The sequence below is a fragment of the Lithobates pipiens genome, unplaced genomic scaffold (genome assembly GCF_037356315.1).
Source record: "Lithobates pipiens isolate NorthernLeopardFrog02 unplaced genomic scaffold, aLitPip1_a1.2 Scaffold_8, whole genome shotgun sequence".
Lineage (NCBI taxonomy): Eukaryota > Metazoa > Chordata > Amphibia > Anura > Ranidae > Lithobates > Lithobates pipiens.
Genome location: NW_027507903.1, coordinates 631,662,926 through 631,735,014, shown reverse-complemented (window position 1 = coordinate 631,735,014; position 72,089 = coordinate 631,662,926). Strand labels below are relative to the sequence as shown.

General features: G+C 42.2%; 3 protein-coding genes across 4 annotated transcripts; all 3 read left to right on the top strand.

Moving 5' to 3' along the window:
* Window positions 1-9,800: 9,800 nt before the first annotated feature.
* LOC143964084 (olfactory receptor 11L1-like) lies at window positions 9,801-15,480 on the top strand. 2 transcript variants are annotated; one of them, XM_077473793.1, is made up of 2 exons: window positions 9,801-9,890; window positions 14,369-15,480. In XM_077473793.1, the coding sequence occupies exon 2, from the start codon at window positions 14,372-14,374 to the stop codon at window positions 15,311-15,313; it is 942 nt and encodes a 313-aa protein (XP_077329919.1). In that variant the 5' UTR covers window positions 9,801-9,890; window positions 14,369-14,371; the 3' UTR covers window positions 15,314-15,480. The 2 variants fall into 2 exon arrangements, with proteins under 2 accessions (XP_077329919.1, XP_077329920.1); XM_077473794.1 differs by having other exon boundaries at window positions 9,802-9,885.
* A 24,209-nt stretch (window positions 15,481-39,689) lies between these two features.
* Window positions 39,690-59,413, top strand: LOC143964083 (olfactory receptor 11L1-like). The gene is made up of 2 exons (XM_077473792.1): window positions 39,690-39,953; window positions 58,439-59,413. The coding sequence occupies exons 1-2, from the start codon at window positions 39,936-39,938 to the stop codon at window positions 59,363-59,365; spliced, it is 945 nt and encodes a 314-aa protein (XP_077329918.1). The 5' UTR covers window positions 39,690-39,935; the 3' UTR covers window positions 59,366-59,413.
* Window positions 59,414-61,399: 1,986 nt separating this feature from the next.
* LOC143961518 (olfactory receptor 11L1-like) lies at window positions 61,400-64,128 on the top strand. Its single transcript, XM_077470814.1, has 2 exons — window positions 61,400-62,396; window positions 62,877-64,128. Coding segments are annotated over exons 1-2 (834 nt in total). The 5' UTR covers window positions 61,400-62,395; the 3' UTR covers window positions 63,710-64,128.
* The last annotated feature ends 7,961 nt before the right edge of the window (window positions 64,129-72,089 follow it).

The following is a 72,089-nucleotide window of genomic DNA, read 5'->3' as shown; positions in this document are numbered from 1 at the left end:
TGTAGAAAAAAAAACATCCCTGCCAACCAAAAACGCAAAAAAGGAAATGGCTTAAGTTAAAAGGGGCCCAAGGAGATAAAACAAGAGAAGATACACAAACAGAGAGAGAGATGGAAACTAACGAGGGGGAAGGGGAAGAACAGCGAAGTATAGCTCAAATGCCCACAAAGATCGAGATGATGGCAATGTTTGAAAGGATGGAAAGTTTAATTAAAAGGGAGATTACAAATGTCCGGATGGATTTGGGCCATTTGCTGCGGAGAGTAGAAGAGGCTGAGGAGAGAACTGAGAAACAAACACAAGAGATTGCAGAATTAAAATCGCAAGTGAAAGCATTGCAAATAAACCAGAGGAATACCTTCTATAAAATGGAAGCACAGGAAAATCAAAATAGACGCCAAAATCTAAGGATAAGAGCCCTTCCAGAGCAAAACGGAGAGAAACTGGAAGAAAAAATAAGGAAAATATTGAACCCCCTATTAGGACGAGAAGAGGACGAGGAGTTAAAGATTGATAGAGTACACAGAACCAGAAAGCCTCTAGGAATGAAGGAGGAAGCCCCACGAGATGTCATTGTTAAATTCCATCGGTACACAGACAAGGAGAAAATATGGAGGAACCTCAGAGAGAGACACCCGTTGCAATACGAGCAAACAACTTTGCAAGTATTTGCGGACTTGTCAAGTGAAACATTAACCAGAAGAAGACAATTAAAACCATTACTAGAACATTTAAGACAAGCTAATATTAAATATAGTTGGGGGTTCCCTGCAGCATTGATAGTATATAGGGACGGAAAGACGGTTAGATTGAAATTTCTGGAAGAAGTACAGGACTTTTGCACAAAGTTACAGATCCCAGCCATTAGTATACCCAAGCGACCGGAAAGAGAAGAAAGACTAATTGAAGAGGGAATAGGGCAGAGAGCTTAATGTAGAGGGGGGATGGGGGGGAGGGGGGAGGGGGGGCTGGTGTAATTTAGTACAAAAGAAACGAGATTGGAGAGGTAAAGTAAATAAAAGTTAATGTGGGTACGGGTGGAAACGGGGAGAGCCTCCCTGGACTATCTGCTCCCTCCTCTCCCCCCCTATGTCCACCGGGCCTTAATGGCCGGGGGGGTGGGGAGGATGGACACGGAATGCCGGGCTTGGAGCTTCACCCCAAGGGGTGAGGTACATATTCCAGGATGGGGATATATTCTGGATATAGGTACAAGGACCAAAGAGGGGTCTGGGAGGGCTGGGAGGAGGTTGGGAGGGGGAGCGGGAGGGGTGGGGGGAGAAAGAAGACCCGACAGCAGAGAACCTCGCTAAGTGAGAAAAGTGAGAAAATCAGCCTGACTAAAATCTATGTCCATAGTTAATTGTTTGTCATATAACGTTAGGGGGCTAAATGAATCAGCAAAGCGGTTTAAAATTTTGAAAGAAATAGAACAATATGAAGCGGGTATAGTTTTATTACAGGAAACCCATCTATCATATGAAAGCAAGATTAGAATATATTCTCCTAGGTTCCCGGTGTGGTTTTATGGAGATTCTCACTCAAGGAACTCAAAAGGGGTAGCTATCGGTATAGGACCGGAGGTATACTATAAAATAGAAGAAAGATTAGTGGACCCGGAGGGTAGATTCCTCTTTCTGAAGGGGAAACTATGGGGAGTAGACTATACTCTCGCTAACATATACTGCCCAAATAGAAGTCCAACGGTTTTTCTGAAAGGAATATTGGAGAAATTATGGGATTTTAAGAGAGGAAGAGTAATCATAGCTGGAGATATGAACTTTTGTATGAATCCGCAAATGGATAGTTCGTCCCGTGTACAGGGGATTGGGAAGGAGCAGAGGAGAATAATAAAACATAGGCTATATCAGTATCAGCTTATGGATGTGTGGAGAACTATGCATCCAAGGATACGAGACTACTCGTTCTATTCCCCTGTACACGGGACGTATACTAGGATCGACTACTGGTTAGTGGAACACAGGGTTCTGGACGAGGTGATATCCACAGATATAGGAATTAGAACATTGTCTGATCATTCTCCAATATGCCTGAAGATCAAAATCCCAGGATTTCAGAAATCCCCCTTCTCCTGGAAATTGAATAGGGAACTGTTGGACGAGAAGGGAGAGGAAATAATTAGAAAGGAATTGGCGTTTTTTTTCGCCACTAATTTAAATGAAGAGAATATGGAAAATATTGTTTGGGAGACACATAAAGCTTATATAAGAGGGATATATATTTCATTAGGTACAAATAGGAAGAGAGAAGGTATTAAAAAAAGCAGGGAGTTGAGGGAGGAAATCCATGGATTAGAGCAAGACCATAAAAAGGCAAATGGCAGGGAAAGTGGACAGTAGTGGACCTATTACATAAACTGGCTATTAAAAGAGAGGAACTTGGGGAATTAATGGAACAGGAAATGAGGACGATATATAATAGGATTACTAAAGAGAGATATTATAGCGGCATTAAAAATAGTAAGATCTTACCAAAGATATTGAGGAAAAAAAGATCGAAGAATTCTATAGAGAAAATATTAAATAAAGAGGGAGAGTCGGTCTATAAAACTAAGGAAATAGCAGAAGTTTTTAGAGAATATTATGGGCAGTTATATATCCGTGAGAAATAAAGAGACAGAAAAACAAGAGATGAAGAGAAGGGGAAAAATTAAAGATTATATATTTCAAGCAAATATCCCTAAAATACCGGCGGATTTGGCGCAGGAATTGGAGAATCCAATCTCAGTCCAAGAAATAATACAGGCAATAAAAGAGACCAAAGGAGGAAAGAGTCCAGGGCCTGATGGCTATATAATAGAATATCTAAAAAAGTTTGGAGACATACTAGCTCCAATTCTATGTGCATATTATAATGGACTAGGTACAAAATATGGACTGAGCGAGGAGGACTCCACTGCGACAATCTCCACGATATTGAAAGAGGGAAAAGAGAATACAATATGCTCAAACTATAGACCGATCTCATTACTCAATACGGACGTTAAATTGTTCTCAAAAATATTGGCCACTAGAATAAAGAAGTTGATGCCTAGCTTAGTCCATGCAGATCAGGTGGGATTCATTGAGGGGCGAGAAGGAAAAGATAATGGAGTAAGGTCAATATTACTGCTTCAGAGGATGAAGGAGAGTAGAATCCCCAGTCTACTCCTATCAATAGACGCTGAGAAAGCTCTTGATCGAGTAGACTGGGGATTCATGATGGGTACCCTAAGGGGAATGGGGTTTGGACCCAAAATTTTGAAGTGGATAAAGGCACTATATAACAGCCCCAAGGCAGTGGTAAGAGTTAATGGGGTACTATCAACAGCCCTCAGAATGAACAATGGGACTAGACAGGGGTGCCCACTGTCTCCCCTATTGTTCGTTCTGGCATTGGAGACAGTAAGGAGAAACCCAGATATAAAGGGGGTTGAGATAGAGGGGGAAATACATAAGACAGCCGCATTCGCGGATGATATTCTGTTTTATGTATCTAGCCCACGAATTTCCATGCCAAACTTGTTAAAGGCCTTACAGGAGTATGGGGAATTATCTAACTTTAAAATTAACCCAAGCAAGTCAGAAATCTTAAACGTAAATATAAATTTGAGAGAAGAATTAGACATTAAGAGAGAATTCCCATTTTTATGGCAAAAAGAAATTAAATATTTAGGGATTAAACTGACCGCATCAATAGAAAAAATATATCAAATAAACTATATCCCCCTTTTAGAAGAATTGAGAGAAGAAATAAGGAGAATGAGAACAAAGCCCCTGTCATGGTTGGGAAGAATTAATGCCTTAAAAATGATTATTCAACCTAAAATCCTTTATAAATTTCAGCTATTACCAATATATATCCCCCCCTTATATTTTAAAATGATAAATTCTTTAATTTCTAAATTTATCTGGAACAACAAGAAACCTAGAACCCCACTGAAGACTTTGCAAAAGGGAAAAGATGAGGGGGGTCTGAATGTCCCACACTTTAGAAAATATTACGAAGCAGCAGTGTTAACAAGGGTGGCGGAATGGGCAAAATTAGAAAGTAAAAAAAGATGGGGAAAAATAGAACACAGTCTATCAGGCACAAATTTAGGTAAAGAAATCTGGACTCCTTTAAAATATAGATCACTAGGGAAGACAACACCTTTGGTCACAAAAAATGTGTTTAGAGTATGGGAGGGAATACACAAACATAACAAGTGGAAATATAATTCCCCTTTAATTTATTTAAAAGATAATGATTTTTTTTCACCGGGTAAAAGTACAATAGGAGGGAAATGGATAAAACAAGATAATATGCAATTACGACACATAATTAAAGAGGGGAAATTGAAAACACTAGCAATATTACAGAAAGAAAATGATTGGATGGATTTGAATGAGTGGCGATACCTGCAGCTTAGACATTTTGTCTCAAGACTACCACAACCGCTTAGAGATGGAGAAAATCTGACTGCTTTGGAGCGGATATGCGAGGGGAAAACCCCAAGGGCAGGCATTGCCCAGTTTTATAAGGTCTTGAGATGGGAATGTGAAGCGGAGGTACCAACTTTCATTAAAAAATGGGAAGAAGAGTTAGGAGCACGGGGTGAAAACCAAAATATAGAAAAAATATTGAAGATGGTTCACAGATCTACGGAAAATAGTAAGATGATAGAAACAAATTATAAAATTTTAGTAAGATGGTATAGGACCCCAGATATAATGGCAAAGTACCAGGAGGGACAATCTGGGAAATGTTGGAGGAATTGTGGACAAACGGGAAGTTTGGCCTATATATGGTGGGACTGTCCCAAGATTAACCACCTCAGTACAGTGCAGTTACACCCCCTTCCTGACCAGACCAATTTTCAGCTTTCAGCGCTCTCACACTTTAAATGACAATTACTCAGTCATCCAACACAGTATCCATATGAAACTTGAGTCCTTTTTTCCACACAAATAGAGCTTTCTTTTAGTGGTATTTAATCACTAGTGGGTTTTTTATTTTTTGTGCTATAAATAAAATAAAACATACATTTTGTGAAAAAAATGCCTTTTTCTTCGTTTCTGTCATAAATTTTTGCTAATTAGTAATTTTTCTTCATAAATTTTGGCCAAAATTTATACTGCTACATATCTTTGGTAAAAATAACCCACATTAGTATATATTATTTGGTCTTTGTGAAAGTTATAGAGTCTACAATCTATGGTGCCAATCACTAAAAATTCATCACTTCTGATCAGGCCTTCAGTACATCAGGTGTACCTCATTTCTTGAGACTCTAACTAGTCAGGAAAGTACAAATACCCCCCAAATGACCCCTTTTTACAAAGTAGACATCCCAAGGTATTAAGTAAGTAGCATGGTGAGTTTTTTTAAGTTGTCATTTTTTCCCACAATTCTTTGCAAAATGAAGATTTTTTATTTTTTTTTATTTTTTTTTACTAAATTGTCATATTATCAGGTTATTTCTCACACACAGCATATGTATACAACAAATTACCCCCCAAAATACATTCTGCTACTCTTCCTGAGTACGGCGATACCACATGTGTGAGACTTTTACACAGCCTGGCCACATACAGAGCACCAACATCGATGTAGTACCTTCAGACGTTCTATGAGCAAAAATTACGCATCTCATTTCTCAACCACCTATTACACTTTTGAAGGCCCTGGAGTACCAGCACAATGGAATTTCCCATAAAATTACCCCATTTTGGAAAGCAAACACCCCAACGTATAATCTGTGAGGCATAATGAGTCTTTTGAACGGTTCATTTTTTTCCAGAAGTTTTTGGAATATGTGGAAAAAAATTAACACATTTTTTTTTTACACAAAATTGTCAATTTATAAGATATTTCTAACACATAACATGTATATAGCAAAAATTACACCCCAAAATACATTCTGCTACTCCTCCCGAGTATGGCGATACCACATGTGTAGGACTTTTACACAGCCTGGCCACATAGATGGGCCAAACATTGAAGTAGTACGTTCAGGCGTTCTAGGAGCATAAATGACACATCTTATTTCATTCCTACCCATCACACTTTTGAAGGTCCTGGACCACCAGGACAGTGAAATTACCCACAAAATGACCCCATTTTGGAAAGTAAACACCCCAACGTATATTCTATGAGACATGGGCTGCAAATAGGTACTCGGGTACTCTGATGGGCTGGAGATAGGTACTCGGGTACTCAGATGGACTGTGACAGGTACTCGGGTACTCAGATGGACTGTAACAGGTACTCGGGTACTCTGATTGCCTGGTGACAGGTACTCGGGTACTCTGATGGCCTGGTGACAGGTACTCGGGTACTCTGATGGCCTGGTGACAGGTACTCGAGTACTCTGATGGCCTGGTGACAGGTACTCGGGTACTCTGATGGCCTGGTGACAGGTACTCGGGTACTCTGATGGCCTGGTGACAGGTACTCGGGTACTCTGATGGCCTGGTGACAGGTACTCGGGTACTCTAAAGGCCTGGTGACAGGTACTCGGGTACTCTGATGGCCTGGTGACAAGTACTCAGGTACTCTGATGGCCTGGTGACAGGTACTCTGATGGTTTGGTGACTGGTATTTGGGTACTCTGAAGGGCGGTGACAGGTACTCAGATGAACTGTGACAGGTACTCGGGTACTCAGATGGGCTGTGACAGGTACTCGGTACTCTAATGGACTGTGACAGGTACTCGGTACTCTAATGGACTGTGACAGGTACTCGGTACTCTAATGGACTGTGACAGGTACTCGGGTACCCTGATGGGCCGTGACAGGTACTCGGGTACCCTGATGGGCCGTGACAGGTACTCGGGTACCCTGATGGGCCGTGACAGGTACTCGGGTACCCTGATGGGCCGTGACAAGTACTCGGGTACTCTGATGTGCCGTGACAAGTACTCGGGTACTCTGATGTGCCGTGACAGGTACTCGGGTACTCTGATGTGCCGTGACAGGTACTCGGGTACTCTGATGTGCCGTTACAAGTACTCGGGTACTCTGATGTGCCGTCACAGGTACTCGGGTACTCTGATGTGCCGTGACAGGTACTCGGGTACTCTGATGTGCCGTGACAGGTACTCGGGTACTCAGATGGGCTGGGACAGGTACTCGGGTACTCTGATGGGCTGGGACAGGTACTCGGGTACTCTGATGGGCTGGGACAGGTACTCGGGTACTCTGATGGGCTGGGACGGGTACTCTGATGGGCTGGGACAGGTACTCGGGTACTCTGATGGGCTGAGACAGGTACTCGTGTACTCTGATGGGCTGGGACAGGTACTTGGGTACTCTGATGGGCTGGGACAGGTACTCGGGTACTCTGATGGGCTGGGACAGGTACTCGGGTACTCTGATGGGCTGGGACAGGTACTCTGATGGGCTGGGACAGGTACTCGGGTACTCTGATGGGCTGAGACAGGTACTCGTGTACTCTGATGGGCTGGGACAGGTACTTGGGTACTCTGATGGGCTGGGACAGGTACTCGGGTACTCTGATGGGCTGGGACAGGTACTCAAATACTCTGATGGACTGTGACAGGTACTCTGATGGACTGTGATTGACAGGTACTATGAGGGGTGGTGACAGGTCCTCTTTATTGGGGGGGGCAATCAGTATGTTTGGTGTACACTGTATGCGGTAACGAGATGTTACCGCAATCTCCTCCTCACACACGATCGGTGTGTGAGGAGGAGAACCCGGTAACATCCCGTTACCGCGGTTTGTTTACATTTTAGTGATCGGCTGTGAAAGGATCACAGCCGATCACGTGGGTAAACAGCCAGCCAATGGCTGTTTACCAGTGTCGGTGATGAGCAGTGTTCCCGGGGAACACGCCGCCACCGACGTGCACGCGCAGCGCGCTCGCGATCGCGCGCATGCGCCGTGCACGTAGGGGGTGTGACCATCTGTGATCGGCCGTGACTTCATCACGGCCGATCACATGGTAAACAGCCATAACGAATGGCTGTTCACCCCCTTCGGTGGCGAGCGGTGTCTCCGTGAAACGCCGCCACCGAAGACGTATGACGGCCTCCCGCCACAATAGCTGCGCCGCCTGGCCGTCATTTGATGGCCGGCGGTCAGTAACTAGTTAAAGAATTTTGGAGAGAAATAATAAGATATATAGAAGTAATAGCTAAAATACAGTTACCTGAGAACCCATGGTTATGCCTATTCCATGCAGTAGACACCCCAATTAAGGAGTATAGGAATTCCCTTACAAGCTCATTAATAAACGCGGCAAAAAGTCTGATTCCGAAAAAATTGAAAGAAATAGAAGCACCCAAAGTAAAGGAATGGTTAGGAAAAGTAGAGGAAATATATAGTATCGAAGGGCTGGGAATGGAGGAAGAAAGAGAAAGAAAGAGATTCCATGTGAAATGGAAATACTGGAAAATCTTTAGACAATCTATGATCTTTAGCGAGGTAATGGGTCGGTAGGGGCGGGGAGAGGAACTTGAGAAGTAAAGAAAGAAAACTAGGATAATGTTAAGAATGGTCATTATATTAAATTTAATTAAAAAAAAAAAGGATCCACTGGCCCCACCTGCTGGGGGAAAACAATACTCCACACAATGTGGTACTTAACCAAAGTATATTTTACTGTAAGTATTGGCAAACAGGTGGTTACATTAATTGTGCTGTCATCCCAACATAGAATGACAGAACAATGACTTTTGATATAACAATTATAAACAATTATAAGGGAGCTCCCCCTACTTTTATAGCTATGTGTGAGATCTCACCTAAACTACTCAGTCTTTTTGGTTTTCTTGTCTGCAATAGCAATGATGATTATTTATAATTTGTAATCCAAGGGTTAAAGTAGTTAAAGTTGAATTAAGAATGATCTTAGTGTTGCTTCCGTATTTATAATACAATACTTGAGATTCGGTAGTAAGTAGGCCCTATGCCGGCCTAGTGTCAGTTGCTATACTCCTCCTCCGTGGGACAATGAATCCCAGCGAGGCATGTATATAAGTCTGACTAGGTGCAAAGTTTAGTAAACTGTGGGCCGCAACCTGCTCACCAACTGGATCAAAAGCTCGGTATGGTAACTTTGGTCCGGTGTTTGCAGCTTGCTTCTACGTCAGCTGGCTCCGTCACTCCATTCCGTTACAATAGGTGAACCTGGTCTTCCGATACTCAAATGAGTGTCTCTGGATTTTCCCAATTCGATCACTGTGTCTCTGGCACTTCAGGTCACTCACACAACCGAGCAGGGTTGCGCTCATTAAGGGCAATAGGCCGCTTCCTCCGGGAGGCCTCCTCACAAGCCCTCACAGGCAGGCCATGTGTTCCCAAGAGACCTAAGATGGCCGCTCGGGTTCCTTTTATGTCCTACCCAGCATGCACTGTCAGAGAAGGTGTCCATGGGTAGGTCACCTGGCGTCCTGGGTAAAAAAGGTCAACTGTCTAGAGTGAATAACAGTCACTTCCTGTAAATAGTTTGATGCTTGTGAAAGCAAAAAATCATTTAAGTCCACTATCAGTGTTTGGCCACTAGATGGCGCCAAACACGAAGCCATAGAAATGTCCATAGACTTTCATTATACATGTTAATATAATTTAGTAGGCAAGGACACTCACGCTACATAAGTAATGAAAACAATTGTTGATGAATTAATAGGCCCATAACAAAATGTAAAAATTGCTTTGGTCTATAGGGGGTGTACACGTGGGAGAGCTGAGGTTGTTATTTACCAATATACACAGGGAGGGGTTTTTTTTTCTCAAAAGATTTGTCGAATGCCTATAAAACACAAATGCTGATTGTATGTGTTCTCTATTTTCTGTGGCTGTTTTGTGTTTTATCTCTCAATATTTAACTGATACATAAACTACAGACTACATGCAGTAGATGTTGATCCCTTGCTCTTGGTATTGTAAGCTTCATATAGAATTATACAATAAAACTTGAATCTGGAGCATAACATAAAAGTCATATTTTTAACCATGTTCTCATTGTATTGTTATCTTTCTACAACCATTTTACAGTTTGAGGTTTGATATGATTGATAACAATTGATTTTTGGAAATCTTATTACGCATCTCTTGCTAGAAAATTGAATTAATTTGTTATTTTTCAAGAAAAAAAAGTTTGACGTTTAGGTAATATCTTTCATGAAATGCAACATTTTTGAAACACTTTACATTTCTTCATCAGGCATTTAAAAAAATACTTTAAATTCATATTTAATTACGCAGGACAACAGATACATTAACCACTTCAAGTCCGGACACTTTCACCCCCTTCCAGCCCAGGCTATTTTTCAGCTCTCAGTGCTGTCACAGTTTAAACAGCAATTACTCAGTCATGCTACACAGATACAGTATCTTACAAAAGTGAGTACACCCCGCATATTTTTGTAAATATTTTTTTATATCTTTACATGTGACAACACTGAAGAAATGACACTTTGCTACAATGTGAGTGTACAGCTTATATAACAGTGTACATATAACAGTGTACATTTGCTGATAGAAATACAAAGAATTACAGCTCCAAGGTAATGACTTCTCCCAAAACAGCTGTCTCCATAATCCCACAGGGTGCTGGCTCTGTTTGCAACAGGAACTGAAGTAGAAAAGATGTAGCTGGATAGTCGCACTCCGAATTATTCAACTTTATTTCAAAAATGTAATTAAAATCATAGCATCTAGGCTGGTAAACAGACTAACTGCACAGCCGCTGACATGTTTCATACCGAACACGGTGCTTAGTCATACCAGCTATGAGTAAGCACCATGTTCGGTGTGAAACATGTCAGCAGCTGTGCAGTTAGTCTGTTTACCAGCCTAGATGCTATGATTTTAAATTCATTTTTGAAATAAAGTTGAATAATTCGAGGTGTGGCTATTCAGCTACATCTTTTCTACTTCAGTGTAAATTTGCTGTCCTCTCAAAATAACTCAACACACATCTATTAATGTCTAAACCGCTGGCAACAAAAGTGAAAGTGTCCAAATTGGCCCCAAAGTGTCAATATTTTGTGTGGCCACCATTATTTTCCAGCACTGCCTTAACCTTCCTGGGCATGGAGTTCACCAGAGCTTCACAGGTTACCACTGGAGTCCTCTTCCATTCCTCCATGAGGACATCACGGAGCTGGTGTATCTTAGAGACCTTGTGTTCCTCCACCTTCCATTTGAGGATTCCCACAGATGCTCAATAGGGTTTAGGTCTGGAAACAGGCTTGGCCAGTCCATCCCTTTTACCCTAAGCTAGTTTAGCAAGGCAGTGGTCGTCTTGGAGGTGTGTTTGGGGTCGTTATCCTGTTGGAATACGGCCCTGTGGCCCAGTCTCTGAAGGGAGGGGATCTTGCTCTGTTTCCGTATGTCACAGTACATGTTGGCATTCATGGTTCCTCAATGAACTGTAGGTCCCCAGTGCCGGCAGCCCTCATGCAGCCCAAGACCATGACACTCCCACCACCATGCTTAACTGTAGGCAAGACACACTTGTCTTTGTACTCCTCACCTGGTTGCCGCCACACACACTTGGCATCATCTGCACCAGATAAACTTATTTGGTGCAGATGATGCCAAGCGTGTGTGGTGCAACCAGGTGATGAGTACAAAGTCTCATCAGATCACAGGACATGGTTCCAGTAATCCATGTCCTCAGTCTGCTTGTCTTCAGCAGACTTTCGTGTGCATCATCTTTAGAAGAGGCTTACTTCTGGGATGACAGCCCTGCAAACCAATTTGATGTGAAAACAGGGAAAATTATTGTGCTAACCTTAAAAAAGTGAACAAAGCTGCTACACACGAACGTGACGAAATTCATATACAAAAAGAAGAAACTATGTATGTAGCGCTAAAAAAAATTGAATAATGAGAAATAACAAAAAGCAAAATTACACGGTGAAGTGACTAACACCAAAAAATATTGGAATGTATATATAATATTAAAGTCCCAAGAGTGAAATCAATCAATCCTTGGAATCCGTATAAGACTCTGAAATAGGGATTCACAGAGTGCGTGAACTAAAGGGTGATCCAGAAGACATGCTAGGCACTAACATCAGAGCGGAGTATGGAAAAGGTGGGTACTCTTACCAGAGCCACATGTAATTGAGTTATTGGTCAGAGACTTTTGTTACCTTATCGGAATCTCTGTAAGGAAGATTTGCACCTTTGAGACGGGATTGATTGCTCCTCCATTGACTAGAGGACCCACAGCCCTTCCATTGGCTGACAAACCATTTGGGATCTGTCGCACATTCCCTATGGAGTTGAGGATCCACTTGTGCATGCTTGTTTGACCTGGTATTTATATACAGGTCCCGTGGCTCCGGTAAGAGTACCCACCTTTTCCATACTCTGCTCTGATGTTAGTGCCTAGCATATCTTCTGGATCACCCTTTAGTTCACGCACTCTGTGAATCACTATTTTAGAGTCTCATACGGATTCCAAGGATTGATTGATTTCACTCTTGGGACTTTAATGTTATATATACATTTCAATATTTTTTGGTGTTAGTCACTTCACCATGTAATTTTGCTTTTTGTTATTTCTCATTATTCAATTTTTTTAGCGCTACATTATAGTTTCTTCTAAACCAATTTGATGCATTGTACAGCGTATGGTCTGAGCACTGGCTGGCTGACCCCCCACCCCTTCAACCCCTGCAGCAATGCTGGCAGCATTCACACATATATTTCCCAAAGATATGACACTAAGCACATGCACTCAACTTCTTTGGTCAAACATGGTGAGGCCTGTTCTGAGTGGAACCTGTCCTGTTAAACTGCTGTATGGTCTTGGCCACCATGCTGCAGCTCAGTTTCAGGAGCTTGGCAATCTTCTTATAGCCTAGGCCATCTTAATGTAGAGCAATAACTCTTTTTTTCAGATAGATCCTCAGAGAGTTCTTTGCCATGAGGTGCCATGAGTCACATGACATCGGGGAGGGAAAATGTCTAATTGGGCCCAGTTTGGACATTTTCACTTAGCGGTGTACTTACTTTAATTGCCAGCGGTTTAGACATTAATGGCTGTGTGTCGAGTTATTTTGAGGGGACAGTAAATTTACACTGTTATACAAGCTGTACACTCACTACTTTACATTGTAGCAAAGTGTCATTTCTGTTGTCACATGAAAAGATATAATAACATATTTACAAAAAATGGGAGGAGTGTACTCACTTTTTTGAGATAATATAAATATATATATATATATATATATATATATATATATATATATATATATATATATATATATATATATATATATATTTTTAGCCGAGACCCTAGGGGAAAAAAATTGTGATTATTGCCATTTTTTATGTCAAACTGTATTTGTATAGCAATCACAAACAAAAACAAAAAAAAAAACATAATATATACCCTATTTTTTCTTGATGATGTTACACTCAGTCAATAGATACCTAAAATGTCACACTTTAAACTAATGCACGCTCGTGGAATGGTAAAAAGTATGATACATAAAAATCTCCATAGGCGATGCTTTAAACATTTTTATAGGTTACCTGTTTAGAGTTACATAGGAGGTCTAGTGCTAGAGTTATTGCTCTCGCTCTTAACGCACGTGGCAATATCTCACACGTGTGGTGCAAACAGCGTTTACATATGCGTGTGCATATGTGCAACTTACATATGCGTTTGCTTCTGCGCATGAGCACATAGGAATGAGGCTGCTTTAATTTATTCTTTTCATATTTATTTTGTTTTTATTTTTCCACCGTCTCTTTATTTTTTATCGCTTTTATTCCCATTACAAGGAATATAAACATCCCTTGTAATAGAAATAAGGATAACAGGTCCTCTTTATAGAAAGACTCCAAATCTCGTTTTTATTTTTAAAAGCAAAAGATCAAAAAAAAAATGTTTTTGATATTTTGTTTAAAAAAAAAAAAAAGTTTACTTCCGCTTTAGAAGTGATGTCATGATGTCGCAGGAACATGGATCGATACTTTGCCTTAGTAAAAGCAGCCCCTACAGTTTAGAAAAATACAGGCTAGGCACACATTTAACCCTTTGATCACCTCTGATCTTAACCCCCTCCCAGCCAGTGTCATTAGTACAGTGACAGTGTATATTTTTCCCGCGATATCGCAGTCATCCCATAGTTTGTAGATGCTATATCTTTTGTGCAAATCAACATATGCTTATTTGATTTTTTTTTACCAAAAATATGTAGCAGAATACATATTGGCCTAAATGATGAAGACATTTTATATAATTTTTCAAATTTTTTTTATGTTTTATAGCAGAAATTTTACAGTATAGCGCACAAATAATTAAGATTTGTAAGGCAGGTATGATGATTTTACGATATTACAAAATATATTCAATTTAGTGATCATTGTTATTATTTACTTGACTCTCTATTTTCAGAAAATGAATGGTGGAAACGTAACTAAAGTTACAGAAATTCTTCTACTTGGGTTTAACTATTTTGAAAAACTCAAAGGACTAATATTTGTTTTGCTTCTTTGGATTTACTGTGTGACAGTATGTATAAATCTTTTGATCATCATACTTGTATCCTCCAGCAAAAACCTCCATTCCCCTATGTACTTCTTCCTCAGCCAACTCTCATTATCAGACATCCTGCTAACCACAGACATTATCCCCAATGCCCTTGTAAGTGTAATAAACAATGGGTCCACTATGTCCCTCACGGGTTGTATTGCTCAGTTTTATGTTTTTGGTGGCTCAGAGTCCTCAGAATGTTTCATATTAACTATAATGGCTTATGACAGGTATATAGCCATATGCTACCCTCTCCGATATTCCTCGATTATGAGTTTCCCAACTTGCCTGAATTCAGTCCTATGTTCTTGGTTGTTGAGTTTTATCTTCATACTTGTGACCACATTAATGCTATCTACTCTAGAGTTTTGTGGTCCAAATGTCATTGACCATTTCTTTTGTGACTTTGCTCCTATTATAGAATTATCTTGTTCAGAAACTTCAGCCGTTCAAATAGAGGTTGTGTTGTTGAGCATTCCTGTGATGGTTTTCCCTTTGATAATAATCATTCTATCATATGGGTGTATTGTCATGGCTATACTACGCCTCTCCTCCAACATTGACCGATGGAAAACTTTCTCCACTTGCAGTTCTCATTTGACCATCGTCTGCATATTCTATGGAACGCTAATTATGATTTATATACTTCCACCAAAGGGGTTATCTTTGTCTATAAGCAAAGTCGTTTCTGTATTGTACACAATGGTGACACCGATGCTCAATCCTTTAATATACAGTCTAAAGAATAAGGATATCAAACATGCTGTTAAACATTTTGCTCATGTCTGGGCACATCGACCACTGTAAAAATGAGTTCTTATGAATGTGTTACTTGGTATTCAATTTCATGAGAATAAAAGTACAAAGCCCAGACAGATTACCCGAGGAGGTGGAATGATGTGCTCCTGCTCAAAGTGTCTTCCCAACACTAATGCAACATAGAGATATAAGGGCTAGCAACTCGTCCTTCCGAAAAAGTCACTTTATTACATTAAATTTGGAGTGTACAAAGTACAGTGGCTATGATTCAGGCTTATTGACGAAATGCGTAAGCCACTGTACTTTGTACACTTCACTCGATGTTATAAAGTGACTTTTTCGGAAGGACGAGTTGTTGGCTGTTCACCTTATACATTCATGAAATACAATTTACTGCAGCAGATTCTAAAGTCTCTTTTAACCACATCAGCCCCAGAAGAATGTACCCCCTTCCTGACGGGCCATTTTTTGCGATATGGCACTGCGTCGCTTTAACTGACAATTGCGTGGTGGTGCGACGCTGTACCCAAAATTAATTAAAAAATGTATGTCCTTTTTTTTTCCCACAAATAGAGCTTTCTTTTGGTGGTATTTAATCACCTCTGAAGTTTTAATTTTTTTGCGCTATAAACAAAAAAATTGTGACAATTAAAAAAAAAACTATGTTTTTTACTTTTTGCTATAATAAATATCCCAAATAAAAAAAAAAATGTCTTCCTCAGTTTAGGCCGATAGATATTTTTCTACATATTTTTGGTAAAAAAAAAAGGATTTCGTCTACAAACTAGGGGATTGATTTATGGCATTTTTATTATTATGTTTTTTTTTAATAGTAATGGCGGCGATCTGCCAGATCGGACACTTTTCATACTTTTTTGGAACCATTGACATTTATACATCAATCAGAGCTAAAAATAGCCACTGATTATTGTATAAATATCATTGGCATGGAAGGGGTTAACACTATGGGGCGATCAAGGGGTTAAATTTGTTCCCCCAGTGAGTTATAACTGTAGGAGTATGGGACTGCCTGGGGAGGAGACCGATCATTTTTCCTATATTTTATTAACACACGATCTGTCTCCTCTCCCCTACACATACACATCCCCCTTCTGGCTCTGTTAGGAGCGATCACAGGTGCCCAGCGAACATAGAGGCCACTGGCCACGAGCATCGTCTCCTCAGTGATGCAGCAGTTATGTGGCAGGCACGCGTGCGTGCCCCCTATACCCATTAAAGAGACCGCTGAACAGCTATGGCGATTCACGCAGGGGAGCCATTCTGACAGCGGGTGGTCAGCAAGAGGTTGACCACTTGATTACTGGGCACTTATGCCCCCTTCCTGCCCAGGCCAATTTTCAGCTTTCAGCTGTCGCACTTTGAATGATAATTGCACGGTCATGCAACACTGCACCCATATGACATTTTTTACATTTCTTCACACAAATAGTGCTTTCTTTTGGTGGTGTTTGAATATTTGGCTATGTTAATGAAAATCTTTCTTTTATCTTCTCATGTATATGGCTTCAGCCCACTATCTTTTGAAGCTTAGAGAAGTTATTGATATTGCTATTGTCATTAATTATAATTTTTTAACCATTTTTCTGCTTTATTAAATTTTATTAAATATCTTAATAACTTTAGCAATAGATGATATGAAAAATATTTGTTCTAGTCTCATAAGGCTAACTTCATACGAATTCTGGATTACTTGCCAGTATTCATATTTTGTGAGTCTTCAAACCTTTAGTACATGCTTGGGCATTTTCTTTGTTTTTTTATCTTGTTTACAGATTGTAATAGTATAATTTTCATGGTTGGCAGGGATGTTCCTTGCGCTCCCCTCTTGCTACCCTCGGCTGCTTATTGAACCAGTAGGCAATTGACGGTAGCCAATGTACCTTTGGAGGGAGACTTTTCCTCCCCTCAACGGATATGTTATGAAATTACATATGTTGTTTCATATTCCTGACATTCAAAATCAACTTTCTCTTTTTGAACTTTTTTTATTTTCCTTCTTCCTTTATCAACACTATTCCGGAGGAAAATTCCTTCTTATACAGTCTCTGATTGCATGTTACCATATTTAATGATTCTTTGATACCATGGTTTCACTAAATATACTATACCTGAATGTTCAGGAATTTAACATCCTACAAAAATGTACTAAAGCCTTTCGTTCCTTTGCTTCCAAGAAAGCACATATAGTATGTAGACATGTGCATTCGTTTTCGTTTGAATGCATTTTCGTCCGAATTTCAGGTATTTTCATTATCGTTTTAACAAATGATAACAAATGTGCAGAATCCGAAAACGGAAAGATCCGACATAAACAAATGCTTTATTTTTGTTTTGTTGCAACAGTTCGACATAAGTAGGAGATTTGACATGACGCTGACAATAGTGATCTGTGTCCATCGAACCTGTGGTCGAATGTGCCTAAACTTAGCTCTGTTAGTTCAAGATTATTCGACATAGAGAGAAAAGATTTGACATAGAGAGGAAAGATTTGGCATAGAGAGGAAAGATTCGACATTATAGAGACAATAGCAAAAGGCCAAATGTACCTAACCTAACTCTATTAGTCCAAGATTATTTGACATAGAGAGAAGATTTGACATGAAGATTCAACGAAGCAATCGCCGCGAGCGTACATTTATAGTCAAATGCTCTGCCCATAGGCTATAGGAGAATTCTAATGTTGGTTGACTAGTAATAATAATTAATAAATATAAATTATTACTAGTGTCATACAACATTAGAATTCTACTATAGCTTGTAGGCGGAACATTCAACTGGAAATGTACGATTGTGGCATCGTACAGTTTAACTGCTCCATCGAATCTTCTTAGAACATTCGACAGACACCATAAGGCCTTGGCTTCAAAAAAACAGCAATTATAATTATATGTGGAGATTATAATCAGACTATCTTTACCTTTCTAGATAAATCACCAATACCACAGACTCAAAGGAAACACTCTTTCTAAAAACTTATTACGAAATATAACTTAGTAGATTCCTGGTGTGAGTTGAATCCTACCAAGAGACAATACACACATTACTCATATCCTCATCGCTCATTCTCGAGGATTGACCATATATTTTTGAATACAGGTATGGTACCTGAAATTTTGACATCAAAAATTATTCCCTACCTTGGTCTGGCCATAGTGCAATCTACACTGTTATAACTTCCACAATCCCAAACGCATATGACCCCACATGGCTACTTAGAGATTTTATGTTCGAAAATCCAGCACATAAACATAGTATTGAACTCACGCTTAAGGAATATCTAAAATATAATTCTACACTTGACATTTCCCCGACCACTCTATGGGAGGCACACAAATGTGTTCTCTGTGCAATATGTTTGCTACAAGCCACACTAATCAATCAAGAATGAAAAGACCTATGTTGTAAACTAGAAACAAATTTTAATGCATGTCATGTGGCATTTCAACATAACCCTTCTCCTTCATCAATATTGAAATTAGATAAAACCAAATCCAAATTTGGCTTATTTCTCACTGAGTCAGCCGACAAAACCATTAAAAGATCACAACAACATTTTTACATGAACACAAACAAATCAAATACTCTATTAGCTCATGCACTAAAATTTTGTCATAATCCAAACAAACCCATCCATCTTAAAATATCCAGAGATGTTTACTCTAATAATCCTTTGAAAATATTACAAAAATTTAAATCACATTTAACCAATTTATATTCATCTGACAGTGAGTTGGATTCCTCTAAAGCGAATGATTTTTTTCTCTCACATTTCTCTTCCTTCATTATCCAAAACACAATTGAAAATGGTGGAGGACTCCGTGATGGTTGGTGAGGTGACCAATGTTTTTAAAACTCTGAAATTAAATAAGAGAACTGGTCCCGATGGATTTTCCGCTCTTTACTATCAAACATTTACGGATACTTTATCGCCGGTTTTAACAGACACCTTCAATTGTCTCCTAGAAGGTCACTCTTTTAGGAAGGAAACTCTGACAGCAATCGTTTGCATGCTTCCCAAACCCCATACAGATGACATTGCTTGGTCAAATTACCAACTTATTTCTTTATTAAATTTAGATATTAAAATTTTTGGCAAAATTATTGCCAACAGATTAAAAAAAAAATGATAGACAATCTTATACACCATGAGCATGTTGGTTTCACCCCTATTCGACAAGCTAGTGATAACATTATACATGCAACCCTTTTGTCACATACCACTAAAATACATTGTATTCCCGCCTGTTTTCTCTCTCTTGACATTAAGTAGTACCATGAACTTAGGGTTTACATTACATATGCAGGTTACAAATCAGAAAATTTTGATATACAAAGGGGTACACGTCAAGGATGTCCACTCTTACCAGTCTTGTTTGCATTACTTATTGAACCTTTGGCATAAAGAATAAGGATGGAACCTACCATCACAGGTATTGAATTGGGCAGATGTCACCACATACTTATTTGCAGATGACATCCTCTTATTTTTGTCCTCACCACAAGTTTCCGCCCCTAACATTATGGTTATATTAAGTACATTTTCACTAATTCAGGTCTTAGAGTCAATGTCCAAAAATTTGTGGCGTTGAACATCTCACTAACTGAAAAGGAGAAACAAGCAATACAAGATTAGCCACCCTTTAAATGGGCTGACTGTAGCCTTCCATATTTGAGTGTAAAACTCACTACCTGTCCCTCGGATCTATTTGCTGCTAACTATCCAGCTTTATTGAAAACAACTACTAGTTTGCTATCTAATTGGTCATCCCTACCAATTTCTTGGTTCGTAAAAATCAATACAATAAAAATGACCATACTCCCTAAATTTTTATATTTATTCAGAGTCCTCTCGATTCATTAGACATGTGCAGAGTAAAATATTTCGTCCGAAAACTTAATTTATTTAGTTACTCCCGAAATTCATGTTTATTTATTTCATTTTTCGTTCAAAAATTGCATTCGTCCGAAAATCCACATGAATTACGATCGAATCTGTCTTTGAAGGCTTATGGTGTCTGTCGAATGTATAAAGAAGATTCGACGGAGCTAGTATATAGCATACTTTAGAACCCTATTAAAGTCTATGAGACTCCAACGTTCAAAATCTAAAGTGCTAATTGTAAAGACTAATTTGCAAGTTACTGTCCTAAAAAGTGTTTGGGGACCCAGGTCCTGCCCCAGGGGACATGTATCAATGCAAAAAAAGTTTTAAAAATGGCAGTTTTTTCAGGAGAAGTGATTTTAATAGTGATTAAAGTGAAACAATAAAAGTGTAATATTCCTTTAAATTTCGTAGGGGGGGGGGGGGGGGGGTGTCTATAGTATGCCTGTGTAGGGGCTCATGTTTCCCGTGCTTAGAACTGTCCCTGCACAAAGTGTTATTTATGCAGAAAAAAAGTCCTTTAAAATCACTCGCAGCTATTATGAATTGTCGGCTCCATAATACAGAGAACACTCATTGAAAGTCATTGATAGAAAAAAAAAAAAAATTAAACGAAAACGAAAATAGCTGAAATTCGGACGAAAATGCATTCGGACGAAAACGAATGCACATGTCTACGATTCATATTCCTGTCAACTTTCTTAGAATTATACAACAAAAAGCAATACAATTCACTTGGGGGAAAATCAAACCTCGATTACCTAGGAAGACTTTATACCTCCCTAAATCAATGGGCGGCTTGGGATTCCCAGACTTTTCGATTTATTACAGGGCTGCTCAATTGGCACTATCGAAATGTTACTCTACTATAGAGATTCCTTTGTGGGTAGTAATTGAAGCAAAGGAGTGTGATCCTCTTCCTATAAATAATATCCCATGGTTACGTCCTATAGATCGTAAGACTTTAAAAAAATCCAATTACTAAACACTATCTGGGATAGACATAAAACCTCACACTTTTCTCTTTTTTAATAAAAATCCGGCCATTTATCCAGCTTTGATATTATTATATATACACCTGGTTTCAGGTAGGCATGTGCGATTAGCTTCGTACGAAGCGAAAATTCGTATTTTTGTACGAATCCGAAATACAAATTTTTATGCATACGAATTCCGAACGAATTACGGAATTTCATTTACGAATTTCGGATCCAAATTCATAACAAAAATTTGTATTTAACAAAAAGTTAATGAACCTAAAAGTTAAAAACCCAGAAAGTCAGAACAGCACAGGGATGGTAGGAACCCCTCATAATGATAAATTCATCATAACAAAAATTTGTAACTGTTACGAAAAGTTAATGAACCTAAAAAGTTAAAACCCTAGGAAGTCAGCACAGGGATGGTGGGAACCCTATGGGAATTTCTATGCTTTCGTTAACGAATTTCGGAATTTCGGATCCAAATTAACACAAACATGACTGGTGTTTTGTTCACCAATCAGAGGAAGTCAACACAGCACAGGGATGGTAGGAACCCCTCATAAATGGGCACAGCGGGTGTACACTCAGACCCGGGAACTCAGCACAGGGATGGTGGGAACCCTATGGGAATTTCTATGCTTACGAATTTCATAGAAAATATGAAATTTCGTTAATTAATTTCGGATCCAAATTAACAGAAACATGACTGGTGTTTTGTTCACCAATCAGAGGAAGTCAGCTCAGCACAGGGATGGTGGGAACCCCTCATAATGATAAATTCATCATAACGAACTTTCGTTATTTAACAAAATGTTTACGAATCTAATGAAAATTCATATTTCGTACGAATCCGAATTGAATTTCGTACACTAATTACGAAACGGAACGAAACAAAACACATTTTTTGACGGTGCACATGTCTAGTCTCAGGTTGGCATTTCTCGTCTATATGACATAATTTCAGCAGCATCAATACGTCCTTTCCCAGAACTATGCAAATCCTTTGGGCTCACCAATCTAAAATATTCCGTTACCTTCAAATCAAACATTTTTATGTTCTTCTCCTCAATACTAATGATACCATAAACACCCTCTCCCAATTTGAACAAATTTGTCTAAAGGTCTCACATGCTAAGAGTCACATTTCAATTATCTATTCTCAACGAATCACTAAATCAGATACAAATATACCAACATATGTTGCAAAATGGGAAAAAGATCTTGAACGTAATATTGATCTTCAGGTATGGTCTAATATATGGTCTAAAGCCGCGTACACACGTAGCCGTCTGTCCGACGTACTTAGTCTGACGGACATCCCGCCAGACTGTCCGGACTTTCTGAACGGGCTACTTGCCCACACACGGCACTTTTTCAGCGGACTAATACGGCGTACTAAGTCCGCCGTACTATCCGCCGCCTGGTATGGACTTAAAGAGGAACCCCAACGCTGAAAAAAATCGGTGTGGGGGTCCCCCCCAAGTCCACAACAGACCCTTGTCCGAGCACGCTACCCGGCCGGCCAGGAAAGAAGGGGCAAGCGAGCGCCCCCCCCCCCTCCATGAGCCGTACCAGGCCACGTGCCCTCAACATGGGGGGTGCCTTGGGGAAGGGGGGCCGTGCGCCCCCCCACCCCCAAGCACTTTGTCCCCATGTTGATGAGGACAAGGGCCTCTTCCCGACAACCCTGGCCGTTGGTTGTCGGGGTCTGCGGGCGGGGGGCTTATCGGAATCCGGGAGCCCCCTTTAATAAGGGGGCCCCGGATACCGGCCCCCCACCCTATGTGAATGAGTATGGGGTACAATGTACCCCTACCCATTCACCTGTAAAATAGAAGTACAAAAAAAACACAACACACGAGATAAAATACTTTATTGCACAGCTCCGGGGGTCTTCTGTCTTCGGGGGTCTTCTCGCCGGACTCCTCCGCTATCTTCTTGTAGCTCTTTTGCTAGTGGAGGAGCCCGGCTTTCTTCCTCGCCGCCGGCCTCTTCTTCCGACTTCGGGGGTCTTGTTCCCCTCTTCGGTTCTTCTGCCGGGCCACCGCGCCTTCTTCTAGCTCTTTTACAGGTGGTGGCCCGGTCTTCTGTCGCCGCCGCCGCCTTCCATTCTTCTGTTCTTCTGTTCTTCTTCTTCAGATGTTGCCTCGCCGAGTCCTCCGCTCACAATGACAGGGACCGGGCATGCGGCGACTTATATAGGGACAAGGGGCGGGGTCTTCGGTGGATGTCACATGGGTTCATGTCACATGGCGACAGTCCCAGCATCCTCCGAGACTGTGACATCGTAAGGGGGCGGGGTCACCATGTGACATGAACCCATGTGACATCCACCGCCCCTTGTCCCTATATAAGTCGCAGCATGCCCGGTCCCTGTCATTGTGAGCGGAGGACTCGGCGAGGCAACATCTGAAGAAGAAGAAGAAGAAGAGAAGAACAGAAGAATTGAAGGCGGCGGCGGCGACAGAAGACCGGGCCACCGCCTGTAAAAGAGGTAGAAGAAGGCACGGTGGCCCGGCAGAAGAACCGAAGAGGGGGACAAGACCCCCGAAGTCGGAAGAAGAGGCCGGCGGCGAGGAAGAAAGCCGTGCTCCTCCGCTAGCAAAAGAGCTACAAGAAGATAGCGGAGGAGTCCGGCGAGAAGACCCCCGAAGACGGAAGACCCCCGGAGCTGTGCAATAAACTATTTTATCTCGTGTGTTGTGTTTTTTTTGTACTTTTATTTTTACAGGTGAATGGGTAGGGGTACATTGTACCCCATACTCATTCACATAGGGTGGGGGGCCGGTATCCGGGGCCCCCTTATTAAAGGGGGCTCCCGGATTCCGATAAGCCCCCTGCCCGCAGACCCCGACAACCAACAGCCAGGGTTGTCGGGAAGAGGCCCTTGTCCTCATCAACATGGGGACAAGGTGCTTTGGGGTGGGGGGGCCGCGCGGCCCCCCCTTCCCCAAGGCGTCCCCCATGTTGAGGGCACGCTGCCTGGTACGGCTCATGGAGGGGGGGGTGCTCGCTCGCCCCTCCTTTCCTGGCCGGTCGGGTAGCGTGCTCGGACAAGGGTCTGTTGTGGACTGGGGGGGACCCCCACGCCGTTTTTTTTCGGCGTTGGGGTTCCCCTTTAAGTCCATACCAGGTGGCGGGGCCAGCGGCGTCTCCTTCGCGGGCCCCGCCTACCTGGAGACCCGCTCGAAATGAGCAGACTTTTCTCTGGGCGGGAAAAGTCCGCTCATTTCAAAAGTATGGCGGACTGGCACACACACGGCTGGATTGTCCGCCGAAATGCGAGTCCGACGGGAAGATTGGAGTGTAAAACTACATTCTAAGTCCACCATACTTTCGGGTCAAAAAAGTATGCCGGAGGCTACACATGGGGGGGATTGTCCGGCGGACTTCAGTTTGCCGGACTTTTCCACCCGCTTGTTTGATCGTGTATACGCGGCATAATACTAACTCTTCTTCAACAAACATAATGGCAGTTGAAACATCACATAATTTACTTACACAATGGTACTTGGTTCCTGCTAGAATAGATACATTTGCAAAAGACAACTCAGGCCTCTGTTTTCGTGGCTGTCTCAAACAAGGTACACATCTCGTGGAATTGCTCAAAGATACATATGTTTTGGGAAAATGTCTTCCTAATAGCCTCAACAATGTTTGATTGTTTTATTATACCAGACCCAATAACAGCTCTCCTAAATTTAAAACCAGGCTTTCTTACACATAAACAATTTAAACTATTCCTTATATTCTTTACAGCCCCAAAGCAGACAATAACTAACTCATGGAAAACCCCCTTTATTGAACATTGCAGAAACCAAGCTCAGAATGAATCAATCATTTATACATGCTAAGATGGACGCTCTAGATCAGCCTTTCTCAACCTTTTCAACACAGGGGAACCCTTGAAATAGTTCTCCAGTCTCGAGGAACCCCTGCTAAATATTATAAATCTACAACTCATGATACATTAGTGTGATGGTCAGTGGGAAGAATGGTCCTTACACTTGTGGTCATTGTAAAGAATTACCTCCTTACAGATAGCTAAAAAGATTAGTGGTGTCGGTGGGAACTTATCTAAGAGGCAGAAATTGCCCAATGCTGAAGGAACCCCTAGCAACCTCTGGAGGAACCCTGGTTGAGAATCACTGCTCTAGATAAAGATAATTTGTTTTACAAATCAAATTACAAAAAAGTTTAACAATTTATGGAGACCATGGATCAAACATTGCATATCAGATAACTATGACAACTGAGTACTCTGGTCATGGTAATTGACACCCTCTCAAGCATTTTTTCTCATCACAGTCTATAAATTATATTTACCTCTGGAACTCTCATGTCTTCCCTACCTCTATACTTATTTCTTCTTTTATTTTATTTCCTCTTATTCTTTCAAAAACTATTTTCTTTCTCAATCCAATCTTTTACACATAATATTTGTTACCAATGGGTCATTTTACATAATCACAGTTATGGTTTATATTATAGATAGATACAAAACATTTAATTAAATATGTCCATGTTAACTCCAGCTTATTGAGAATTTCAACTTTTCAACTGCAAAACAATATATCTACATATGACAATCCAATATTTTATTATTACATGTGAAGTTTATTATAAAACCTTGAAAGTAAAGGACTCTCTCAAAATGAATCCTTCTCTACCAGTCATAAACATAGAGTAATATATGTACCCATATTTTCTGTAATATAGAATAACATTCAGAAAATGCTGTCAGCTATATTGTATTTGTTATTATTTCATATTTAAAAAAATATAACAATTTGAACGAGAAAAAAAAAGTTTATAGTGCTACAATGGCTCTCAAAATGATACTATATCTATCTATCTATCTATATATATTGTGAAGTTTGGGGATACTAGCTCCGCGGGATTAAGTGCATAAACCGTTGTCAGGTGAAACCAAAATATATTTATTTATCAATAAATCAAAAATAAAGCTTTTCTCCAGCATGTAAAACCATAAATTAAAGTCCGCTTGTCTTCAGCACAAAATAATACAAAAAGAAAAGCACCTACAGTTCTGTAGAAACGGTCTTCACCAAAAAGAGTCCTTGTAGAAATCTTTATGCAGCCTCCAAAACAGCAAACAGCAAACAGCAAACAGCAAACAGCAAACAGCAAACAGCAAACAGCAAACAGCAAACAGCAAATATTTACAACACAGCCAGACAGCTCCTCAGACAGGTGTTCATCTCCTTCACCTCCTCACCACACCTCTCTGACTACTTCCTGTCTTTATAGACTGTGTGTCCTCCTGGAGGCCGTTAACCCCCTGTGGTCAAGGAGGGAGGCTCTTTCCCACCCAAATGACACTTTAGAGCCTCCCAAATTCCGGGTCCCAACTACCTCTCTTAAAATACAGAGAGGACCGTGAATCAGTCAACTCCCGCAAACTACACCCGGAGTCTGTCATCCATTTTGGGTGACCCCCTGAGCCTACCATGATTCCCTTAAAGGGACCACATCCCGAATATAGGCGATACATAGTACCCGTCCAGGACCCAACCTTGGCGTCCTGTACATATCTCCCCCCTACTCTGCCTCAACGCGGAGGTGTTGGAGGCACCATTTGACACCATACAGTGGACCCGGGAGAGGGCATCAGCATTCTGGTGTAGTCTCCCAGGTCTGTGCTCCACCACAAAATTGAACTCCTGGAGAGACAAGAACCACCTCGTTACTCTAGCATTCGCGTGTTTATTTTGCCTCATCCAGGTCAGCGGAGCGTGGTCGGATACCAGGCGAAACCTTCTGCCTAGGAGGAAATACCGTAAGGAGTCCAAGGCCCACTTAATGGCAAGACACTCCCGCTCTACCACCGCATAGTTTTTCTCCGCTTCCATCAGCTTTCTACTCAGGAAAACGACGGGGTGCTCTTCCCCGTTGATTACCTGCGACAGGACTGCTCCTAACCCCTCATTTGAACCGTCTGTCTGTACTACAAAATCCTTATTAAAGTCTGGAGCAACAAGCACCGGATCCATGCACAATGCCGTCTTAAGCTTCTGAAAAGCTTTTTCGGCATCGTTATTCCATTTTATCATCTCTGACTTTCCGCCTTTGGTCAGGTCAGTCAAGGGAGCAGCAATGGTGGCAAAGTTGGGTATAAACCTCCGGTAGTAGCCAACTATACCCAAAAACGCTCTGACCTGTTTCTTGGTTAGGGGATGGGGCCAGTCCTGTATGGCTTTCACCTTGCTCATTTGGGGCTTTATCAACCCTCTACCCTACTTGAAACTGTCTGACTTTCGCAGATCGGTTATACACCCTTCTTTGGGCTTCCTGAGCCCTCTGCATGTGCTCCCTCACCAGCGGCATCACCTTAGCCACCCTCTCTCGCATTTGAGAGATATGCTCCACTATGGTTTTGTGTGGTGAGGACTCACTTTCCCACATTTCCTTTACCAGATCCAGCAACCCCCGAGGCCGTCGCCCATACACTAGCTCAAATGGGGAGAAGCCCGTGGATGCTTGTGGAACCTCCCGGATGGCAAACAAAAGGGCAGGGAGTAACATATCCCAATCCTTCCCGTCCTTCTGGACGACTCTTTTGAGCATGGTCTTCAAAGTTTTATTAAACCTCTCCACTAGGCCATCAGTCTGCGGGTGATAGACGGACGTTCGTAACTGCTTAATTTGGAACAGTTTGCACAGGTCCACCATCACCTTTGACATAAAAGGGGTGCCCTGGTCCATTAATATCTCTCTAGGAAAACCAGTTCACGAAAACATCTGAAATAGTTCTCGGGCAATGGCTTTAGAGGAAGTTTTCCTCAAAGGAACTGCTTCTGGGTACCTGGTTGCATAGTCTAGGATGACTAATATATACTGGTGCCCTCTTGCCGATTTTACCAGGGGTCCCACGAGATCCATAGCGATCCGCTCGAATGGAACCTCAATAATTGGCAAGGGTACCAGAGGGCTTCTATAGTGGGGCACTGGGGCAGTTAACTGGCAAACGGGACAAGAGGCATAATATCTTTTAACCTCAACTTTCACCCCTGGCCAGTAAAACCGGTCAGTTATCCTGGCCTCTGTTTTCTCTGCCCCCAAGTGTCCTCCCAGTGCGTCGTTGTGGGCTAGATCGAGTAGCATCCGCCTATACGGTTGGGGAACCAGCAACTGCTCTATAGTTTCCCCACGGCTTTCAGCCACTCGATAAGGCAAGCCCCCCTTTAAGGCAAAATGAGGAAACCTCTGGTCTGCTCCTGGCATTTGTGAGACCCCATCCACAACAGAAACCTGCTCTCGGGCATTGACCAAGGTAGGATCCCGCAGCTGGGCGGTGCCAAACGCACCCCTGGGTACATCTAGATCTGGGTGTACTGGCCTTGAGGATGTTTCCCCTTCACTTTCCTCAACCGGGGACTGCAATGGGGAGAGGTCCTCGTCATCCTCCCCCCAGCATAACCTGTAACGGGAAGACTTCCCCCCCCTCAGAGTTTAACTCGGTTTTGCAACCTGAAACAGACACATCCTTTAACTTAACATTCTCTACAGTATCTTTATCCACAATGGGTATCTCTGTATCAGTGGGGTGGGTTGTGGGGGTTTCAGGCCCATGTTCCTCAGACTCTCCTGGCTGTCCTGGCAGCCCCCATCTGTACCTGGCTCCACAGTTCGAAAAATAGTGGACAGTCCCGCCCCACTATAATGTCATGTATTAGACTTCTCACTACCCCGACCTCTTGGGTCACTGAGATATGGCCATATGACACAGTCACTGAAACCATGGGGTATTCCTTGGTGTCCCCATGGATGCACACTGCCCGTAGGGTTTTCCTTACAGGGCCAAGTCTCCCAATCACCCTGGCATGTACCAATGTTACCATGCTACCAGAGTCCAGTAGCGCCCTGGCAGGAAGGTGGTTCACCCACACTTCACACTCGAACTGTCCTGCGATTGGATCCAGGTGAGTGGTGCAGACTCTTTGCACGTAGAAGGAGCTTCTCCGACCAATTCCGCAGTCCATAGGCTCCTCCTGAAGTGGGCATTGCGCCCGGGTATGTCCCCAGGACCGACATCGCCAACACTGTAGGTCTCCTGTTCTTGGGACAGGAACCACCCTTCGAGGTTCTGTAGCAGATGATGCGGTTTTGCGGATCCCAGCGTCTGGCAGGGCTTCTCTCCTAGGCGCTATGGCCGGTCTGGTTGCCCTTGGTGTGGGTTCCCTACGCCTGGCAGGCCCAAGCAGGTCCTCCACCACGGTGTACCTTTCCACCAACTCCACCAGCTGGTCAGCGGTTGCGGGGTCTCCATGGCTTACCCAGCGCTGTAGGTCATCTGGCAGGGACCGCAGGTACCAGTCCATTACTATTCGTTCCACCATCTGTGGGCCTGACAGTTTTTCTGGCTGCAGCCATTTTTTAACTAGCTGAACCAGTTCATGCATTTGCGACCTGGGTGGTCGGTCAGGCTTGTACCGCCAGCGATGCACCCTCTGAGCCCGGACAGCTGTGGTCACTCCTAAGCGGGCCAGGATCTCTGCCTTCAGATGTTCATAGTCACTGATATGTTCTGCTGGGAAGTCAAAATAGGCCTTTTTGCAGGTCACCGGTGAGGAAAGGGGAGATAATACCGGCCCATTGGTCACGGGGCCACCCCTCTCTCTCCGCTATCCTCTCAAAGGTGGTGAGAAAGGCCTCTACGTCATCGCTGGGCGTTAATTTTTGTAAAAAATGGCTGGCCCTCACAGACACCTGGTTGCCAGCGGCAACAGCCACTTGTTCACGTCCCTGAGCCAGCCGCTGTACTTCCTCCTGCAAGGCAGCCACCTGTGCTTGAGTGGACTCCTGCTGAGCAGTAAACTGGGCGGCTAACAGCCGTGTGCTTTCCTGTTGCTGAGCCATCGCTTCCTCATGGCGACGGTTTGCGTCTGCTAAAGCTTGCTGCTGTGTCACGGTAGCTTGCTGCTGGGCCACAGTGGCTTGTGCCAAAGCCCTTATGACCTCCTCCATGTCTTTGCCTGCTGCTTGCAGCGTCTGGGCTGGCTTCACCCAAGACATGCAATTTGTACACAGTCTCTTTTAAATGTCAGTTTTTAAACGTTTTTTTTGCGGCTGCAAATGCACTTTTGCCAGCATCCAAAACACCAGTTGTGAAGTTTGGGGATACTAGCTCCGTGGGATTAAGTGCATAAACCGTTGTCAGGTGAAACCAAAATATATTTATTTATCAATAAATCAAAAATAAAGCTTTTCTCCAGCATGTAAAACCATAAATTAAAAGGGAAGTAAACCCTTCCAAACAACTTGGACCTATAGGTAAGCCTAGATTAAGGCTTACCTGTAGGTCCAAGCAATATCTCCTAAACCTATATGGTTTAGGAGATATTTGCCCGAAAATGGGCACCGCTGTCTACGGCGCATGCGCCGTAGACAGCGGCGCGCATGCGCACTAAATGCGGCAAGTCCAAGAATGGATTTGCCAAATTTGTCGACTCCCGTGCGCATGCGCGGGAGTGACGTCATCGCGGCCTCGCCGTATGACAGCGGCGGAGCTGCGAGGCGCGACTCCCGTGCGCATGCGCGGGAGTGACGTCATCGCGGCTTCGCCGCTGTCATTGGTCGGAGCTGCGAGACGCCACCAGCAAGATGGACGCGGCGGACTACAGGGATCAGCGGCGACTTCGCTGGCTCCTGTGTCAGGTAAGTGACACATAATGAGCTACTATGCGATGCATAGTAGTCCATTATGCTTTACCTTTGCAGGGAAAAAAAGAGGAAGTAAACCCATCAGGGTTTACTTCCTCTTTAAAGTTCGCTTGTCTTCAGCACAAAATAATACAAAAAGAAAAGCACCTACAGTTCTGTAGAAAAGGTCTTCACCAAAAAGAGTCCTTGCAGAGATCTTTATTCAGCCTCCAAAACAGCAAACAGCAAACAGCAAACAGCAAACAGCAAACAGCAAACAGCAAACAGCAAACAGCAAACAGCAAACAGCAAACAGCAAACAGCAAACAGCAAATATTTACAACACAGCCAGACAGCTCCTCAGACAGGTGTTCATCTCCTTCACCTCCTCACCACACCTCTCTGACTACTTCCTGTCTTTATAGGCTGTGTGTCCTCCTGGAGGCCGTTAACCCCCTGTGGTCAGGGAGGGAGGCTCTTTCCCACCCAAATGACACTTTAGAGCCTCCTAAATTCCGGGTCCCAACTACCTCTCTTAAAATACAGAGAGGACTCAGAGAGTCAACTCCCGCAAACTACAACTGGAATCTGTCACCCATTTTGGGTGGCCCCCTGAGCCTACCATGATTCCCTTAAAGGGACCACATCCCGAATATAGGCGATACATAATACCCGTCCAGGACCCAACCTTGGCGTCCTGTACAATATATATGTAATAAAAGATGCCACTTCACCAGCTGTCTTGTTCCACACCAGAATCAAGTCATCTATGTACCTGCCATACCATTTAATTGTGCCTACATAAGGGCTATTGCAGAGGGAAAAAAATCCTCCTACAGAGACATCAACAACATTTTTTTTTTTTTTTGGGGAGTAGAATTGGGGAAATGTTGGACCCTCTGTCAGGTAATTATAGCTGTTTGTGGCTGCCAGTTATAGTTATACTTGTTACCCTATAATATTATCCCAGTGTGTCAAATAAATAGGAAGCAGTGCTAAATCTTCTCAGTGTGATTATAGAAAGCAGTAATATTCTGACAAAAGTTCTAGTTATCTCCATTCTATCTAAATCTGGAAAAAAAATGTTGACTGCAGTTTAACCCCTTCCCGGCCAGCCGCCGCAGTTGTACTGCGGCAGGTTGGCTTCCCTGGGCAAACTGACGTAGCTGAACGTCAGTTTGCCTTTTGACCACTAGGGGGCGTGTGCACATGCACATGCCCGCAGCGTGATGCATGAGCCAATGCGCTTGTCCGGCGGTCGCGATGACCGTCAGGCACCCGCAAATGCTCCACACAGAGACAGAACGGAGATCTGTCAATGTAAGCAGACAGATCTCTGTGCTGTCAGGGCAGAGGAGAGTGATATGTTGTTCATACTAAGTATGAACAATGGTCGGCCTCCTCACCCAGGCAGTCCCATCTTCCCACAGTTAGAATCACTCCCTAGGGAACACAGTTAACCCCTTGATCACCCCGTACTGTTAACTCCTTCCCTGCCAGTGACATTTACACAGTAATCAGTGCATTTTGCTTTTACAAGCAGCCATGGGGGATGCTACCCCACCGCCTTCTGCGGCTTTCGCTGGCTTTCACACTGGGAGAACCGAGTGACCAGCCGGAGCTTCCACTGGCTGATTGGATCAGCTTTGATCAGCTCTTAGCTATGGTAACCCATAGGTGATGACCTGACATCCCTTCTGGTTTACTTGGATGTTAAGGACACCATTTTGGAAAAATGGAACCCATTTGCAAAGCATAGATCTTTGTTTTGAATGCTTTTAAGTGCAGAGGAGGGATTTGGGGTCTTACAGACCCTAGATCTTTCCATTAAGGGGTTCTATCACTGCATATTGCTATCACAAAGGATGTTTACATTGCTTGTGACAACAATAAAATGATAAAAAAAAAAAATAATAATAAAAATAAAGCAACAGTGTCAAAAAAACAATCAATCAATAATTAAGAAAATGTAGAGTTCCCCCACCACCAGTGCTTGCGCACAAAGGCGAATGAGCACATCCATATTTTAATACATTCTAATACATAAAATGTATTAATATAAAAAAATCTTCTGACTTTACAACCCCTTTTAATCCCCCTCCCTCAACAAGAACGCATATATATATATATATATATATATATATATATATATATATATATATATATATACACACACACACACAACACTCTCCAAATAATTGAGCGTTTCACAATATAATCTTTTTTTTTTTTTTTTTTTAAATCCTGACTCAGTTTGTGAACATTGTCTCACAAAACAAGCAGGATTCAAGCCTCTGGGGTGTGCAGTACTGCATTTGGCCAGAGGTGCGGGGGCGCCAGTGACGCTCAGACATTCTAAGCCACTTGGAGCTGCTCAGAGACACTCAGAAACATTCAGAAACACTCCATTCCTGAGTGTCTCCAAGTGTCTCTGAGCGTCTCTGAGTGGTCCCCAAGCTTCTCCGAGTGTTTCCGGTGCCCCCCCACCTCTGGCCACATATGGTGCCACATAGACAAACAGTGGCTGTGGAACGAATTATCTAAATTTCTTTTGATTCCAATGGGGAAACTCGCTTGATATACAGTACGAGTGCTTTGGATTACAAGCATTCTTCTGGAACAGATTATACTCTTAATCCAAGGTATTACTGTACATATTTTTCAAAGCAGTATGGTAAACTGAGTGTTTCTGTTTTAGAAAAGACCCCCATTCCTGTTATTCAATCTGCTACCTTGGAAAGACTATACGATATTAGCAATACGATAATACGATATTAGAATATCATGCTTTATATTTCCTCTTGATGCATTTAAAAGTTTTGTTTGTTTCTGCATTTGTATCTTGCCATTGAGTAGCACTGCAAAGCTTAATCTAAGGAAAATATGATAAAATTATGAGATTTACATATGATGTAACAGTGTATGTAATAGACCAGTGATGGTGAACCTTGGCACCCCAGATGTTTTGGAACTACATTTCCCATGAAGCTCATGCACTCTGCAGTGTAGTTGAGCATCATGGGAAATGTAGTTCCAAAACATCTGGGGTGCCAAGGTTCACCATCACTGTAATAGACCCTTTAAGGGGAATGTCCCTTGGCAGTTTTTATACATACCCTCTTACAAGCCACTCTCTCCCGATTGAAGGAAAACTCTACAATCTTGTCACACAACTCATTACTCATTACACAACTCTACAATCTTGTCACACAACACAACACATATGGTGGTGTGAATTGCCATAAGAGTGGGATGCGATGTGGGAACCCGCAGTGGATTCGCAGGGTTTCCGCATCGCACCAGTGTGAACCAAGCCTCAAAGCATACAGCCTACAAATGCCACCTGACTGCTCTCACCAAGGCTCTGATTCGGGAACCCTGCGAATCCACTGCAGGTTCCCACATCGCATCCGACTCGCACGGCAGTTCACACTGCCATATGCAAACTGCTGGGAAGTGTCATACAATGTTAACGACACCCCCATTTCAGCTTGCATATCGCACTGCGAACTGACAGTTAGGACATGAATCGGATTGCATAGGTGGGAACACACATGCGATTCTGGTGCAGACCAAAAAAAAGGGTCCTGTGCGAGATTAGTCGGAATTTGGTGTGGTATCATAATACTATCTGGGGGGGAGGGGAGGGCAGAGGAGAGGAGGGGAGGGGAGGGGGGTGTGAATTGTGAACTTTTTACACAGGATGTGCCTGTCTCAGGCTAGTGCATGAGATATGTATATCACCTGTCACTTACAGCAAGGGGGAGGTTTTGACAAAGTTTTCTTTCAAGATTTCTCTAACAGAACAATAAAAGAGGATTGCTCAGGTCTGGAGTGACTCTGTGTGGCAAGACTGGGCTCAAATGATAGGAAATCTTATTCTCCACATTATGCATTAACTTTAAGTGAAATGTCACTAATATCTGATATAAACATATCCAATTCGTCCAAATGTCAGAAATTACCTAAGAAATAAAAGAGGCACTCCCATAGTGCAATATATTTACTATAAGATTAAAAGCATATAAAAAGTCACTCCCATAGATGTATGTAACATCAGACTCAATGAAACCTCACTAGGACTCGGAGTACCAATAGGGCCGTCTCCTGGTCTGGACAGGAAGTGACGTCACCTTCTACCGTTTCTACACATTGCATCACTTGACACGTGACTTTGTCAGGCATCAAGTCATGTGATGAAGTCACATGTCATATGACGAAAGATGTAGAATTGGTAGCAGGTGACGTCACTTCCTGTCCAGATGGGGAGTAAGCCATATTGGTATTCCTAGTGAGGTTTCATTGAGTCTGATGTTACATACATGTGATGCCTGGTATCTGATGTGCTGGAGAAAAGCTGAACCAGGGGGTTTATCCAAAAATGTTTACCATGACGACTCTATTATTGGGGGTTACAGGGCTTTGGTACGCATCTTTCCTTATGGGCACTGTGGATCTGTTTACACGCGTGTTCTGACAGTTTGGGATTATACTGGATTAAGAGCCTTCACCACAGTGGAGGACTTTTCACTTTGGGATTGGATTTCATATATTTGGACTTTTACTTTTCACAGTTTTGAGTTATATTGATTGGTGTTTGTTATTGTGCTTACACATGCGTTATATTAACCACCTTCAGACCGGACCATTTTGCTGGTAAATGACCAGAGGTCTTTTTACAATTTGGCACTGCGCTGCTTTAACTGGTAATTGCGCGGTCATGCAATGTTGTACCCAAACAAAATTTGCGTCCTTTTCTTCCCACAAATAGAGCTTTCTTTTGATGGTATTTGATTGCCTCTGCGATTTTTATTTTTTGCGATATAAACGTAAAAAGACCGCAAATTTTGAAAAAAAATGATATTTTCTACTTTTTGTTATTAGAAAAATCCAATAAACTCAATTTTAGTCATACATTTAGGCCAAAATGTATTCAGCCACATGTCTTTGGTAAAAAAAAAGTCAATAATTGTATATTTATTGGTTTGCGCAAAAGTTGTCACATCTACAAACTAAGGTACGTTTTCTGGAATTTACGCAGCTTTTAGTTTACGACTGCCTATCTCATTTCTTGAGGTGCTAAAATGGCAGGGCAGTACAAAACCCCCCCAAATGACCCCATTTTGGAAAGTAGACACCCTGAGGAAATTGATAAGTGGCATGTTGAGCCCATTGAATATTTTATTTTTTTGCCTCAAGCGATTGAATAATGACAAAAAATTTTTTTTTTTTTTTTTTTTACACAAAGTTGTCACTAAATGATATATTGCTCACACATGCTATGGGCATATGTGAAATGACACCCCAAAATAAATTCTGCTGCTTCTCCTGAGTATGGGGATACCACATATGTGGGACTTTTTGGGAGCCTAGCCGCGTACGGGGCCCCGAAAACCAAGCACTGCCTTCAGGCTTTCTAAGGGCGTAAATTTTTGATTTCACGCCTCACTACCTATTACAGTTTTGAAGGCCATAAAATGCCAAGATGGCACAAAACCCCCACAAATGACCCCATTTTAGAAAGTAGACACCCCAAGCTATTTGCTGAGAGGCATTTTGAGTCCATGGAATATTTTATATTTTGCCACAAGTTGTGGGAAAATTACAAACTTTAATTTTTTTTTATTTTTTTTTCACAAAGTTGTCACTAAATGATATATTGCTCACACATGCTATGGGCATATGTGAAATGACACCCCAAAATAAATTCTGCTGCTTCTCCTGAGTACGGGGATACCACATATGTGGGACTTTTTGGGAGCCTAGCCGCGTACGGGGCCCCGAAAGCCAAGAACCGCCTTCAGGTTTTCTAAGGGCGTAAATATTTGACTTCACTCCTCACTACCTATTACAGTTTTGAAGTCCATAAAATGCCAAGATGGCACAAAACCCCCACAAATGACCCCATTTTAGAAAGTAGACACCCCAAGCTATTTGCTGAGAGGCATGTTGAGTCCATGGAATATTTTATATTTTGCCACAAGTTGCGGGAAAATTACAAACTTTTTTTTTTTTTTTTACACAAAGTTGTCACTAAATGATATATTGCTCACGCATGCCATGGGCATATGTGAAATGACACCCCAAAATAAATTCTGCTGCTTCTCCTGAGTACGGGGATACCACATATGTGGGACTTTTTGGGAGCCTAGCCGCGTACGGGGCCCCAAAAACCAAGCACCGCCTTCAGGCTTTCTAAGGGCGTTACAGTTTTGAAGGCCATAAAATGCCAAGATGGCACAACCCCCCCCCAAATGACCCCATTTTGGAAAGTAGACACCCCTAAATTTAGGGGTACACTAGTGAGACTAGGTAATAAATGACGGGTGCCCTGAAACTATAAAAAAAATAACTAACCAATCAGCGTCACCTGTAACAGTTATATGGTGATCACTGGTGAAAGGGTTAACTAGGGGGCAATCAGGGGGCTTTATGCGGTAGTATATGGGGGTCCCTGGCGCTATAAAAAGCTGCGGCGAACCTAAATACCTACCTGCCTAACTAGCGTCACCTGTGACACTAATACAGCGATCAGAAAAACGATCGCTTATTAGGCTGGGTTCACACTGGAGCGATGCGGGAACGCCACGAATCCGCGGCGGGTTCCCGCATCGCATGCCTCCCGGCGGCAGTTCACACTGCCCTATGCGAACTGCTGGGAGTGTCAGTGAAATGTTAATGACACCCCCAGATCAGTTCGCATATCGCAGTGCGATCTGCAAACTCGGATCGCATGTTGTGAACACCCATGCGATCCGATTCTGCTGCGGGCCAAAAAAAGGGTCCCGTGCGAATTTGCGGCGGGTGCGGCGGGTGTGGCGGGTGCGGCGAATGGCTGAACTCGAATCGCACAGAGATCGGATGTGATTTGCACTGCAGTGCGGTGCGAATCCCATTCGTTCTCATAAACCGCTGCAATGTGAACCCTGCCTTAGTGACACTGGCGACGGGGGGTGATCACGGGGTTAAACCTTTATTGGGGGGGTTAGGGGGGCACATTAGAACTAAAGGGGGCTAACTCTAACTGCCCTAACAGTTATTACAGTCACAAATGACACCAATGCAAAAAAAAAAAAAAAGCAATTGGTGTCACTGTGACTGGGGGGGCAGGGGTAATTGGGGGGTGATCGGGGGGTAAAGGGGGGGTGTGAGTGTGCCTGGCATGTTCTACTGTGTAGTGTAGTGCTTGTGCAACTCACCGATGCTCTCTCCTCGGTGCCGGAACGAAAACTACCGACACGGAGGAGAGAATACATCACTTCCTCTCCTGTGTTTACATTACAGGAGAGGAAGTGATGTCACCGGACATTTTCATTCGCCGGGAGCGATCGCGAGGGGGTGGCCATGAATGAATGGCCGTCCCCTCGTCCGGGATCGCTCCCGAACGAATACCGACCGCCGCAGGCACCGGGCGGGGGCCCGATCGGGCCCCCGACCCGCGGGATGCAAGGGACGTACATGTAAGCCCTTATGCCTGCCCGTGCCATTCTGCCGACGTACATCGGCGTGCGGCGGTCGGCAAGTGGTTAACCACTTACAGACCGGACCATTTTGCTGGTCAAAGACCAGACCACTTTTTGCGATTCAGCACTGCGTCGCTTTAACTGACAATTGCGTGGTCGTGCGACGTGGCTCCCAAACAAAATAGACGTCCTTTTTTCCCACAAAATGCAATATTTTTTACTTTTTGTTATAATAAATATGCCCCAAAAATATATAAAAAAACATTTTTTTCCCTCAGTTTAGGCCGATACATATTTTTCTACATATTTTTGGTAAAAAAAAATCGCAATAAGCGATTATTGATTGGTTTGCGCAAACGTTATAACGTTTAGAAAATAGGGATAGTTTTATGGCATTTTTATTAATAATTTTTTATTATTTTATTTTTTTACTAGTAATGGCGGCGATCAGCGATTTTTATTGTGACTGCGACATTGCGGTGGACACATCTGACATTTTTGACACATTTTTGGGACCATTGTCATTTATACAGTAATCACTGCTATATAAATGCAGTGATTCCTGTGTAAATGACACTGGCAGTGAAGGGGTTAACCAGTGGGTGGCAGTGTAGGGGTTAAGTGTTCCTAGGGGTGTGTTACTAACTGTGGGGGGGCTGGGCTTTCATTTAGTGAACACTGATCTCTGCTCCAATCACACTAGCGTCACTAGTTGCTAGGCAGAATGGGGAAATGCTGTTTACACGGCATTTCCTCCATTCAGCCGCCCCGTGAGACGATCGCGGGTATGCCCGCGGCAATCGAGTCCACGGGACCCGCGACCGGACTCACAGGGGCCCTGACCGACACGCGGCATTGAAGATTGGACGTACCTGTATGTCAATATGCCTGCCCGTGCCATTCTGCCGACGTATATCGGCGTGCGCCGGTCGGGAATCGGTTAAACACATATTTTAGTACGCACTATTACTGTCCAAAAAATGTACTAATGTATATTGATGTATATTTATTTCAAGATATATTTACATGATTATTATTTTTGTATTTGGAGAATTATTAAATGGGTGGTTTATTATATTTGATTGGGAATGTGTTTTTAATTAAACACAGTTACTTGGGGATTTAGTGCTGCCTTTTATTTTGTCAATATTTTCTCTTTTTTTGTCCACAAAGGATAATTGCCCATACACACACACACACAGTAGACATTTTTTTTTTTCTCTAAAGATCTTTCCCAAGGCTATATAAATATAAAATCTATTCCGTGGCCATTTCATGTTTTCTTCACAACTGATATATGAACTACAAACAGCACAGATGTAATCTTCATAAAGAAATAGACAATAAATCTTGATACTAATTTGTAACCTTACAGCTAAACCCATATTGCTAACTTGATATAACCCTTTCATTTCTTGCCACAAAATCACATGTTTTTAATTTGAAATTTCAATTAGAAATTTTTCAGGATGAAGGTTTTTTGAAGCATTAGGTTTCTTTATTGTGGATTATACTAGTGTTATCCTAAAATTAATTTTCATACAAAGACAAATGAAGAGTTTCCAATCAAATACAAGTGTAATGAGTGCTATTACTAATTTAAAAATCTTAGAATTTACAGGGAGAGCTTTGTGTTCAGAATTGTTATTAGGGACCTGATGCTACATTATTTAAAGGTAAGAATTATTTACACCTTTCATATCTAGATGTGAGCTGATGATACTGAAAGCGTTTGTGGAAAGTTTATATTCCTCTGAATAGTTTTCGAAAAGCAAAATTATTCCCAATTATTAATTTAATATTGGGGATTGCTTGTGCAGGAACAATGGATTTCTTTTGAAAATATTTATAACTTCAAATCCATATACTTTTCTTTACAAGTATATTAAGAAATAATGGTTCAAGGGACAGTAATGGCTTTTCTTATCTGAACAGACATATTTCTTAAGTCACATCCTTTATTCATGAACATTCACTTGCGTTGTCTCAAGTGGCTACTTTTGTCTATAATTCTAGTTTTATCCTATGGACTGACTATAGACAGGTATGTTCATGAGGTAGAAGCTTGTATTCCTATGGTAGGTATAGTGGTCAGTACTGTTGCAGAAAATTAATGTTTGTATGCTATTTTTGTATTTGCATTGTGGTGTCCAAGAAATTAAAGTGTGTGAGCAATTCAGTTTGAGTTTTATTCTTAGCCCTTGTACACACAATCGGAGATTCCGACGGAATGTGTCAGATCGGAGAATTTTGTCGGATATTCTGACTGTGTGGTCTGCATCGGACTGTTTCCGTCGGAATATCCATCGGACCAAATTTTCCAACTTGCCGGAAATATTTTCCAACCAAATGCTCCGATCAGACATACTCCGATCATGTGTAGACAATTCCGATCGGACAAAGTGCCACGCATGCTCAGATCAAATTCCTACATCAAAGCTATAGGCTACTAGCCTGACCATAGTCCCATCGTTAGGAAATTACGTCATCACGTTCTGAAAGATCGGATTTTCCGATAACTTTGTCCGACCGTGTGTATGCAACAGTTTCGGACAAGATCCGTTGGACAAAATCCGACGGATTTGGTTGTCGGAATCTCCGACCGTGTGTACAAGGGCTTAAAGTGATTGTAAAGTCTTCTTCTTTTTTTTGTTAGAAGTAACAAACCTGTTACACTTACCTGCCCTGTGAGGTAGATTTTCACCGAGCAGCCCAGATCCTCCTCTTCTTGGGTACCTCTTCTGTATTCATCTGGCCCCTTACTTCTGTTGAGTGCCCCCACAGAAAGAAGCTTGCTATGGGGGGCATCCAAGCCTGAGTCATAGCTCCCTGTGTCCATTCAGACACAGAGCTAAGGCCCGTCCTGCCCCTTTTTTCTCCTGATTGGCTGATTGACTTTGACCGCAGTGGGAGCCAATGGCATCACGCTGCTGTCTCAGCCAATGAGGAAGGGAGTCTTGAGCAGCCGAGACAAGCCTGCAACATTGCTGGATCTATATGGGTTCAGGTAAGTGGTATGGGGGCTGAGGGGGGCTGCTGCACACAGAAGGTGTTTTATCTTATTGGAAAGAATGCATTAAGGTAAAAAACCTTCTAACTTTACAACCCCTTTAAGGGGGTTGTAAACCCTTGAGGTTTTTCACCTGAATGCATTCTATGCATTCAGGTGAAAAACCTTCTGTAGTGCAGCAGCTTACCTGAACCCTATCGTTCCAGCAACGAGGACAAGTCAAGAAGCTCCAGCCGCTGTCTCGAGTCCCCATTAGATAGATTGATAGCAGAGCGGCCATTGCTGTCAATCAAATCAAGTGAGGTGGGAGCTGGGGGCGGGGCCGAGTCCTGCTGTCTGTGTCAATGAACGCAGCAGCAGGACTCAGAAGCACACCCACATGAGTGCTCCCATGGAATGTGGCTCTCTGTGGGGCACTCGGGAAGAGGAGGAGCCAGAAGCGCCACGGGGGACCCCAGAAGAGGTAGAATGGGGCCGCTCTGTGCAAAACCCTTGTACGGAAGAGGTAAATATGACATTTGTTATTTAAAAAAAAAATACCTTTACAACCCCTTTTAAGTAAATGAAGTTGTAATATCTATAAAATTGAAAAAAGACCTCATAGCTTGAAGCCAAGGTAATGATGATGTCATTGTGAAAGTGGACTGTGGGTTTTATGACACTCAATTTGTTATATCTAGAACAAGGGTCTCCAAACTTTCTAAACAAAGGGTCGGTTTACAGTCCTTTATACTTTAGAAGGGTCTGACTAGGGCCAGTGGGAGTAGAAAATGTCCTGACGTCCAGTCGGATTAAGAGATACCCTATCTTTGGTGTCACTTAGAAGAATAGTGTCCCATCGTTGGTGTCAGTGGAAGGAATTCTGCCACATCATTGATGTTAGTGGGAGGAATTATACCTTATTGTTGGTGTCAGTGGTTGAAATAGTGCCCCAAGGGCTGGATAAAGGTAGGCAAAGGGCCACATCTGGCCCCCGAGACACAGTTTAAAGACCACTGATCTAGAAAGTCTGCTTATCATAAAGACACTGAGAATATGTGGATGGCAGGGTTATACATTTTCCGCTGACAATTGTCTGTTGTTGGATTTTCCGATCGTGTGTACACAAGTCCGTCAGATAGAAGTCCAAAGTACAAAAATGCATGCTCGGAAGCAAGGAGGAGCCAGAAGCAGTCGGTCTTGTAAACTAGCATTCATAATGCAGAGTTAACATTTGTGACGCTGCAAATTATGAAATCTCGAAATCCAGCGCACAATTCTCTTCTTCTTTAATAATGAAGCTGATTTGCTAGTGATACTGATGTAGTTATTGCAAACAAATTTTCAAAGGCTTAGGCTTAGCATGTTATCTCCTCCGATTTCTGGTTGAGAAACGGCCGTTCAGAAACGTATGCCCCGTACACTCGAGCAGAATTTCCATCGAGAAAATCTTGGATTTTTCTGACGGAATTCTGTTCAAGCTCAGGTTGCATACACACGGCCACACATAATTTCTCTGAACTTTTGACCGTCAAGAAAACAGTGACGTACAACACTACTACGAGACGAGAAAATGAAGTTCAATGCTTCCGAGGATGCATAGAATTGTTTCCAAGCATGCGTAGGAATTTTTTTTTTAAACTTAACATTTATTGAAAATTCGGTACAGCAAAATAGAAACATCACCAAGTGGGCATAACCAGGTGTCGTATACATACAAGTGATGACAGAAGTAAAATGTCTAGACCCTTAATACCTGAAGGGTTACAATAAAGTCTCATGAGGTCGACAATGTGTAGACATAGTTATATAGGGGAAGAGGAGGAAACCAGCTGCGAATAAGTTTAGGTATTGGATGTTATTTGTAAGAGAGCATAAAGATCCTGTACAGGAGTTGATCGTTGGGGTGTATTCAATGAAGAGGTGCGCTTCTAGGGTTTATGATCCAGAGATCCCAGGTTCTATGAAAGCGATTTGTGGAGAGGTTAGCTTTGGCAAAAGAGTACTCCAGCAGAAAGTTCTGATTGAATATTTGAATGGTTTCTTTCAGTAAAGGGGGGTGTGCCGATTTCCATTTTCTTGCAATTGCCAGTCTCGCTGCAATAAGTATGTGGGTTACCAGAGTTCGGAGGTGATTAGGCCAGGTGGGAATATTAAGTCCCAGGAGTAGGTCCAGTGGGGACAATGGAAGGGTTACCCCAGATATGGAAATAATAAGGCCTTTTACTTTGTCCCAGTAATTCCTTATCGAAGGGCATTCCCACCAGATATGTAGTAGGGATCCTATTTTGTCACAGTTTCTCCAGCAGTTGGGTGAAGTATTCGGGTATATCTTTGCCAGTCTTTCTGGGGTGAAATGCCATTTATGAAATAGTTTTTGTGCCGATTCCCAGTGAGTAATACAGTGGGAAAGGTGTAAGGGTAGTAAGAGGGCCTTTTGCCATTGTATCTGTGTAGGTTGTTTGTCTGTCAGAGAGGACCAGTATTGTATACCGGGGGAGAGAAGGTCCGGAGGAGGTTTGGTAAGGAGCTTATAAATCAGGGAGATCCATTTGCATTTGGATACATCAAGGTTATAGTATATAAGCAAGGGAAGTGAGAGACAGTCCGAGATTGAGTACCGTATTTTAGAGAGCATGGATCTGATCCGTAAGTAGAGGAAGAAAGTTTGTTTAGGCAGATCGTATTGCTCTACAAGATGGGTAAAAGATTTTAGAGTTGTGTCAGAGAAGAGCGAGCCAAGGGTGGTAATACCTCTTTTGATCCATTCTGAAAGGGGTACGTCCGGGGAGATAAGCTGGAGCGCTTCGATGGGTAGTTTAGTCAGGGTTTCCATGGAGATCCCTTTCATTGACTGTGTTATTGCAGTCCAGGTCTTTTTGGAAGCTGTGATGGTATCGAGTGGGTAGCGCTTAGGAGGGAGATTGAGCCATGTGGCTGCTAGGAGGAGTTTAGGGTTAGTATGCAGTATGGTGGCTTCAATCTGTTTCCAATTTGTATGGCGAGTGTCCGACCACCATGTTTTCAGTTGGTCTAGGATGGATGCTCGGTAGTAAGCTTGGACATCTGGCGCCCCTAGGCCTCCAGATAAAACTGGAGTCAATAGCGTGGCCCTTTTCACTCTGGGGCATTTTTGTTGCCAAATGAAGTTGTTAATGAGTCCTTGGAGTTTTTTTTATTTGATGCGGCATCATTGGGAGGGGTATGGTTCGAAAAAAATATAGAGCATGCGGGAGTAAATACATTTTAGACTGAGCTATCCTTCCAGCCCAAGAGGCCGGAATTTGACTCAGATCTTTCGTTAGGTTAGTAAGTTTGCCCACGAGGTCTTCCAGGTTGGTTCTAATTATTGTTTGGCTAGGGGATGTCAAGTTAATCCTTAGGTAAGAAAGAAAGGAGTTAGGAGCCAAGGCAAAAGGGAAGGTAGAGGAGATCGATTTAGACGTTTGCAGGTCTAGGCCAAGATTGAGCATAAGGGATTTACTGTGGTTCAGTTTATACATGGATAGTTTGCTAAAAGTTTCTAAGACTGCGTGTACAGCTGGGAGAGAGGAAAGGGGATTAGTCAAGGCTATAATCACGTCATCGGCGTAGAGGCCAATTTTGTGATCTACATCTACATTTTTATCCCAGAGATCATGGGGTCAGATCGTATGGTCTGTTCTAATGGCTCCATCACCAGGGCAAAGATTAGTGGGGATAGTGGACACCCTTGTCTGGTGCCATTGGTAATTTGGAAAGGTTGGGAGACTACTCCTGATGTCCATATGCTGGCTGATGGGTGGGAATACAAGCCCATTATGGCACCAAGGAACGTGCCAGATATTCCAAATTTGCGGAGGACTGCTTCCATATAGGGCCAATATACTCTGTCGAAAGCCTTCTCCACATCTAACGCTAAGAGCAGAGAAGGCATTCTAGTATGCTCTGTCCATTGGATTAGGTCGATAAATCGTCTAGTTCCATCTGATGTTTGCCTACCGGGCACAAACCCAACTTGGTCTGGGTGTATAACCTGGGGAATGACAGAGGAAAGTCGTTGTGCAAGCAGTTTAGCGTAGAGTCTCGTGTCTGTGTTTAGGAGAGAGATAGGACGGTAGTTGGCCGGGTTGTCCGGGAGTTTACCTGGTTTAGGGATGGTGACCACTAAGGCAGCGAGGGATTCAGTCGGTATTACCCCTGTGGTGGCAAACTGATTGTACATGTCACATAGGTGGGGAACTAAAAGTTGGGAAAATCATTTGTAGTATTCGCTGGGGAGTCCATCAGAGCCTGGGGCTTTATGTAACGAGAGGTTTTGGATCAGTTTATGGATCTTGGTATGCGTAAGGGGATTTTCCAGTTGTTTAAGTTGTGCCGGGGAGATGGAGGGAAGGGAGTTGGAGGATAAGAATTTGGCAATGTCCTGTTGGGAGGGGGGTGGAAGGGGATCTGAGTCTGATAGGTTGTACAATTTTGTGTAAAAATTGCCAAATTCATTTGCCATGTCGAGCGGGTTGGTGGGGCGCTTACCCTGGGAGTTAGTGAGGTGGGCGATTTTTTTGTTAGCTAGTTGCTTCTTAAATTGTCTGGCCATGTAGGCCCCCGGTTTGTTGGCTGCTGAGTAGGTTAGCAGTCACAGACTTTTAATGTAATAGTCAAAGTTTTTACGAAGGGGGTCGCTGAGCTGGAGCGAGAGGGTTTTAACATTCGATGGGGATTTCTTGTTGGTGAATTCTAGTGATCGAATTTGTGTTAGAAGGGCATCTGTCGTGCGTGAATGTTTTTTCTTTGCCTGGGACCCAAGTTTAATAAAAAGACCTCGTAGGCAAGCTTTGTGAGCATTCCATATAATGGCATGATCAGATACAGAGTTTACATTATGTTGGAAATAAGCCTCAATCTCGGATTGTATTTCGGTTTCGAAGTTGGGATCATTAAGAAGAGAAGTGTTTAGTCTCCAGACCGTATGTCTAGGAGTTTGAGATGGGGAGGCCAGCTTAATTGTGACCAGAGCGTGGTCAGACCACAATATTGTACCTATGTGGGAGGCCGCAATAGACTGGAGCAGGTGTTTATCTGTGATAAATAGGTCAATCCGAGAGTAAGACTGGTGAGGAGGGGAGAAAAAAGTGTAGTCTCTCTCTAAATCATGCATGCATCTCCAAGAGTCATATAGGTCCTCACGCTTAAGGAGAGAAACCAATGTCGAGGGTCTGCTTCTTGAAGGACTGGTTGTATCCAGTGTGTGGTCAATAATTTCGTTAAAGTCTCCGTAGATTATCAGGGGTGAAGATCTATAGGGGGCTAGTTTCGTGAAGAGGGTGGAGTAGAATTTCCTCTGGGCGCTATTAGGGGCATATATATTGACTAGGGTGAGGGGGCGGTTGTCAAATGTGACTGAGAGGATGATGAACCTGCCATCCTCATCATATTCGCAGTGGTGCAGTGTAAATTTTATATTCGCGCTCATGGCGATCATAACACCTCTCTTTTTCTTTGGGGCATTAGCGAAGAAGCAGTGAGGGTATTTTTTGTTGCTACACTGGGGCGGTTTAAGTTTGGAGAAATGGGTTTCTTGCACACAGAGAATATCTGCATGCTGGCGTATTGCTTCCTTCCATAGTAGGTTGCGTTTGAAAGGCGTATTTAGGCCTTTAACATTTAGAGAGGTGATCGTGAGGGACATGATAGAGAGAATGCTAAGGAGGCACGAGCAGAGGGAGAGAGACTACACCCACAATTAGATACGTGAATAAAAGATAAAAATAAAAACTAAAAAAGGGCGATGAGGGACTAAACAGCAAATAACTTTACGGTTATCTATACTCAAAACAATGTAGTGAAGAACAGCGATTAAACAGTAATACAACAGTGTGTAACGGGGAGAAATGTCATGCAAAATGTGTGCTCAGCACACTTTTAACCTGGGAGGTGGAAGTAAGGGATTAAGGTGTGACGCCCAGGCTGGATGTGGTCGCTCTGGGGACATAGGCTTTAACATAGTCAAGTTTTTTCCACCGGATTAGCTGCAACATTCTTGGTGAAGTCAGACGGTGAGCCAGAGGAGTTTAGTTGACCCGTGTCCCTCGGGGGAAGAGGGAGGAGGCCCCAGTTGGTCAGCTTTTTATATCCATCTTTTGGGGTGAGGATTGTAATGATTTTCTGTTGATGGCCGACCAGTAGTTTGGTTGGGAAGCCCCACTTGTATGTTGTGTTTTTCTGTTGGAGAATAGAGGTAACAGGAGAGAAAGCCCTGCACATCTCCATTGTGGCCGGAGATAGGTCAGTGAAGAGCTTAGTGGAAGCATATGGGGCTGGCAGGGATTTCAGGCTTCTTGTGGAGGAGAGTATTTGCTCTTTGATCTGGAAGAAGTGTATGCGGGCCAGAACATCTCTAGGGATGTCGTCTGGGAGACACGACGGCTTAGCGATTCTATGGGCCCGGTCTATGATCATGTCACGTGCGTTCAGGCGAGGAAGTAAGGTCGATATGAGTTGTTGCAAGTATGGGGTTAAGTCGCTCGGCATGACCGACTCAGGTATGCCTCTGAACTTAATATTGTTCCGCCTGGAACGGTCTTCCAAATCAGCCAATTTCATTTTTATGTGGCAGAGTTCTTCCGTATGATGGTCCTGCATGTCCAGCATTTCATTATGTGCCTTAGAGTAATCTTGAAGATTTTCTTCAAGAGCGTCAGTGCGTTCCTCAATGCAATCAATGCGGTCATGCATTTGGGAAATGGAGATCTGAAGCTCCCTGTGTAGGTCTTGCTGTAGTGTAAGTAGCATAGTTTTCAGTGTGGCTTCTGATACTGTGCTATCTGATGCAGGCATAGCAGCCAGGGATGGGGTAGTGTGAGATCCATGAGTCCCGGCCACAGCAGCAGACCAAAGCTGTTTTTTAGCATGTGGTGCCTTGTTTGGGGAGTGTGCAGGGGAGGTAGCCAGTCTCTTACCTCTGTCAGCCCTGGGGGGTCCACCGGAGGACACTCTCCATGGTGTCTCTCAAAGAGCCCGGGGCTTCCTCCTGTGAGATGTGTTGTGCTGTGCGATGGCCCTGTGAGGACACGGAGACAGCGTGCAGAGGATTGCAGGAGTCAGCGCCATCTTGGGGCCTCTGCATGGTGGCGGCCGGTGGATAAAAGTCTGTCAATCTGTGGGGCTTAGGCGGGTTATATCGCTGTTTCAACATGCCCCTGTATGTCCCTGCTCCTTCCCCGCTCTGATGGTAAGAGCTGGGGAGAGGATCGTCACTGCGGGTTGCCGGTATCCTGGCCGTGGAGCGGAGCTCGGAACTCAGGCTGCCATCCTGGTCCGCAGCAGGCCACGCCCCTCCTCATGCGTAGGAATTTTTTGCATCTAAATTGCTACAGACTAATGCATTTTAGGATAGGAACTTTTTCCGACTGAAAAATAGAGAACCTGCTCTCAATCTTTTGCTGGCAGGAATTCTGCCAGCAAAATGGGTGGTGCAGTAGTGATCAGGGAAGGCATGCTTTAATTTTCTGCTTGCCATTTGATCCATAAGCAGTTTGCCTGGCTGCTCTAATGTACAAATTTATATGATTAATGTAATATGTTGTATTGAGGTGAATTTATGCGTATAGTTGATATTCTCTTATATATTCCTTTTTATTTTTGACAGAACACAACCCCCTCTGTTTCACTGAGGAAGTCCTCTTTGGGAAAAACATGTTGGAATTTGCTTTGCACACTGGTTATCAACACCTTACTGGACCAAATTTGGTTCCAATACACATGTTTTGGACACACATTTAATTTTTTTGTAAAAATTTAGAGGGTTATGTTCTATGACTGTAACAATTCAGCTGTGATTCAGGGTGATTTTTTGCACAGATGCTGCCCTGTAGCAGTAAAACTGCTATGGGGCAGACCTAAAGTAGTTAACCCCTTCCCGAATGAGCGTACGCAGATGTGCAGCCTTGGCTTTGGGGGTTATACCGGGATGATGCCTGCAGCTGCATCCAGGTACCATTTTGTAGAGAGGACGATTGGTTTTCCAGCTTTATCTCATGGAGCGGGAGGGATCCCGCCGCTCTGAATGGGCCTCCTGTCCCACCAGGAGACCCGATTGACGATCCGCCACTTCCGGCGGCTAGGGACAGACTGGCACGAAGCTGGAAATGGCTTTGTTCCAGTCTCCTGATTGTAAACACCGAAGCGACGTCACAACGTCACTTCCTATTTACTCGGCTACCAATGGCACGGGTTTTAAAAAAATATACAAAAAAAATATACAGTATTCAGAATCACCAAAAACAGCGATCTGAATACTTTGAAGTGCAAAGGAGGGATCGGGGGTCTTTCAGACCCCCGATCCCTCCATAAAGAGTACCTGTCACCAACTATTACTGTCACAAAGGATGTTTAAAAGTGATCAATTTTTTCTAACACGACTTAATAATATAAACATAAATAAAATAAATAAGAAAAAAAATGTTTTAAAGTGTCCCCATCCCCGCAAGCTCGCGTATGTAAACGGTGTTCAAATCACACATGTGAGGTATCGCCACGATCGCCAGAGTGAGAGCAATAATCCCAGCACTAGACCTCCTCTGTAACACTAACCTGGTAACCGTAAAAACATTTTTTCATTGCAATAAGTTTTTATTGAGGTTTAACAAGAAGACATGTATATACCTACACATATATAGATGCAACATTTCGGGTTACAGTATATAATAAGAACATAGGACATCGTACATGTAACATAAAGAAAGATACAGAAAGGATGGTACCGCGTCACATTGCTTTACCAGTTCAGTAGCCAGGGGACCATATGTACCGCCAGTGTGTCCAGTAATTTCCCCATTGTGAGGAGGAGGCTTCCCCTCTGGCACCCCTAGTGGGTACTCGCTGTGCCTAGAGAGGGAAAACCTCCACCTTCCCCTGGTTCGGCAAGTACAGTCCCACAATGCCAAGCAGTACCATCAGGCCCATAGGGCTCCAAAACAGATGTCACTTATCAATGCATATTGCATGTGTATCCACTATAAAGGTGTTGTATTATAAAAACAATAAATTTGTTGCAGCTTGTTGTTGCTCGTCACGCAAACTACATCAGCAATTGAGCAATACGCCGTGTAGGCAATTGAGGAAGAATGATGGATGTTTAACATAAAAGAACGTTAAGGAGTAAAAGTTAAAATATAGATAAAATTAACGAAGAAAAGATAGTACAAAGAAAATAATAAAATGATAAAATAAAAATAAAAAGAGAATAAAGAGAAGCCAGAAGTTCGGAGCCATAGCACAGTTTGCTTCATATCTTTTCACAGGTCTTGAGCATTATGAAGTAATAATCATATCAGTTTAGTATTTTTAAACCAGTCAGTCCACGGTTTCCAGTTTGCTCTAGCTTTGATAAGTTTGCCCTGGGTTGATGCAAACATGGTTTCATACATGGCATGTGTGTCAGTAGTTATGATGATTTCCTTTAACGTTGGTGTGTTATGATCTCTCCAGTGGCGCGTTAGAGCCAGTTTGGTACTCAGCATAATATGGGATACAATCGGTCTAGTGGGTTTGGGAATCAGATCAATGTTTAGGGATAAAATGGCAAGTTCCGGATCAGCGGGGATGTGGGTCTTCGCTATTTGTGAACATATGTGAAACACTGTATTCCAAAGTGTTTGTATTTTAGGACATTCCCAGAGGATATGGTACAGGGTGCCGGGGTGATTACACTGCCTCCAACAGAGTGGAGAGACACTTGGGGCAAATTTGGAGATCCTATATGGGGTAAGGTACCAACGACGCAATATTTTTTGTGTCATTTCCCATAAATTGATACATTTGGTGGAAGCATAATGCCCCGTACACACGAGCGGACTTTTCGACATCCAAACTCCGACGGACTGAGTCCGGCGGACTATCCGATCGTGTGTGGGCTGCAACGGACTTTAGCGAAGCTAAAGTCTGACGGACTTTAGAAATGAAGCATGCTTTAAATTTTCCCGACGGAACTCCGCCGGACCCGGTCCCCTTTGAAAAATCCGCTCGTGTGTGTGCTACTCCGACGGACTAAAACCGACGCTAGGGCAGCTATTGGCTACTGTCTAGGAACTTCCTACGTCGAATCCAGTCGTACGTCATCACGTTCGACTCCGTCGGAGTTTGGTGTGATGGTGTGTGGTCAAGTCCGTTCGGTCGAAAAGTCCGCCAGAACTCCGTCGGAACTCCGGCGGAACTCCGGCGGAACTCCTTTGGAGGTCTGTCAGACTTAATCCCTCTCGTGTGTACGGGGCATAAGTTGTTCGCAGTGCTGTTTGCCATTGGTCGTCCGTAAATGTTTTACCTAAGTCTTTTTCCCATGCACTAATATTAGGTGTCTTGCGGAATGTCAATTTATCATTAAGGGCATTATAGAATAGGGAGATCCCCTTCAGATTGGTAGAGGGTTTTGTGAGATATGAAATAATCTTCCAGGGGAGTTGTATGTCTGAAAGAGTATTCGATTGAAGAAGGTGTTTGATTTGGATATATCTGTATTTATCAGAGTCTGCTAGTCCATATTCAATTTGTAATGTGCGGAACGTCTTTATTGCTGGCCCTATCCTAAGGTCATCAATATATGTGATACCCTTTTCCCTCCAATGAGATAGTTGCAAATTGGGGATGAGTCCGGTAAGACTGCTAGTAGGGATTTTTAAGATAGAAGTAGGGGTGTTAAAGGTTTGTGTAAGGAGTAGCTTCCAAGCACGTAGGGAAGCTACGATAGAGGGTGCCATAGACGTGATGCGGGAAGTGTTGGCTGTGTGTGTCAGTAAGTAATTATATAAACTAGTATTGGGGATTTGGCTTTCTTCAAGTTCCCGCCATCTTGTTAAGGGCGAATCCGGGAACCACGCCCTCAGTTGTGCTAGGATGGAGGCTATGTAATAGTCATGAATCTGAACATTTCCCACCCCCCCGGCAGTTCTCGATGTTAACGAGCTTTTAAAGGCCCACCTAGCTTTCTTTCCTTTCCATAGGAAGTTGTTTACGATAGCTTGTACCTTGGTAAAGTAATGATTGGGGATAGGGATAGGAAGGGATCTAAATAAATAGAGCAGTTGTGGTAATATTATCATCTTTATTGCTGCTAACCTACCGGACCAGATGAGTTCCGTTTTATCAAGGGCTTGTAGTTTAGATGGTAGGGATTTAAGAAAGGGAATGTAGTTGTTTGTGTATAGTTCGCCAGTGGTGGGGGTCAAGGTGATTCCTAAGTACTCTATACCTTTCTCACTCCATTTATAGGGAAACCGTGCACTGATTCTCGACTGCATGTCCCCGTCCACACCCAGCCCCAAAATATACGATTTACTCTCATTAACTTTATAATAAGACAATGTATTAAATATTCTCAGAGTGTCATGAACCGAAGCCAAGGAATTTTCGGGGTCTGTGAGCATCAGTATAATGTCATCTGCGAACAGGCTAATCGTATGTTCAGATTTCTGGGCCTTAAACCCAGTGATATTGGGGTGGGATCTTATACATGCCGCTAGGGGTTCTAAGATTAAATTAAAAATTAGTGGGGAGAGTGGACACCCCTGACGCGTCCCATTAGTTATTAGGAAGGAATTAGACAGTACACCCGAAGTGTATATCTTGGCTGAAGGGTTCGAGTATAAAGCCATTATAGCCGATAGGATCGTACCGGAGAATCCAAATTTGTTTAGGACTGCACTCATATACCCCCAGTGAACCCTGTCGAAGGCCTTCTCCGCATCCAACGCGAGGAGCAGAGAAGGCCCCCGTCCAGCACCAGCCAAATGAATGATGTTTGTCAATCTCCTCGTAGCATCCGAGGTCTGACGACCCTTTGTAAACCCAGCTTGGTCAGGGTGTATCAAGCAGGGTAAGATATCTATTAACCGGTTTGCTATTAACTTAGCATAGATTTTCACGTCCGTGTTTAATAAAGATATGGGACGGAAATTGGCTGGTGTGTCTGGCGTTTTCCCTGGCTTCGGCAAAGTCACTATAACAGCACTCAACATTTCATGTGGGAAGGAGGAGGAGGCAGCGGCACCATTAAACACTTCAGTCAGATGAGGTAGTAGATGTAGTTTAAACGTCTTGTAGTAGTCCCCAGAGAATCCGTCAGGACCGGGGGATTTTGATCCTGGGAGTGAGTCTATTGTTTTGAGAGTTTCTTCTAGTGTAAAGGGTGTATTGAGTCGTTCTAAATGGTGCGGGGAAAGGGTGGGCAAAGATAACTGTTGTAGGAAATCATTGATCAGAGTGGGTGTGGGCTGTATAGTATCAATATCGTCTTTTAAGTTGTAAAGGGAACTATAGTAGTTGCTAAATGCGTTGGCAATGTCTTGAGGATGATGCATTTTTCGTTTGCTTTCGGGATGAAGAATGTAGGGGATTTTTGATTTTAATCTATGTCCTTTGAGTTGGTGTGCAAGTAGTTTCCCTGCCCTATTACCCTGTGTATAGTATGTCATTTTTAGTCTTTTTGCCTGTTTTTCAAAAGATTCCAGTAGAAGGAGTTTCAGGTCATGTCTCAGTCTATTGAGCTGTTCAGTCAGTGAGTGGGATGTGTACTGTTTATTTTTAGATTCTAGGTCACGGATCTTATCTGTAACTTCACGTATCCTCTGCTGCCGCTGCCTCCTCGCCCCAGCTCCTAGTTTTATAAAAATTCCCCGGATATATGCCTTATGGGCATTCCAAAGTAGAAATTTGTTAGGCATCGAGGGCCCATTGAGGGAGAAAAATTCTTTCAAGTGGTCCTCGATTAGTGCCTTGTATTCTGGTAATTGCATAAGGTAAGAGTTCGCCCTCCATAGAGGGATAGATTCAAAAGTAGAAGAGTCTTTTAACGATAGCGTAATTGACGCATGGTCTGACCACGTAATAGTGTTGATAGATGCAGACACTGCTTTAGATAGGGTGTGTTGATCAACCAAGAATAAGTCTATCCTCGAATACGTATGGTGAGGGGCAGAAAAAAACGTAAAGTCCCTTTCAGTGACATGTAAACATCTCTAAACATCAAATATATCTTCTCTGTGCAATGTACTGCCCAGAGGAGTAGTCAGGCGTTTAAGGTTGGACGTTGTGTCGATGGACGGATCGGGTACGACATTGAAGTCACCACACAGCACTAGAGAGCCTCTTCTGTACTTTCGGGCCTTTTTCAAAATTTTGTGGAAGAAGCGAATTTGCCAGGAATTAGGGGCGTAGACATTCACAATGGTATAAGACGTTTGATTAATATCGCATATCAAAATCAAATAGCGACCTTGAGTGTCTGCAATTTCCTTCTGTAGAGTGAAAGTAACAGAATCCTTGACCGCTATCATAACGCCTTTCGTTTTAGAAGTGGCATTCGCAAAAAAGGTATGTGGGAAATTTTTATGTTTGCAGACTGGTGCCGCATGTTGACAAAAGTGGGTTTCTTGGGCACAGAGGACGTCTGACCCATTAGATAAAGCTTCTTTCCACATAGATTTCCTCTTCATGGGGTGGTTAAGCCCCTTGGTGTTGATAGACAAGAAATTAATTGCCATGGAGAGGGATGGTGGTGGAGATCATTTTAGGTGCAGTATACATGGAGAGAATGCTGAAACCCCCCCTTGAGAGTTCCAGTGGGGATGAGATGGCTAATCCGTGATATGGGTACTCACAGTTGAGCTGGGGTTGGATCCGTTGTATGGGCTGTTTTTTAAGCTGCTCGTGGTAGCTGCTATCCGTGCGCTGAACAGGCGCTCTTGAGGTGAACTGCCGATCAAGAGAGTACTGGCAAGACTCCGAAAGAAAAAATAAAGGTTGAATAAGGAAAAGAAAAAAAACAAAGAAAGTCCAATTCTTATGAACACAACTGAGAAAAAGAAAACAAGTATGCATGGTGAATTCCAGCATAGGTCTAAGACACCCCTCAGAAGGATAGGGGTGAATCGTATGCAACCAAGTGCTGCTCAGGTGATTCGGGGTAAAAGTTCAGGCCTAGCGGTTGTCCCGCTTCCCCGTTAGGGAGAAATGATGACCCCGTCAGCGTGTTAGTCAAGTATGTGAACTGGCATTTTGTGGTGTCACTGTCTTCCAGTCCGGGCTGGGTAGCCGGCGGTTGGAGGCTTCCGCATTATTATCTCTAGCATCAGGAAGGACCTTCCATTCCTTTAGCAAGGCGATACCTTTATCCAATGAGTCTACGACAAACGGACGTTCCTGGTAAGTGATCGTGATTTTGGTGGGATAACCCCAGCGATAGGGTATTTCGTGGTTTCTTAAAACTTTTGTAATCGTATTCAGATTTCTCCGCTTTTGCAGTGTATGCTGTGACAGATCAGCATAGAACTGAAGATGTTGGTATTGGGGTGGAAGTTGCTCCTGTTTGCGAACGTATTGCATCAGTTGCTCTTTTGTATGGTAGAAGTGCATACGGAGGATCACATCTCTAGGGATTTTTTCTGGGAGGTAGGCTGGTTTTGGCAACCGGTGTATCCTATCAATAGTCAGTTCAATGGCGGAGAGATTAGGTAGAAGGGAGGCAAATAGGTCGGTGGCATAGGAGCGTAGGTCTGGGGTTTGGATGGACTCGGGGATACCTCTAATCTTGAGGTTGTTCCTCCTAGACCTGTCTTCGATGTCTGCCAACTTGTCCCTCATCCATGTCGATTCCCCCTCCTGCAACTCGTGGGCGTCCACCAAGTGATTTATGGTGGAGGCGAATTCCCCCATCTTGCCTTCTAGGTGATCTACTCTGTCTTCCACTATTTTTACTGCTCCACTGAGTCTGTTCATACAGCCCATCATATCTGCCTGAAGTGTGCTCCTCAGTGAGACTAACATGTCTTTCAGTACTGTATCCAGTACTGGCTGATTTGTAGTAGGATAGTTTGTAATAGAGTCATGGAGTTCCCTGGTGTCATCCTCAGAGTCTGCCACCGGGCTCAGCGTGGGGCTGCATCCAGTGCCATCCAGCTTTAATTTTGCTTTAGCTGGGCTCCCTGAGGGAGAGGATGCTGATGGGGAGGCTTGGTCACCATAAGAGTCCAGCGTTTTAGGGGATGAAGTGCTGGTGAGCTGTTTCAGCCTGTGTTTGGTGATCAGTGAGGGTGGAGGGTCAGCGCCATTTTGCCTACCGTCATGTCGCGGCTGGAGAAAGAAGTCCGTTAGCCGTTGTGGCTTTGACGAGCCTTTTCGTTTGCCCATCATGCTCTACCGGTGTGCCCCTCTTGAAACGCCAGGTGTATGAGGGAAAAACGGGGTCCTGATAGCTGCTTGTCGCCGTTATATCCACGGGGAAGCAGGAGCTCTGGAATCAGACGTCCATTCGGTTCCGCTGCAGGCCACGCCCTGTAAAAACATTTTTTAATGTCGCCTATGGAGATTTTTAGGTACTGTAGTTCGTCGCCATTCCGCGAGTGCGTGCAATTATAAAGCGCGACATGTTTGGTATCTATTTACTCGTCGTAACATCATCTTCCACGTTATATAAAAAAGGGCTAACTTTACTGTTTTTTTTTTTTAAATTCATGAAAATGTCCCTTTTCCCAAAAAGTTGCATTTAAAACACGGCTGCAAAAATACCGTTTGACATAAAATATTGCAACAATCGCCATTTTATTCTCTAGATTTTCTGCTAATATATATATATATATATATATATATATATATATATATACACACATATATATATATATATATATATATATATATATATAATGTTTGGGGGCTCTAAGTAATTTTCTAGCAAAAAATATGGATTTTAACTTGTAAACACCAAATGTAAGAAATAGACGTAGTCATGAAATGGTTAAAGTAAGTTTACAATTTTAGGTTGGGCCACATTCATAGCCATCATGTGCTGCATGCAACCCCTGCACCACAGGTTGGGCACCCCTGTTCTACAGGTTAGTATTATACAGTAGGTATTAGAAGGGGTGTTGGGAGCCGTTTTAAGATTAGTTAGTGATATCCCAGAATTTTACTTTAAGTACACGAGGGGTGTGAAAAAGGTTCAGAAGATCAAGAGCAAGGGACTATGGCCTCAAAATAGCAGGAGGAAAGTTCAAAACTAACCTTAGAAAGGAATATGTTAAAAACCTTCTTATGCTTACAGCGAGTTTTCTTGTTAACAAAAGTTAATTATAAAGGCACACATGGGAAGTCATTTTTTCTCAAAAAGATCATTCCTGAAACCAACGTACCAATACGTTAATTCGCGCAGTCAAGCCAACTTACCGCAGTATAACTTTGGCGGCTGGTCGGCAACTGGTTAACTGATATATGAGCTACAAACTACGGAGATGTTGACCTCTTGTTGTCTGTACTTTAAAATTCATATAAAATCCTACAGTAAATGTTGAATCAATTTGTAGCATCACATTAAGGCCCTTTTCACACACGCTGTCCGATAAGGCCCGGATGTCTGTTCTTCAGGCAGACCTGATCGGAAGCTCCATTCACCTCTATGGAGTGACGGGGACACACTCCTAAACCTTGTGGACAGCCTTCCCAGAGTTAATGCTGTTATAGCTGCAAAAGATGGGCCAACTCAACATTGAACCCACAGACTAAGACTGGGATGCCATTAAAGTCCATGTGCATGTAAAGGCAGGTGCCCCAATACTTTTGACAATATAGTGTATGTCTTAGGCATTAGCTGAATCATCCATCACAACCACTATAAAAGTAAATGATTGTTACAATAGAGATGTTTTACCCCGGGTTACTAACAGTATATCCTCCAGTCAAGGGGGTGATAGAGTTACATTATGTTTGGGGTTTTTATATTTCTATTGCTTTTGTTATTTTATCTCAGAACTTTATGTCATTGCTTTATTTATACAAAAATATAAAAGAACTATTTTTTTTTTAATGGAAACAGAATTTTAATGCGGTTCCTCCAAAGTCCTATCTCTTAAAACCTTTCCTTATATTACTGTAGCTCTACTAATACTAGAGATGTGGCAAAGTCAGGAGAACCGTTCACTGTTTATCAGTTATAGAGTCTTAAATTGAATGCAGTTTTTGTCAATAGCTGCTTACAGTAATCCTTCAACAACCTTGGCAATTTAAATTTGAGCACTGTGGAGATATCCAGTAAAAAAAAAAAAGTAATTTCTAAAATAAAAATGTTGTATAAATAATTAGGAAAAAAAAAAATGTACTAATTTAGTCTTTCTATTTAACATCAAGTTTACTGCATTTTCCTATTTTCAGATGATCGAGAAAAACCAAACACATATAAGTGAGATCGTTCTTCTTGCCTTCCAGAGTCTAAACTACTGGAAAAGTATTTTGTTTATTCCCCTTTTTACAGTTTATTGTGTGACCATATGTGGGAACCTCCTTATCATCACGTTAGTGTCCTCCTCTGAGAACCTCCATTCCCCCATGTACATATTTCTTGTACAACTCTCTTTATGTGATATTCTACTGACCACGGACATCATCCCAAACACACTTAGTGGTGTATTAGGTAATGGGACAATTATATCTTTTTCTGGTTGTATATCCCAGTGGTACATATTTGGTGGCTCTGAAGCATCAGAATGCTTCATATTAACAGTCATGGCCTATGACAGATACCTAGCCATCTGTAACCCCCTCCGATATTCTTCCATTATGAACATGAGATTGCTTGTGACATTATCTATTCTTTGCTGGGCGCTTGGGTTTTCTATTACCTTGGTGACAACTCTAAGCATTGCTACTTTAGACTTTTGTGGACCACACATCATCGATCATTTCTTTTGTGATTTAGCTCCTATTCTGCAACTGTCTTGTTCAGAAACATCTCAAGTTAAAATGGAAGTGGCCTTGTTGAGTATTTTTGTAATTGTTTTGCCTTTGGGTTTAACTGGAGCATCATATGGATGTATTGTCCAAACTATCCTAACAATGTCTTCCAATGTCCACAGACGGAAAGCCTTCTCAACTTGCAGTTCTCATCTAACTGTGGTCTGCATATTTTATGGGACGTTAATTGTTATTTATATGTTGCCAACAGAAGGATTGTCTTTGTCTGTTAGCAAATCTCTTGCTCTTCTATACACTGTGGTAACTCCGATGATGAATCCCATTATATACAGCTTAAGGAATAAAGATGTCAAAGATGCTATAAATATATGTAGAAAGCTTACATAGCACCCCATGAGTAAGACTAAATGTGTAAATACTGTTTACTATCAAACTAAATTGCCCCATGCACATCAATCAGTGAAGAAATGTTTTGATAAATTGCTTATATACATATATAATCAGTTAGTGAAAGTACAAATTATCCCATATATGCATCCACAACATCCTACAAATGTATAGATTATACAAATAATCCTTCAATGAAATAAAAATATACAATGCAAAAAATGTGTTACAACTTATTCATAAAAATGCTAATGTGGTACAATAAGTCCATTAAATTGTCTGTAAACCTTTTTTTTTGTATTAAAATAACAAACATACTTACCTGCTCTGGTTTTGCACAGAGCAGCCCCAAACTTCTTCTTCTTGGGTCCCCTGCCGGTGCTCCAGGCTCCTCCTCTTCATCGGGTGCCCCCACGGAAAGCCGTTTTCCATGGGGGCACCCATGCTGTTTCGCTGCTGCATCCATTAACACAGGCAGGCCTTGGCCCTGCCCCCCACACTAAATGATTTGATTGATAGCAGCGGGAGCCATTGGATAGAAAGCGTCTGGGACCTCTGCACTCATGCACATTGCTAGATTGAATCGGGCTCCAGTAAGAAAAAAAGAGGGTGGGGGGGGGGGGGGTCTGGGAGGGCGTTAGAGCACAGATGGTTTTTCATGGTGAAAAACCTTAAACCACTTTAAGCTGCATGTGTTAGCATTGTGACCATAAAAAGAAGAAATGCGTAGGTGACAATTTTATTCTTCCACACCTCAAAAGTTGTACTCCACCACTTGCCAACAACCACTGCACTCAGCAGAGCAATGAGGCCAACCAGCAGCCACCCTCACCAGAGCAATAAGGTAGACCAACTCTGGCATATCCAAAAGCCCCCCCCCCCCCCCCGGTCCTCTTCTACTGTTTTTTAATTGTTTTCATGGCCAAGGTGTATGGAATATACAGTATATCACAAAAGTGAATACACCCCTCACATTTTTGTAAATATTTTATTATGTCTTTTCATCTGACATGTAAAGTAGTGTGTACAGCTTGTATAACAGTGTAAATTTGCTGTCCCCTCAAAATAACTCAAAATAACTCAACACACAGCCATTAATGTCTAAACTGCTGGTAACAAAAGTGAGTACACTCTTAAGTGAAAATATAACTCGTGTTACAAGGTCTCAGGTGTGAATGGGGAGCAAGTGTTTTAAATCTGGTGTTATCACTCTCACTCTCTCCTGCTGGTCACTGGAAGTTCAACATGGCACCTCAAGGGACAAAAAACTCTTTGTGGATCTGAAAAAAAGAATTGTTGCTCTACATAAAGATGGCTAGGGCTATAAGAAGATTGCCGAGACCCTGAAACTGAGCTACAGCACAGTGGCTAAGACCATATAGGGGTTAAACAGGATAGGTTCCATTCAGAACAGGCCTCGCAATGGTCGACCAAAGAAGTTGAGTGGATGTTCTCAGCGTCATATTCAGAGGTTGTCTTTGGGAAATAGACATTTGAATGCTGCCAGCATTGCTGCAGAGGTTGATGGGGTGGAGTTAGCCTGTCAGTGTCATTTGTTACTACACTCCCAACATAGTTAGAAACAACTCCAGGGGAACACGTTTAACCCCTTGATCGACCCCTAGTGTTAACCCCTTCCCTGCCAATGTCATTTATACAGTAATCAGCGCATTTTTAAAGCATCGATCCCTGTATCACTGGTCGCAAAAAAAATGTCAAAAGTGTCCGATCTGTCCACCGCAATGTCGCAGCCCTGCTAATAATTGCAGATCACCACCATTACTAGTAAAAAAAAATCAAATTATAATAAAAATTACATAAATCTATCCCCTATTTTGTAGACGCAATAAATTTTGCGCAAGCCAATCAATATGTACTTATTGCAATTTTGTTTTACCAAAAATATGTAGCAGAATACATATTGGCCTAAACTCATGAAGACATTTTTTTTTGGGATATTTATTATAGCAACAATTTTAAAAATGTTTTTTTTTTTAATTATCTAATTATCTGTCTTTTTTTGTTTAGGTGATCAAATGCCACCAAAATAAAGCTCTATTTGTGGGAAAAAATGGAAGTCAATTTTGTTTGTGTACAACATCGCACAACAGCGCAATTGTCAACTAAAGCAACGCAGTGCCGTATCTCAAAAAATTGCCTGGTCATTAAGGGGGGATATCTTCCAGTCCTTAAGTGGTTAAAGTGATTGTAAAGTCTTTTTTTCTTTTTTTTTTAAATATCAAACATGTTATACTTCCCTGCTCTGTGCAGTGGATTTGTACAGAGCAGCCCCGATCCTCCTCTTCTCGGGTCTCTCTTCGCTGCTCTTGGCCCTCTCCCCTGTTGAGTGCCCCCACAGCAAGCAGCTTGCTATGGGGGCACCCAAGCTGAGCTGCAGCTCTGAGTGTCCATTCAGACATAGAGTTGCCATTCAGCTTCGCCCCCTCTCTCTCCTGATTGTCTAACTAGCCGCAGGAGCCAATAGTGCTTCTGCTGTGTCTCAGCCAATTAGGAGGGAGAGTCTCGGATGGCCGAGGGACTCGTGGACTTTGCTGGACAGAGATGGGGCTCTGGTAAGTAAGTAAGTAACAAAAGGCTTTTTATCTTAATGCATAGAATGCATTAAAATAAAAATAAAACGTTTGATTTTCCAACTCCTTTAGCATTGCAAGTAATATCAACATCTCATGAGATATCAATCGTAATTATGATTAAGAGTCTGTTTTGTCTCCAAAGACACAATTCTGTTTATACACATGAGTACTTCCAATAATCTATATAACATGCTTTTCTGAATTGACTAAATAACTGACTCGAAAATGGAATCCAGTGAAATCCATATTGTGAATAATGGCCTTTGAATTTGGTTTACCACATAGATGATGACAAGCAACACAGTCCGTTGATTAGACTTTTTTCAGTTTGTGATTAGTGTACTCATAAATTTATTTTGTTCAAAAGTGCTACAAATATTTCCTCCTCTTTAAGGCTAAGTTTACCTTTTGAATAAAATTGTATTCAAGGGACCCAAGTAAGTAAAAAAAAAACTGAAGCTTTGAAAAATATTGCTTAATGTGATTGCTATACCTATAGATCATTTGCAGCATTGTCCAGAAGCCATGTTTGGTATCCATTTACTCAACACAACCTCATTTTTTTTATTTTATACCAGTGGTGACTAAACTGTGTTTCTGTGCACAAAAAAAAATATTTTTAATGCAATTTTTACCTGAAAATATAGATTTGATAAACAGTTGGGTTCAGAAAATAGATATTGGGGGTTTTAAGTAAATTTCTACCCCAAAAATGTATATTTTAACATGTGTGAAAAATATAATCTCCAGAGATGCAGTAGTTTAGTATAAATATTTCTTAAGTCTGTTTTCTTTCAAACTAAAGATTATGTATGACAGAAACCAAACGCCAGTCTCTGAGATAATTCTCCTTGGATTCCCAAAGCTCTACAAATTCAACAGTATAATATTTATTGCGCTTCTTATTATTTATTTAGTGACAATTAATGGAAATCTCTTGATCATCACTTTGGTAGCAAACACCAAGAAGCTCCAGTCTCCCATGTACTTCTTCCTCACCCAGCTGTCCATATCGGACATACTGCTGACAACAGATGTTGCTCCCAACACACTTGCCAATGTAATGAATGGGGGGATTGTTATGTCCCTTGTTGGTTGTATCACTCAGTTTTATATCTTTGGTGCTTCGGAATCCTTAGAATGCTTTATATTAACTGTGATGGCTTATGACCGATACCTGGCTATCTGTAACCCTCTCAGATATTCTTCAATAATGAATTATCCAATGTTTCTAAACTTGATCCTTCTTTCTTGGCTGTTGGGCTTTTCCTTTGTAATAATAACCACCATAACAATATGTACTTTGGACTTCTGTGGGCCTCATGTCATTGATCATTTTTTCTGTGATATGGAGCCCATTCTGGAACTATCTTGTTCAGATACATACATTGTTCGCTTGGAGGCCCTCTTACTAAGTGTCCCTGTAATGGTACTCCCTCTAATGATAACGCTAATATCATATGGATGCATTGTTCAAGCTATACTCAAGATTACCTCCAATATTGGCAGACAGAAGTCTTTCTCAACTTGCAGTTCCCATCTGACTGTGGTTTGCATGTTTTATGGAACTCTTATTGGCATTTACATGCTTCCAAAAAACAGTTCATCTTTAAATATAACTAAAGTGATTTCCCTGTTGTACACTGTGGTGACGCCAATGCTCAATCCTATCATATACAGTCTAAGAAATAAAGATATCAAAGAAGCTGCCAAAACCATATTATTGCACAATAAATCCTACCATAAGTAAAGGGAAGGCAGAAAAACTGCCTGCTAGAAGGTAGGCCATGGCACAGAAATTGCAGATACTCAAAACTAGGGTTGGCTGTCATGTTTTGAGGTTATTTACAGTTTTTGTTTTTCCATATAATTTAGGATTACTTAAAGTGTATTTAATTTTTTTGTTGTTTTGGATACAAAAGTGATAAAATTGAAGCTTAGAGTATTTTTTTTAATTGCCAATTCACCCTTCCTGTTGGTCCTTGAGTCCATTATCTCTGGTACAGAAAGTAATGGCAAGTCCAATAATTTTAAGTTGTTAAGGGAGTAACTACTCAAATTTCGGATTGCGTTAATTTTTTTGGGTTTATTTACAGTTTTTGTTTTTCCATATAATTTAGGATTACTTAAAGTGTATGCAATTTTTTTTCTGGATTAAAAAAGTGAAAGAATTAGAGTTTAGAGTCATTTAAAAAATAAATGCTTATTCACCCTTCCTGTTAGTCCTTGAGTGCATTGTCCCTCGTACAGAAAGCAATGGCAAATCCAATATTTTTTAGTTGTTAAAGGCATAAGAGGTGAGGGAAAATCATTTCATGGGGAAACCTGTTCAATGGCAACTTTTAAAGAATGGATATCCTTATATTCCATTGCTTTGAAGAGATCTTTGGTAACTGCCATCAGTGTCTTTTTGTTTCCCAGTATGCACAAGGGTGCACTTTTTTTTTATAGAATAAGCCATCAGCTTTATTTAAGTGACCTCTACTGTTAGGTCAGGTTTAAATTTAAAAGCCTGATCCCTTCATATTATGTGGGCGCATTCAACATATTGGTCTAGAAAACATATTCAAAGGCTAATGGTTGTGCCCATGCTCTTCACAGCTGTCTGGAAGAGTATTTACGTGAGCTCTGTGGAAAAGACTCTTGGTTACATCTTCCCATGGAAATTTCATGGTCCGGATCCAGAGGTGCTTATAAGGCACAGATTTGGGTCTCTCCTCCTCATGATGTTGCTTGGCCTTCAAAATAGCGTTCAGCATGCAGATGGCCATGCCAGGCACTGCCACCATGTAGGTGAGGATCTTCCATGTCCGGGCTGCATCTCTGTGCTCTGCGTGTGAAGCTGCAGAATACAAGTGGCCCCAGGTAACCAAGGAGTGACCAAGAACACCGGACAACCTGCCGAAGGCCGCCATCATGTCCTATCTATGGGCAGCTATGGACGTGAGCAAACCAAAGATTCATCCTTTCTGTTGGTCCTTGTGTCCATTTCCTCTGGTACAGAAAGCTATGAAAAATCCAATATTTTTGAGTTGTTACAAGAATAAGAGGTATGGGTAAATCATTAAATTGGGAAACCTTTTTGATGACAATTGTCAAAGAAGGGATATCCCCATACTTCCTTGCTTTGAAGTGATTATCGGTAACTGCATGCAGTATCTTTAGGACAGGAAGTTAAGGGAGATCTCTTCAATGGAATACAGTAAATAAAATAGATAAGTAAATTAATAAAACCCAAGGGCTCTTTCACACTGCTCCACGGCAAAAAAGTGGTAAAATATGCATTTTTAATACATTTTAATATGTTTTTTGGTGCGTTTTCTGGATTTCTGTCTCCCAGAGTGCGCAAGAATGCATTTTTTATGTGTTTTCGGTCTGTTTCAATGGAAAAGAGCATTTTTGGTGTGCTTTTTAAACATTATTATTATTATATTATTATACAGGATTTATATAGCGCCAACAGGATACACATCACTTTACAGTGTAAAAGGGAGACAGTACAATTACAATACAATAAAATATGAAAGGGTTAAGAGGGCCCTGCTGAAAAGAGATTACAATCTAATAGGATGCAGAAAATGCAGAATGCATTCACTGCACCCACAGCACATTGGTGTGAAGAGTTCCATAAGATTTAATGGTGTACATTTTTCAGTAATTTTTGTTCTGATTTTTAATTATCAAAAGTACAACAAAATAAATATCAGTGTGAAAGGGCCCTGCTAGGTGCCTAAATCCTTCCCTATTTGATTTAACAACCCACCTCCCAAAAATAAAAGATTGGCTTTAGATACACTTTAATATATAGCCTGTTAACCAAACTTTATCAACTTTTAAATATGAATCTTGGTACATTTGGACATCATTATTATTTTTGTAGAAAATATTTTTATCCAAAGAAATCAGATGCTTTATTTGATTTTCAAGAGTCAGGTGACTCATTGGAAGATTCACCTCCTGTTCCTGTGACAAACCAAACATTTTAGATTTCCTATCAGTCAGGGGCACAGACAGCAATACAAATGTGACAGGGCTCCTTTTTTACTAGAAAAAAAAATGAAAAAAATATTTTGGGCTTTATATGGGATATTGTGGAACTTTCATTTAGGCATAACCTGAGCGGCATGAAGTGTGATCCGCTGTGGTTACTGAACGCAGTATTTCACCGATCATGGTACCGGTCCGCTGTGATTGGCCCAGGTACCATGTGATTGTTGTGACTAATTACAGCGATCACATGATCACAAGTAAACAACTGTCAGGAATGGCTTTCATTCATGAGAGCGTTACTTACTTACAGCGAGTCATGAATGAAAGACACTTATGACAGTTAAAATGATTGCTTGTTACAGTGATGATCACTATAACAAGCAATCACAGTAGTGACATTAGGGATGGACGAACGGTTTAAAGAATAAATTAATTTATACTCAGGCCAAACTTCGGTTGTTCGGATGTTCTGCAAACACTGAACAATATGCGTGTTAAGGGAAAATTCAGAACACGGGACATTAACATGAAATTGGGGACCTTCTCGATAGGAACTGGGTCCGGAGGAGTTCCGGCCGAAAAATTTGAAACATGTTCTATTTCTAAAGTCCATCAGATCTTTGGACAGCAAAGGTCCGATGGAGCGCACACACGATTGAATTGTCTGACGGATTTGTTCCGTCAGACCTGTGCTGTCAAAAAGTCCGGTCGTGTGTACGCAGCATAAAGGAAAAAAAGTCATTTAAAACTACTCGCGGCTATAGTGAATTGTCAAAGGGAGAAATCAAAAGTGCTAATTTTAAAGGCTTGTATGCATGTTATTGCCATAAAAAGTGTGTGGGGACCCAGGTCCTGCCTCAGGGGACATGTATCAATGTAAAAAAAATCTAAAAAGGCCAGTTTTTTTGGGAGCAGTGAATTTAATAATGCTTAAAGTGAAACAATAAAAGTGAAATATTCCTTTAAATTTCATACCTGGGGGCTATCTGTTTGAGTTGAACATGAGTTATACTCAAAGATTGGCTGTGCGCCCATTCGGCGAACAGCAAACAATTTGTGGTGTTTGCGGCACATTCTAAAAGCAGCAGCACCATTTAAAAGTCTATGGGAGAAATCCGAAGTGATAATTTTAAAGGTTAATATGCAAGTTATTGTCATAAAATGTGTTTGGGGACGTTTTAAAAATGTCCATTTTTTTGGGAGCAGTGATTTTAATAATGCTTAAAGGGAAACAATAAAAGTGAAATATTCCTTTAAATTTTGTACCGGGGGGTGTCTATAGCATGCCTGTAAAGGGGCACATGCTTCCCGTGGTTATAACAGTCCGAGAGCAAAATGACATTTCTAAAGGAAATAAAAGTAATTTATAATACTAGCGCTAGTGCCGGCTACTAATGAATTGTCGGTCCCGACAATTCACTTAAAAGTCATTGAAAAAAAATAAAAACAATAAGGGGGGCTGGCAATACCGGACATGTACAAGCATTATCAGGCTGTACATTTGGGCCATCTGTTGGACTGGTGTCGACATGGAGATTTGAAAATCTGGCCTAATTTACAGCAAATGCAATGTAGGGAGCTATTACACAGAGCACCTTGGTGCTATAGAAATTTGACATTGGACACCAAGTTGCATCCCATAATAGGATCTACACTACAGGTATGTTACAATCTTTTGGTCAAGAATAGGTTATCCACACAGAATTCACCCTTAGTCCCTATACTAGGAAATCCGAGATTTATACCAGGCACACAGAAAGAACCTTTTAAGGTATTGATGAAACGAGGAATGTACCAAGCCTTGCAATTTATAAGATCAGGTAAATGGCCAACATTGCAGGAGTTTATGGACAGAAAATGGCCTTTTCAACTAGATTTTTGGTAAGCTGCACAACTAGGACATTTTTTTAAGTACCGAGATAGCGCCAAGTCTTTTAGACAGAGGTTTAATGCCACTTGAGAAATTCTGAATGGAAAGGAGCCAATTACACACGTATTTTCTAAAATGTACACGTTATTGATTAAACCACCGGAGAACTTCCAGTTACCTTTCTTCCCGAAATGGGAAATAGATCTGGGGAGGACCTTTTCGGGGATCAGAAAAAGAATATGATACAATCTATATTTAAAACAGCAACATGTACAAAATTACAGGAAACTAATTATAAAATTATTTCACAATGGTATAGAACTCCAGAAAAACGTAAAAAATATTTCCCGAATACACCAAGTGAATGTTGGAGATGCCAGCGGGAGCAGGGAACTTTTTTACATATATTTTGGTCATGCCCAGAAGTTGAGAAATACTGGAAGGAGGTCCGAGAAATTATTCAAAAATGTTGTGAGGTAGAAATACGCGAGGATCCAGCGTTATTTCTTTTGCATCTGTCAAGGATCCCGAGGGAAACATATAGGAATTCTATCCTGTGTCATTTAGTGAATGCAGCTAAGGCATGCATAACACTTAAATGAAAGCAGACACAACCGCCCACCGTGAGCATGTGGCTCAAGAAAGTAGAGGATGTAAACAGGATGGAAGACCTAGTATGGACAGCTAGGAAAAAAAGAAGGAACTACTTAGGCCGCGTACACACGGGCGGATTGTCTGCCCAACTTAGTCCGCTGAACCGTGTTTCAGCGGACAATCCGCTCGTGTGTGGGCTTCAGCTGACTTTTTCAGCGGACAGTCTGACGGACTAAGTCTTTCGGAATTTCCGTAATTTTGTCCGTCCAAACTTGGTTTCAGCGGACAGTCCGCTCGTGAGTAGGCAAGTTGGACGGACTAAGTATGACGCATGCCCAGAAAGGATTTACAGGGCGGACAGGGCAGAAGCGCTCGGTCTTGTAAAACTAGTGTTCGTATTGAAGCTAGCATATTCGTCATGCTGCTAATTTTGTGGTTTTTTAATATAGCCCATTCTTTTCTTCTTCATAATGCAAGAAAAGTGAAGTAGCTTTGCTGCTTATATTCACACAGAGTTATACCAAATGTTTTTATTCATCCTCATCCTATGATTAATCTTCCAATTTTAGAAAAATATATATAAAAAAAAAAAATAAAAAAAAAAAATAAATAAAAAAAAAAAAAAAAAATATATATATATATATATATATATATATATATATAAATAAATAAATATATATATATATATATATATATATATATATATATATATATATATATATATATATATAAATATATATATATATATATTAAAAAAAAAAAATATATATATATATATATATATATATATATATATATATATATTTAAAAAAATTATAGAATTTATCTATTACTATATATTTTTGGAACTACTATTGTCAGTTAAAAATTATTATTTTTTTTTTTTTTGTGGGGGGTTGGGTTTGAAACAAGATGAACTTGCATTTTTTTTGGCCAAGCAGGACTATGTAAGTAGAGATAGATAGATAGATAGATAGATAGATAGATAGATAGATAGATAGATAGATAGATAGATAGATACCCAAACCAGCATTTTAGCTTACACATGATTGCATGTTCAAAATCAGCAGAGCTTCCCCTCATTTCAAATGTTAGGCCTCAAATTTACAGCGACTGCACTTCCAAGTGCACTTGCAGTGCTTTAAAAATTGCACTTGAAGTTAGCATATTTATATTAACATGAACGTGTGTTTTGTAAATAACCCCCAGAGTCTTTTGACACTTATCTGCCTACTCACAAATAAACTCTGTTTTTTAAGCCAAAATAACAAAAAAAAACATACAATATTTTTGGAAATAATAAATATTTATTTTTCGTCAGAACAAAACTAAATCAAGAGGGAGGCAACACTGGAGACAATTTTGACGTTTGTGAAGCCTTTTGTCCCCCAGGCACACATCAAGTGAGTGGCCACCAAAATTCAGAACCTGTGTAACATGTAAATAGGGAGCACAACGAGGTCCTAGAATCCCAAAGACCAGGAACAGCAGCAGAGGAGATCTATGTCCCCAGACTGTGGTACTACAACAGCCTGCGTCTTCTTTCAGAGCAGACTGAAGCCAGGCAGTCACTTCTGACTCTTCCGTCTAGCCTTCCCTCCACGCTTCACTGGAGGCTGTGCCTCTGGTGGTGGACTTGTGGTAGGAGGAGGAGGAGGAGGAGGAGCAGTAGGGTCTGTGTTATACAGTTTGGTGGTCGGTGTTAGCTCACCCTTCAGACCCCGTTGAATGGCATAAAAAAAAAATTGCTTCGCACAAGTTGCGCTGTGCCTTCTCCATTTCTAACAACCTGCTTGCTAAATAAGTACCATAGGCCTCTTCAGGATTGGGGGGTTTGCTCAGCACTTGGGTGGCTTGGCGTATAAGTGCCAAGGACTCCTCCTCTGTACGGCCCATCCTCCTGGGCCTTTTGCTGGCTAGGCGGAGGGGAGGGACCTGGCTATCAGTCCGACTCCTGCTGGGCCCAGCTAGCTCTTGTGTGTGGCTGGTCCCGGCCTCCTCCTCCATACCACTGGTCCCGGCCTCCTCCTGGGTGAGCTCATCCTGTGTAAAAAACAAAGAAATCAATAAATAAAATATGTCTATATTTTGAAATCATCAATCACTAACAATTTTACAGTTCTCACTTGCAAATACATTTGTCTTGAAATACAAAAGGCTATCATTTTGACACCATCATTTTTCCATCAGTTCACCAAGATTTGAGCCACATTTGTGTAAACTACTGTATCCTTCTATCTAATTTAATTTGTGATGAAATCCTAGATTTGGAAGCAATTCAAACATTGAACTTTACATCATTAATATTTGAGCAATCCTAACTTTAGAAACTAAAATATACCTGGCTCCAGCTGGGCGCATCAACTTCGTCCAGCAAGGAAGGGTCTGGATCTTCCAGGGATGGCTCACCTGAGGCGGAGGGAAGGGTGGAGGGACGGGTAGACGGAAGAGTGGAAAGTGACTGCCTGGCTTCTGACGTGTCATCCAGAAAACGCAGCCTGTCATAATACCACAGCCTAGGTACATAGACCTGACCTGCTGCTGATCCTGATGTTTGGGAGTCTAGGATCTTTTTGTGCTCCCGCCTATACACGCTACGCAGGTTCTGAATTTTGGAGTTCACAAAGTCAATGTCTGCCTGGGGGAGTCGGGTTTTCACAAACGTCAAAACTGTCTCCAGTGTCTTCCTCCGGCCAGGACGGCTGGAATATTGTGGGTGTTTGGAATCCCAAAGGCTCCTGTGTGATTCTATTAGATCAATAAATGTGGAGAGGAAGGCCTCCTCCTTAAAGGGGTCTGGGTTATACTTTTGCATTTTGATTTCTGAAAAAAAAAAAAAAAAATAATGTCAGACCAAATGCACACTATTTATATTGTGACAATGTAGGCAAGACACACACTACACCCACACACACACACACACACACACTACCACACACACTACCCCCCCATACACACACTACCCCCCCCACGCACCCACACTACCACACACGCTACCCCACACACACACACACACACACACACTACCCCCCCACACACCCACACTACCCCACACACACACACACACTACCCCCCCACACCCACACTACCCCCCCATACACACACACACACTACCCCCACACACTACCCCCCCCCCCCCACACACACACTACCCCCCCCATACACCCACCTCCCCCCCACACACACACACACACACACACACACACACACTACCCCCCCCCCATACACCCACCCCCACACTACCACACAAAACACCAACCCCACTCAACCACCAACCCACATAAAAATCAATTAACCATCAATAAGGTGAAATTTCACTATATACATTCCTAACGCAGGCTTAAAATTAAAATAAAATAAAAAGCTAACTATCTTACCGTCGCGTGTAGCACTCGCTGCTTCCGTTCGGACAAGCGTACGGCCTCGCGGTAACGCTTTATATACAGCGCATGCGTTCAAGCTCCGCCTGCGTCGCCTGCCCCTGACGTTCCGTGTGACCGTATTTCCCCGCCCCTTTTACCCTCGTTCCGCTGTGGGAGATTGATAGGTGAAAATGGCGGACGGAAATTCAGTGAGCAGCGCGGAGGAAAGCCCTGAACCCCATGCTTCCGGAGGAAGGAAGAGATATAAGGCCACAAACATGGCCTTTGAAGAGATGGTGGAGATGGTGGATATA

Coding starts and splice junctions, on each gene's coding strand:
- LOC143964084 (XM_077473793.1), top strand. CDS start 14,372: ATGAATGGTGGAAACGTAACTAAAGTTACAGAAATTCTTCTACTTGGG.